We start from the raw sequence: 71,863 nt of genomic DNA, 5'->3' as shown, positions 1-71,863 counted from the left end.
AACAGTTGCTTTGTTAGTAATAAAATTTACAGCTTTTTAATTACCTTGTTAATTATTAGTAAACACTCAAGTCATTATTCAATCTTGTTGGAAGTTGATTATTTGGAATCTTGTTGAACTAAACGTTGTGATTAGTACGTTAATTCCCTGTGGGATTCGACTCCGGACTTGTAAATCAGATTATATTTGCAACAACTGCTTAGTCCTTTTTATAAGATATAGTTGGGCGTGATCAAATTTTGGCGCTGTTGCCGGAGAATTTAACGGTGTTATTAATTGCAGCAAAAAGAAGTGCTAGAATTCTTTATGTAGTCAATTTTTTTTATTTTAAACTAAATACATTGAAATTCTAACGTTTGTAATCTTGGGTGCTACAGGTGCATGCCTAGAAACTCCTCAAGAACTGGTGAATTGTTCGAAGCATTATCAGATCCTGAGAAAGTTTTCAAGGCATTGAATCGTGCAATCAAGAAAGACAAACAACAACAGAACTCAACAGAACGAACCGAACCAGACATGGAAGATGTAATAGAAAATCCAAACAACATAGATAATACAAATGACCCGAACAACTAGGGTGGGGTGCCTCTTGTGCCAGAAGCAGCCTTGTATGATTGGGCACAACCCACCGCCGAAAATCTGGCAACCGCAATTGCAGTCCCTCAGATACAAGCGGAATCATTTCAAATCACAAACAACATGATACATTTGTTGCAGAATAAGGGAATGTTCTTAGGATCTCACATTGAAGATACTCATCAACATCTGGAAAAAAATTCCTGTCGATATGTGTCACGCAAAGGCAACCAAATGTGACACCGGAAGCAATAAGGCTGTTGTTGTTTCCATTCTCGGTAAAGGGAGAGGCTCAGACTTAGCTCAATTCACTCCCCATAAATTCCATCACTACTTGGGAGGAATTAGTCAAGCAATTTTTGAACAAGTTTTACCCACCTAATAAGACTACCAAACAAGTTGACAAGATATTGAACTTCAGGCAGAGACCAATAGAGACACTAAAAAAAATGTTGGAGAGGTTCAAAGGTATGATAGTTAAGTGTCCTCATCATGGCATTCCAGATCAGATGTTGGGGTAAAGGTTCTACATGGGATTGGCAGACATCATGAAGGTCAATGTTGATGCTTCAGCAGGAGGAGTATTTTTGAGCAAATCATTCAGAGAATACAAGATTTTACTCGATAAAATGGCTCAGAACTCAAGATGGATGATAAGAGACTCTACGATCACTCATATTGTTCACTCAGTGGCTTTGGATCCAAACAACTCCATAGCTGAAAATATGGCCTCTCTGATGATGCAAATAAGTATCCTCACCAAAAAGATTGATGAATCAGGCCAAAAGCAGTAGGTACACATAGTTGACACGACTAATGGGGGTTTATGTACACCATGCATCAACCAACTATATGTATGCTCGTGGTGTACGGAAGGTGACAACCAGAACTATCAGGAGAATATGAACTATATGGCCAACTATGGAGGACAGCGGCAAGGTGGTCAAAATTGGGGGCAATAGAATCAACAGTATAGACTAGCACAACAACAGTATAATAATGGTAACAATCCTGGAGCTATGAGACCACAGGGTCAAGTTGTTCCTTACCAAAGGCAACAGGGCTACAATCAGCAAAATCAGCAGCTAGCTTATCAACAGCCTCAACAACAACAGATAGTGAGACAAGATGATGAGTTGTCCAAAATTAAAGGAATGCTGCAACAACTGATTGGGTCTAATGGAAAAATGCAAGGGAAGGTCGAAGCACATGAATCAGTGATAAAAGGCATTGAGATTCAATTAGGGTAGTTGTCCATGGCTCTGAATAATTGCCCTCAAGGAACGTTGCCCGCAGACACGCATGTCAATCCAAAAGAGCAGGGCCCGAAGCAGCTTATGGCGGTGAGTTTAAGAAATGGTAGAGACATTGATCTAGATTAAGAAATTGCTCGCGAAACCCGATAAACGGAAACTTTTGTGCCAGTACCAATCGAGGTAGATGATTCGACAAGGTTAACATAGGTGACGGTACAACATGCACAAGCTGAATATAGCAAAGAAAAAGAGGTTACGAAGGAAACTGAGCTAGTGAAAGAGAAGGCTGTAGAAACAGAGCCCGGGCAGGTTCAAACTCAAATCACAGGAAAGAAGCAGCCTCCAACACCCTTCCCCCAGAGATTGGCCAAATATCAGAAAGACGAGCAGTATAAGAAATTCATGGGGATGTTGAAGCAAATCCAGGTGAATATTCCATTGACTGATGCCTTGAAGGAAATGCTTGGTTATGCTAAAATGATGAAGGACTTGATGTCTCGTAAGTTTGACTTTCAAGACTTGGCCACGGTTAAACTGACTCAGACATGTAGCGCGGTTGTGACAAGACCCATAGCTGAGAAGTTATCTGACCCAGGGAGTTTCACAATCCCATGCACAATAGGCAACTATGCTTTTGCTAAGGCACTTTGTGATTTGGGGCGAGCACAAACCTGATGCCCCTGGCTATTTATAAAAGGTTAGGTATTGGAAGAGCAATACCTACATCCATGCTACTATAGCTAGCCGACCGAACGGTGAAGAGGCCCTCATGTATACTTGATGATGTCCTGGTGCAGATTGGAGAGTTCGTGTTTCTTGCAGATTTTGTCATTGTGGACTGCCGGGTTGACGAGGAAATTCCCATAATTTTGGGAAGGCCATTCTTGGCCACTGGGAAAGCTCTAATTAATTGTGAAACTGGGGAGCTAAAGATGAGACTGAACGATGAAGAGATAACATTCAATGTGCAAAAATCTATGCGGTGACCCAATGAGTTTGCTAACTGCTCTCTGATAGAGGTTGTGGATGTGATTTTGGAGGAGGAAGATGAGACTCTGAAGTCAAAAGACCCTCTAGCAGCATGTCTCATGAACTTAGAAGAAATGGATAGTGAGGACTTGGGCGGAGTGGGTTTTGGCCCTTAAAGGGTGAGGGTACTGGAAAAGAGAGCTCGAATTCGAGCCCTTACACTTAGAAGAAAGAAAAACACCTCCAGCGAATCCATCAATTGAGGAGCCACCACAGTTGCAGCTAAAACCGTTACCGTCTCACCTCAGGTATGCCTTCTTGGGACCTAAATCCACTTTACATGTTATTATCTCATCCAGTTTGTTAGATGTGCATGCCGAACAACTTTTGCATGTGTTAATGGAATGCAAGACTGCAATTGGCTGAACCATTGCAGATATTAAGGGAATCAGCCCAGCATTTTGTATGCATAAGATTCTACTGGAAGATAGGCACAAATCTTCTAGAGAACATCAAAGAAGGCTAAATCTTAACATGAAAGAAATGGTGAAAAAAGAACTAATCAAGTGGTTAGATGCAAGAATCATCTTCCTCATCTCTGACAGTAACTGGGTCAGCCCAGTTTAGTGTGTGCCAAAGAAGGGTGGAATGACTGTAGTGCAAAATGAGAATAATGAGTTGATCTCAACTCGTACAGTCACGGGTTGGCGAATTTGCATGGATTACAGAAAACTGAACACGGCCACCCGAAAAGACCATTTTCCCTTGCCATTCATTGACCGAATGTTGGATAGATTGGCAGGGAAGTCTCACTTCTGCTTTTTGGATGGACATTCAGGGTACAATCAGATTTCAATAGCTCCTTAGGATAGAGATAAAACGTCATTTACTTGTCCGTATGGCATCTTTACCTTTCAGAGGATGTTGTTTGGCCTATGCAATGCACCGGTCACCTTTCAGAGATGTATGTTAGCCATTTTTACTGATACGGTCGAAGATATTATGGAAGTCTTTATGGATGATTTCTCAGTGGTGGGGCCGTGGGGGATTCATTCAAAGAATATCTTCACAATTTAAGAAGAGTGTTGAAAAGGTGTGTGGAGACAAATTTAGTGCTGAACTAGGAGAAATGCCATTTTATGGTACAAGAAGGTATAATATTGGGACATCGAGTATTAAGTAAGGGTATTGAGGTCGACCATGCTAAGGTTGACGTGATTGAGAAGTTGCCATCTCCCACTTCGGTCAAGGCAGTAAGAAGTTTCCTTGGGCACGCCGGTTTCTACAGGCAATTTATAAAGGATTCCTCTAAAATTGCTAACCCATTATGTAAACTCTTTGAAAAGGATCACTCCTTTGTGTTTTCTGATGACTGCAGGTTAACATTTGAGGAGTTGAAGAAGAGACTGGTGACTTCACCAATCATCGTTGCACCCAACTGGGAGCAATCATTCGAGCTCATGTGTAATGCGAGTGACTATGCTATAGGAGCAGTTCTGGGGCAGCGAAAGGACAAACTGGTGCACCCAATTTACTATTCAAGCAAAACTCTAAGCGGTGCACAACTCAATTATACCGTGACTGAAAATGAGATGTTGGATGTGGTGTTTGCATTCGACAAATTCAGGTCTTATTTGATTGGTTCAAAAGTGATTGTTTATACTGACCATGCAACACTTATGTACCTGATAGCAAAGAAGGAATTAAAGCCACGCTTGATCCGTTGGGTTCTTTTGCTACAAGAATTCGATTTGGAGATCCGCGATAGGAAAGGGGCATAGAACCAAATGGCATACCACCTTTCAAGGTTGGAGAGAGCTGAAAAGAAAGTAGAGGTAGAAGATATAACTGAGACATTCCCGGATGAACAATTACTATCAGTGGCAATGGAGGAGGCGCCATGGTATGCAGACATTGCAAACTACCTGGCGAGTGGTATTGTCCCCTATGACCTTTCCTCTCTCCAAAAGAAAAAGTTCTTTCGTGACTGTCGCATTTATTATTAGGATGAGCCTTATCTGCTCAGGATTTATGTTGATAACATGATCCGGAGATGTATCCCTGAGATAGACCAATCTTCTATTTTGCAGACTTGCCACGCGTCACCAAGAGTAAGGACAGCTGCAAAAGTGTTGGAGTCGGGCTTCTACTGGCCAACATTGTTCAAAGATGCACACTTATGGGTGAAGGGTTGTGATGAATGCCAATGAATCGGGAATATCTCCCGCCGACATGAGATGCCTATGAACCCAATTCAGGAGGTAGAAGTGTTTGATGTATGGGAAATCGATTTCATGGGGCCTTTCGTCAGCTCATATGGCAATAATTACATACTCGTAGCGGTAGACTACGTGTCAAAATGCTTGGAGGTTGTAGCGCTCCCTACAAATGATGTAAAGGGGGTAATTGATTTTTTGAGAAAGAATATGTTCACCTGATTTGGCACTCCAAGGACAATAATTAGTGACGGAGGCACTCACTTCTGTAATCGCGCCTTCGCCAAGTTGTTAGAAAAGTATGGTGTACGCCACAAGGTTGCCACCCCATATCATCCACAAACGAGTGGGAAAGTGGAAGTTTCGAACAGAGAGATAAAGAGTGTTTTGACAAAGACTGTGAATGCTACATGAACAGATTGGGCGAGAAAGTTAGATGATGCACTCTGGACATATCGTACCGCTTTCAAAACTCCGATTGGCATGTCGCCGTACAAATTGGTGTTTGGGAAAGCGTGTCACTTACCGGTGGAGTTGGAGCATAGAGCCTTGAGGGCATTGAGGCAGTTGAATCTCGACAAAGAAGAGGCGGGTACAAGTAGAGTCACTGAGTTGCACGAGCTTGATGAGTTTCGCTATCAGGCTTTTGAGAGCACAAGACATTATAAGGAGAGAATGAAGATGATGCACGACAAAAATATTATTGAGCAGAACTTTAAACTTGGAGATATGGTATTGCTGTACAATTCAAGATTGAGGTTATTTCCAGGCAAGTTGAAGTCAAGATGGTCGGGACCATTTCGTGTGGTAGAGACGCATCCAACTGGAGCCGTCGAGATTACATCGTAAGATGGCCCCCGCAAGTTCAAAGTTAATGGACAAAGGCTAAAACATTACCGGGGCATGGTTGAGGAAGACAAAATGATCTCGATCGTGTACTTGAAAGATCCCTGATAAGGGATAACCTGAGTCGTGTCGTGACGTTAAATTAGGAGCTTCTTGGGAGGCAACCCATAGGTTTGTTGTAATTCGTCGTGCCGCGACATTAAATCAAGCGCTACTTGGGAGGCAACCCAATATGTTTTTTGTGTTTTCGTTAATTTTCGAGTTTGATTTTGAATTGTGGAAGTATTGACAGGTTTATCAATGTGCAGGGATAAATGTGTGCGGGCTGGAATGATTCGGGTGAAGAAATCAATTTGAAGAGTGGCTAAAAATGGCATAAGTCTAGAAGTTGATACTTCAAACGTGCGCGGCCACGCACTGGCTGTGCATATGGCCGCACATTTTTGGACCTTCACTGCCACACATGCGTGGCCGCGCACTGACCGTGCATGTGGCCACGCATTTTTGGACCTTCACTGCCACACGTGCGCGGCCGCGCATTGACCGCGCACCGACCGAGCACTGGGCGCCGTGTTGTAGGGTATTTAATTAGTTTATTTTATTTTATTTTATTTTTTCTCTTTTATTTATTATTTCTTTGTTTTTTCTTTTAATATACACGACCCCCCATTCTCCTCTCCTAAATCTGAAAGCCCCCTCTCAAAACACAAGAAACAAAACGCCCAACCCTTCCCTTCTCCCCAATTTCAAAATCAAAACCCTACACCCTTCCCCTTATCTCTCCCATTCTATCACCTCCCAACCCAAATCCTCACAAGTTCTCTCAGGTAAGTGTCATGTTTCTGTTTCCCTCTTAATTTAGTTTTTTTTTTCTTTTTTTCTTTTCTTTTCTTTTCTTTGTATTGTAGTAGAATTCATTGTTGTTCTTTTCTTTTCTTTTTGTTGCTAGTATACTTGTTTGTATGTGAGGTGATAGTTGAATTTTACCTTGTTAGGTTGGATTAGACTTGGGTATATTTGTGGTTGAATTGGGGTTATAATTGGGTGTTTGGGGAGTTTGGGTGAACTTGCGCATCAAGTGTTTGTATAAATGCCACAGTGAGTTCAAGAATGTAATTTTGTGACCAAGTGTGTTGGTGAAGTCTGAGTAACCGCTCTTGGTTCACACATCATGCCTTTTACTGATAGTGGTATTTGTTTCAGGTAGTATGACACCCTCCAAGAAATGAAGAACCACATATGCCTCTTCTAGTGGTCACGCAGGCTCATCCCGGTCGCGGACCTCGACCAATGTGCCCCAGTATGATAGTACCAAGTTCATATCAAGCGTGATCTAGGAACGTTTTGGTCATAAGGCTCCCAAGAAACCCATACCATAGAGGGGAATTGATATGGGGTCCCTCCAAAATGACTGTCCCAATATGTATCGTGAATTGGTTTGGCGAGGGCTGGGTATATTCTTTGAAGAACCTGATGAAGCCAATTTAATGATTGTGCGGGAGTTTTACGCAAACTGCCCGGAACATGTGAACCATGTCTGCACGGTACGACAGAAGAGTGTGGATGCATCCATCGAGGCTATTAGGAGGGCTTACTGGTTGCTAGTGTTTGGGATAAATCCTGAAGCGAAGGACTATTATGACACATATAGCAGAGAACCAACCTCGTGGAATTTGTTCTTTAGAACAATATGTGTGCCCAACAAGGAAGTAGTGTGGATTACGCAGGGGCGAAAGTTTCATTCGGCATCACTTACCTTTGAAGGGAAGTGTTGGCTCTATGTTATCAATAACTGCCTACTGCCTTCTTCTAATACCACTAAGGTGAATGGTCCTCGGGCTGCACTGATCTGGTATTTTATTAATGGCAATGATTTTGATGTGGCTAAGGTTATTCACGATGAAATGTTCATTCGTTGTACGGTGCAAAGGTATGTGTTCTTCTTTCCTTCCTTAATCACTAGATTATACTATGCGGCACGTGTACCGGAAAACAAGAACTTGGGTGGGAAAGTAAAAAAAGAACAAAAGTTTTGGGCTGATAAAGTGGTAATTGGGAAGGATCCCATTGTACCCGTTGAGACAAATAGCGATAAGTATGATTCTCTAAATGAGGGTAATGAAGGGCAACCTGAGGTGTGGCTGCTTCGCTCCCGTACGAGCAGGTTGCTGAGGGAACATCAGTTGTCAGATGGGACACGAGAATGACGACCTTAGAGCAGGAAATGGCAGGGTTGCGTACGTCTGTCACGAACGTGGGAGCTAGAGTGGATGCCCTTACTATCCAAAATGCAAAATCTGAGAGGAGGGTCATGGCATGGCTGCGTGCACTTGGCAGGGCTTGCCATCTCGACCCCGGCACTGTCTCCGACCAGGACTGACTCTATCAGGGAAGTTTCCTTTACCTTGCATTTTTTTTGTTTGTGTGACATGGGTATATGCCGCCATTTAAAGTGTGGGGTGGGGGATATCTTGTATTTATGTTATATATATATATATATATATATATATATATATAGTAATGCAGATTAGTGTTAGTTTCTTTGGTTAGTTAAATTTCTAAAAAATGAGTGAAAATTTCAAAATTTTCGACTTTTCCCGATGATGGATATCATTCGACGGGTTTCTTGAGGGATTAAAGTCGAGAAAAAAAAAAGATAAAAAGATTTTCTTTTGTTGGTAGTGTATCAATTCCCCCTTGATTTTTCTTTGGACCGCGGTTCTTTTTCAAGGGTTTCGTTTGAACCGCGTGTAGTTCGTTTTATTTTTTTTAGAAGTAGGAACCCGTGGGCTATGGGCTGTAATGAAAACAGGGTCTCTCAACTTCATTATGCTTTGAGAATAGTGAGTGTTGTAGTATGACGCTTAGGCTCAGTTGTTGACTCTTGTATATATGCCTTAAATTGTATGTTCTTAACTTGGCTTGAGTGCTTTGATTAGAGTGTTTTGATGATCCAATCTTGAGTGAGTCATGTGCCATGTATGTGTGAGGTTTGTTGTATTCTGTGCATTGTATTTTATGTCTAGAACTTGCCTCGTGTGTTTGCAAAGCGAAATAGTAGTTTTGTTCAGTCTTGGAAGTGATATAGGCGTTTCTTTGTTGAGCCAAATATATATATTTTACCTGCCTAATTGTTATGTATCGTAGTTAAACCCTTTGAGCCTGTAATCCTGTTTCTTTGGCAACCACATTACAAACCTTACCCCTTTGTTTGAATTAACTATCTATTTGAACCTTTTAACCTCTCATGAGCAATTGAATTATTATGAACTTTGTAAAAGTTAAAGTGTGGGGTGGTTGGTTTAGCTTTTGAGTGGAACTAATGAAATAAGGAGAAAGGTGCACTGTTTTGAAAAAGTAAGAGCCACTTGAAGTGAAAAAGAAAGAAAAAAAAGAAGTTGTATTGTTGTGAAAATAAAAAAATAAAAAATAAATAAATATTCCTTGATGAGTGGTAACTCTTGATGTAATTGAGCTTAAATAATTGGGAGTTAATGTATGTTGATTTGAAGGCGGAGTATGGTTTGACATAAGTAGGAGGTTCCGACTGCTAAAGTGTATGTATTAAAGTGCTTAGAGAGGTGTAGTCATTCTTTTATCTAAATGTATCCTTCCCGTCCCGCAGCTTACATTATAACCAGTTAAAAGTCCTACTTGATCCTTGACTGAATGAACTCAATTAGTAGAGTAGTACACTACGGGCAAGCCTATGGTGCATCTTTTGTGGCACATGAATATCGTTTCTGAGAGTGAGTGAATTCTATCTATCTTGAGTTCCTAATTGTTCATGAATTTTATTAATTGTGGAACGATTCTCTTTTGTTGTGGGAAGACACTTGATTCATGAAGGAAAGGTAATTATTGACCTTTGTGTTTGAGTAAGTGAGTAAGTTGTGAATAATACGTGATGCTTGTGAGTAAATTCTTGAGGTGAAGATGTTACACTACTGTGCTTGGTCTATTTGAAATATTCTTGGTATGATGAGTTAGGAAAGTCGCTTAGTGAGGTTGTGTCTATGTAAAGTGTGGTTTGTTTGCTCGGGGACGAGCAATCGTTTTAGTGTGGGATATTGATTTTAGGCTAGAACTATGTAGTTTAGCCATTATTTGCACTCTAAATTAGCTGCACTTCACTGATATTTGAGCGTTAAATGATAGTAAATTGCTCTGATTGAGTATCTTTATACTTTGCAGGAGCAATTCCGGGCTACAATGAGGTTAATGAGTATTTTGAGATAATATGGAGCGTTGGTGGCCAAGTAGAGGCTTATGGAGTAAATTGGGAGTTTGTTCGAGGATCGAAGGAGGTTAGCGCATTTAAAAAGAAGAACAAAGAAGAGTGCAGAAAATTGCTCGGGTACGCGGCCGCGCACCGACCGCGCACTGGGCCGCGCAAGTCAGGTAGAAACTGGCCAAAGTGCGCGGCCAGATGCGCGGTCACCAGCCCAGGTGCGCGGCCGCGCACGTTCTTCCGAGAAAAATTATTCCAGGGCTAAAATTGTAATTTCAGAGGCGATTGTACTTGACCTATATGAAGCTCAACTCGCCCAAAAAGAAGGTATCTTGGTTTTTTGGAGAATTTTGAAGGCAAGAACAGGCAAGGAGCAAGACGAAAAATTCGGACACGAGTTTTTATCTTTCTTTCTCCCTTTTTTTTTTTTTTTTATCATTGATGATGAATTCTTATGTTGTGATTATTAAAACAATTATGAGTAGCTAAACTCTTTATTCTAGGGTTTGATGGAACCTCTTGGAGGATGAATCTTTGTTGTGTTTAATATAATTTGCCATTGAAATTTTCTCTACTTGTTCAAACGGGATTATTGTGGTTGATTGAAGGGCCCTCAATCGGCTATGCCTATTTAGTGTGTATTACTCGGAAAAGGGTACACGTTTAGGTAGTTGTTGAACAACATCACTCCTAACGTATATGAGGGGTTAATACGGAGGGTTCAAAGGTGGGTTTAGGAATAACGAAACCTTGGTGCGATTGTAGTGAGCGGTAAACTAGTGCTAGCTAGCGTAATTCGGAAGAATACGTTTAGTAAATTGTTGTATTTACTCAGAAGAGAATTAGGACACCTAAAGTGATCACGATCGGTAGAGAGTATCTAGGCGAATTTGTAGCAGGCGTAGCACGGAGGATTCCGATAAGAGGGAAAGTCGTAACTCTAGATCATCCTAATCTTGTCTACAACCGTTGCTTTGTTAGTAATAAAATTTACAGCTTTTTAATTACCTTGTTAATTGTTAGTAAACACTCACGTCATTATTCAATCTTGTTGGAAGTTGATTATTTGGAATCTTGCTGAACTATAAGTTGTGATTAGTACATTAATTCCCTATGAGATTCGACTCCGGACTTGTAAACCGGATTATTTTTGCAAATATCGCTTAGTCCTTTTTATAAGGTATAGTTGGGCGTGATCAAGCGTGTTTTGGTTGATCGAGGAAGTTGAGCCAGCATCGTACAATGGAGAGTTCTGGAGCAAGTGAAATTAACCGGAAACATCATTCCGGTGACAAGCAACTAACTGGCTTCAACTTGATAAGCGTGACATCCCGAGGAGAGATTTTGCTACCCACTCACGCCGAAGGTGTAACAAATACTACCATGTTTTAATGGTAGGCTCAGAACCTACGTTTTAGCTTTATTAATTGTTGCACTTTGATTGTGTTTCAGCCTAATTGCTAGTACTTTATACTTATTATGTGTGTTATGTTGTGTAGGATATGATTTCGAGTTAAAAAGCAAGTCTAGAGCTAAAATGAATAAATTGAAGGTTTGAAGTCTGAGTAGAAGCACATGAAATTAAGCCGAGATCGAATTCGGTGGTCGAATGCCGAGTGCGCATACAAAAAGTGGAAGAGAAAATGCTCAAGGCCAAGTCAGGACTATCACAGCGTGACGTGGGACGTTTGGCACCTTGTGCCTAGCAAAAAGTTTGAGACAAAGGCAATGCAATTTGACCCCTCTGATATTGCCCACTAATACGCCATGTGTCAGGACATGTCTTTTGGGAGGCTAAGGTAACAAATTTATCATACAACAAAACGTGAGGCGACATGAGACTTCCATTATCGCGATGCCCAGGGCATCGCGGCTCGCGTCGCGTTAAGCTAATTTAGGCTGAAAGTTTTGTTTTTCGCCTCATTAAGGGTAGTGTAGTCCAAAAATATTTTGTACATGGTATAAATATTTCTTATACAAGATTTTAAACGGGGATTCGACCTACGAGAGTTTTAGAGAAATACCACGGCTTGAAGACATAAGATTTCATCAATTCTCTTGCCAACAATCGGTGCAATACGGGAGTTTGTATCATAAAGTTGTCTTTGATATTTTTTATATTCTTAAACTTATTGGTCATTACTTTCTCCATATCTATGGAGTAGTTCTTCCCTAGGGTTTTAACGGATATGGTATTTTGAGTATTGTTTGTTGATTTTAACTATTGTTTAATTACATGAATTCATTTATGGAGTTTTGAATTGTTTGAGAATTTATTCATTGGTTTATTTAATCGAAAGAGGAATATTTTGGTTATTATTTTTGCATTAATTTATTTGGTTTAATCCAATTATTCTTCTAAGTAATCGAGAGAGCTTTTTGAATTGTTGATTAAACCAAGTTAGGAGAATATTTGAGAGACGTTTTCCGGAACACTAGTCCATTAACGCATAAAGTGCTTTATATTAGTTTATCTCGTAGAGTTCAGATTTAACCGAGAGATGAATCTTGACCTTACATTTAAGCTAATTATCGAGTGAATTCGTGAGAATCATTAGAACATTAGAAGTGAATTTAAACAGAGTTAAATCTCGAATGACTATCTTGCACCTATCTTGTCACTGCCCTTATTTCTCATATTGATAGCCAACCATTTTAGTTCAACTCTCACTCTCTGTGATCAATTCCAATTAGTCGTAATATAAATTTAGTAGTTATCGTAGTTAGTAATTACCTCAAATCAGGTGTTGATCATCATGAATAGCGTTAAACCATAAGTTATTTGAACATTATTTAAATCCAATACTTGTAGAGACGATAATTTTATTATACTATCTTTGACTAGCGAGCATAAATTTCATATTGTGTTTTGCGCTCGTCAATTTTTGGCGCCGTTGCCAGGGATTGACAATTAATAGTGTTTAAAATAATTTTTGGTGCTAATTCGAGAATTTTTTTTTCTTTTTAATTTTTTATTAGTTAACTTGTTTTCAAGATTACTTTTGTACCACCTGAAAAGTGCTAGGGAGAAAGATTGAAAAAAATAGTCTTGATTGTCACACCCTTTTTTTTACCCCAAAAAGATATGTGTGTTATGGATTGTTGGTTAAAGAGTTTTTCCAATTAAAGTGACAAATTTGAGTAGGGATTATTTTATTTACAGAGTCGCCACTTGGAATTGATTTTTCGGTGTTCCAAGTCATCATTTATTTGAATCCCTAGTCAAAGGAAGGTTTGACTCTATTTTTATCGGTCCACGAAAATAAAGTTCAGGTAAGAAATTCTGTTGACCGGGGAGAATGTGCAAGGCATTCTCCGAGTCCCGTGGTTCTAGCACGGTCGCTTTATTGACTTAAAACTTGGCTTGAATCAATTTTGGACAAACTCTGATTATATGATTTTCATGTTTTACCTATCCGCTTTTATTTCTTGATTATTAGAATTATTTAAAAAAATGATTTTTGGATAAATTACGTTGTCATAACCACGCTACGCAAGCGAATGCGTGATCGGATAACAAAAATAATTAACTTATCATAATTGCACCTCACAAGCAAATCCGAAATTATGACAATCAATTATTTGTAGTACTGTTGAGAAATTAATTCTTAAAAATTATTAAAAAGTCAACTATCGCGCCACAGAAGTGTATCCGCGATTTTAGCAAATAATTAATTAAATTAAAAATTAACTAAAACTAATGTGTATGGTATGAGATTATTGAATTAATTTATTAAATATTAATATCACGCTACGCAAGCGAGTCCGTGAATAAAAAAGTTAAAACACACCTACTAGTTGCCTAGCGTTTAAATTAATTATTAAGGAGATTAAGTTATAAAGTTATTTTAATAAAAGAAAAATTGATTTCTTTTTTTTTTTGGATTTTTATTATATATAAAAAGAGATATGGTACATTAGTGATGGTCAGCTCTCTTATATTGAAGGGATTTTTTTCGTTCCTATACACTATTTGAAACTTTATTACAAAAAATATCCATGTTTAGTTAATTACCCGACCTAAATAAGTTTTATCTATAAAATATATATATTTCACCTTAAAAGGCTCTCAGTCCATTATTAGTGCCTTCAATCAAGGGATTTAGTTACACCATTTTCCTTTTTTTTTTTTCTCATTTTCTCTTTCTTCTCTCCGAAATATTGGTAAGGGATCCCTCTTGCGGCTGCTTTGAACCCTTGGGATCCATGAACAGATGTGTCTACTCAATAAACTATTCAAAGTTGTTTTCTTGTTACAAATTAATATTAGAAAAAGTGAACAAATATTTATTTATTATATAAGAAGATGACCTCACAAACATGGAAAAAAATCAAAGAATAATCACAGGAGGTTTTAGTGTTTGGTCAATTGCTCTAAACTTGTTCCATTTACTGTAGTAGTATTCTTTACCTGTGAAAACCATTTGGAATTTTGGCAAAAGTTATGATGTTGATAGACCTGCTCCTTGGCCTTTTGAGGCAGAGAAAAAGGTTCACATTGAAACAAAGACGAAACTGGAAACCAAACGGTCAAATCCCGTGACTGAGCTTAGGGCAGGTAATGGAAAGTCATTAATCGAACAACTCAAAGTTAGGAGATTTATTTTAGTTTAACTCAAATTTATTTTTCTAATATCAATGTGAACTTTTTTCATACAACTAATTATATATTCTACAACTTATACACATTATTTCTACTCAGTTATATACAACTACAATATCATACCACTTAAATATAATTTTTATACAAATTTTATACAATATGTCTTTTGTATATTTTGTATCTGATTTATACATAGTAAAAATAAAATTTCATACAACTAATTATATATTATACAACTTATCTACAACTTTCATACATTATTTCTACCCAGTTATATACAACTACAATATCATATAACTAAAATATAATTTTTATACAATATTGTTCAACTTTCATACAATATTTAAATAAAAATATATATATAAACAACATAATATATTTTACCTACAATTTTACTACAACTTTACTACAATTTCGTAAGTATAATGTATATCATGTCTTCTTCTTCGAGTTTCAATCTGAAATTCAGCCAAAATCAAGTTTAATTTTCACTAAAACATCCTCAAAATTTAGATATAAACTCCAAACAATATTCTCAATTGTTTGCAACAACACTCAATCCAAACAAATAATGGTTTTTAAAAACTCAAATTCGAATTCAAAGCTTTTTAATGGCCGACAATGGTGGAATTGCTGCTCTCTTTTCCTTTGCTCTATATTACTGGAATTAGGGATTGAGAGATAGAGAGAGACGTAGAGAGAGAGAGAGAGAGAGAGAGAGAGAGAGAGAGAGAGAGAGAGAGAGAGAGACGGAGAGAGAGAGAGAGAGAGAGAGAGAGAGAGAGAGAGAGAGAGAGAGAGCGCATGAGGGAGATAGAATAAGGATGAGAAATAATTAATTTCTAATATAAAGGGATACTCATTTAATTCCTAAAGTGTATATAATTGGTAAATTTGTATATAGGATGTTATTAAATTGAAACTTGAGTAGGGAAGATAATAAAGTTTCAAATAGTGTATAGGAATGTAAAAATTCTTATATTGAAAATGCCGGCCTGTTTTGGTTGTCATGGGCATTGAGCCCAATTAAAGTAACCACTTGGGCTGCTGGCCCCTTTCGAAATTAAATGGCCATTGGGCCAATTGTTAGTTATTAACTTTGGGTCTAGCATTTTATTTTTCTGCCCAACTTACTATTAACTATTGATAAACCTTTATTATATTTGTAGGGGACAACATTTTTATCCTTTTCATCACCTAACTACTATTTTCTGCTCATAAAAATAAATCCACACCAAAATACTTATAAAACAATAATTACAAGAAATAACACACTAATCAAAAAATAGTAAATGACATCACGGATTGTTGAACATTGGCTAACAAATCTCAGGCAAACTAAACTCAATAAGCTACTAAAAGGAAAAACTTATAAAATTAAAAGAAATCATTTTTTCATGAAACATGAATTAGCCTAAAATACGAGATAATCTTCCGGCTTTAAATATACATTGCAACGGACATATATATATAAATATATAGACCAAACAGAATACTAAACCATTCCAATGCATCATCGTTGCTTTTCGCTTGACTTACATAACACAACTTTCAAATGTTTGGAATATTAAACAAGTTAGTAAGGAAATGATGATCATTAGTTTCAATCAATACTTCATAAAGATAAAACACCTAAACCATGAATAGAAATGTTATTTGGTATTCTCCACAAACAAACGAAAAAAGGAAAACGAGCTATGAGCCAAAATGTTTAAAACATGGTGTCAACCACAATTAAACAAGAAGTTCAACATTCATTACACATGCTTACATACAAAATCCTACACAAACAGGATATTTAAAGCTCAAAAAGAAGCTGAAGAACACTTAAATCTGCTTCATTTCTATTCATTCTTGACTCAAAATTACAGTAGCACTTTAAGAGAATTACCTGGATATGTCAGCAGGGAGGAACTGAATTTCAGCAACAAAAGCAGCAGAAAACAGTAGCAAAATCGTGTTTAAACAGCCCGAAAACCTTAGAGAAAAAACCCAGAACCAACTCTAAATAAGACCTATACTTTTCTAAAAGTTTGCACTCTAAACTTCACTTACAAAGCTAATAATTTCAGCTTACTAATGGGTGCTTCAACTGCTGATTTTTTACTCTCAAAGTTGTATTTTTTAGTGTGTAAAAAAACTGTCCAGCAAATGTCGATAAAGTGTGTGTGAAGTGAGGAAAGAGCAGCCCCTTAAATAGGCAAATAAAGTTACTTTTTAGACAGATTTTGGTTCACCAAAAGTCTGTCAAAAAAGGACTGACTTTGTATGCTAAACACTATTCAAAGGCTGTCCAAAAGGTGAAAGGACAGCCTGAAAATCTAGTATAGCAGAAGCAAGGAGAAAAAAAAAATTATTTCAGTCACCCTACTAGTAAAAGGTAGGCTACTAGTACCCTATTTTATGATAAAATAACCTAAACTTTAACTCTTACAATATTAGTACCAACCTATGTGATTCAAACCAAACTAAGATAGAAAAACACATAACTAGACTTAGAAATTGAACTATAAATCAACTAAGGAAAACTCAGAATCTAATAACTAAAAATTAAATAAAAACAAGTATATTATCCAAACTAACTAATTAAAACTATTAACATATCACATACAAACTAATTGTTTCATTAAAACAACTATGACTAAACAACACACTTGAATAAACAAAAACTCAATACATTAACAACTAAATAGCCCTAATAACCAAGATACAAACAACTACTAATCAAACTAATAAACAAGTGATTACACGAAATGACTACAAACATAGACGAAATAAAAACAAATTTTACACTATAATAAAAACTATAATCAAACAGTAGGAAACAACAAAAAGAAAGAAAAATAAAGTCAAAAACATGGGAAAAAGATTAGGGGTTGAGTTTACCCAATTCTAGGGACATTAGAGGCCGAATCGAGCGACGAGACGATACCAGAACCTTCAAATAGCAGTTGTTCGACCCCGAAACGCGCGTTGCTTTTGGGAAGATGCTAAAACAAATGAGTTTCGGCATCTTACGAAAAAGAAACGGGTGTCTTTGAGTCGAGAAGTGGACTGAAACTGAGATGCGATGGTTGGGGGTGCTACGACAATGATGGTTTTGGGTTGGAGATAAGAAATAAAGAGGAAAAGAGGAGGATGAAGGTATAAATTATATAGGAGTTGGGGCCACTGACCAGCGGTGGAGCAACGGCGGCAGTGAGGCGGCCGACGGTGGTGGACGGCAACGTTTATAGGTGAAATTGGGGGGGAAGTGTAGGTATCGTGGAGCTCTATTCATTCATGTATGTATTGTAGGGTGGTAGTGGCCGGAGTTTCACGAATTTGGACAAAAGAGGCGGCGACCAGGGTTTCCTTGATCTAAAAATAGTGGAATTTGAGCGGGTTTTGAAGGATTTGGGTTGGAGATTTGGAAAGAGGAGGTTGAGATGATTGTATGGTGCGATTTTGGGGTGGTTTGAATGACGGCCGATGCCGGTGGCAATTTTCGGCGGCGAAGCAGGGCGGCGGTTAATGGAGTGGCAGAGAGGAGAAAGAGAAGAGAGAGAAAGAAGAAAAGGGGGAGAGTACTAAGGTAAATGGGGCAAAACTTTGGCCAAAATCGGTTTTAAATACCTAGGGTGGGAAGTGATGAGAGCCGTTGGATTTGGGAGAGATGAAAGGTTGGGATTTGATCTCATCCACTTAACAAAAACAACGTCGTTTTGGCGTCTTCCTGGCAGCCCATACGGACCGGGTATTGGAGCTACTGGCCTGCGATTCTGGTCCAATTTTGGCTTTAAAGTAATAAACCCAATCTCTTAACCCCTTTAACAAACTAATTAAACTAAAATCAAATTCAAAAATCTATAAATGCGCACAATAAACCTAGAAAAATGTAATGTAGGAGAAATAGAAAGAGCAAAAATTAGATATTTACAGCTGCCCCTATTTTCTCGAGAACATGAAGAGTTTTCGTGCAAAGAAAGTGAATGCCATAGCTAATTTTGCTCGTGTATCACTCCAATGAAAATATTTTTGAAAAACGTGACAAACCTTACTTCCAGGTTGCCTACATATCCTTGGCTATAAAGGAATCAGGTCAGTGTAGTTCGAAAATAATTTGGTAGCTGGGACTACCGGACACTAGAGTTAAGACTATTGCTGCTATTGTTGTTGTTGTTGTTGTTGTTGTTGTTGTTATTGTTGTTGTTGTTATTGTTGTTGTTAATGTCACTTGCTGCTACATCAAAAGAAAAAAAAGAGAAGAGAACTACATATTCCTGCGAGCTAAGAGTTACAAAATTCCTATCTATGTATCTTCTGGAGTCAAATCTTGATTCTTGACCTGCTCGCTTGTGCTGACCTTAGATTGGATCTTGATGCTCTTTGAAGAAAAGATTATGGCTCACTCTCGGTTGCTTGCTTTCCGGATAAGAATTTAAGAAAGTGAAACTGAGAAGCTAGGTTGCCGACACATTATCAAAGCTAACTCCAACTATCTTGTGATCGAAAGACCTGTTTCTTCTGATGAGAAACTGAAACTGCAAGCTTTAATCGTCACTTGTATTATACGGAGGAGCCTGCAAAGCCATCAAAGACGAACAAAACGAATAAAATTTTTCTGCCCCAGTCTGGCGTTAGAAAAATTTTATGAGTTGTTAGAGAAAGCTTTAAACTATCTAATCTATGAAAGGAAGACAAAGACAATAATATAAACTAGCTATATGAAGATATGCAACCGGAGGGTACCCTGTATTAAAGAGAGATAATGTAACTAGGGGTTGGCGCCCTGTATCATTAAGAACGAATGTAACTAGGGGTTGGCGCCCTGTATCACTAGGAAAGAATGTAACCGGGGGTTAGCGCCCTGTATCACTAGGAAAGAATGTAACCGGGGGTTGGCGCCCTGTATTACTGAAAAAGAGTGTAACCAGGGGTTGGTATCCAATATTACTAAAAAGGAAATATAACTTGGGGTTGGAGCCCTATATTACTAAAAGAAAATGTAACAAGGGGTTGGCACCCTGTATTACTAGGAAAAAATGTAACCAGGGGTTGGCACCCTGTATTACTGAGAAAGAATGTAACCAGGGACTGGTACCCTATATTACTGAAAGAAAATGTAACCAGGGGTTGTAACCCGTATTACTAAAAGGAAATGTAACCAGGGGTTGGCACCCTTTATTACTGAAAGGAAATGGAACCAGGGGTTGGCGCCCTGTATTATTGATAAAGTGCTGAATCCCTCTAGGTGAAAAGGTTCTACCTGAGTTAAGCTACGTAAAACAATCTGAGAGAAAAGTACTTCTATCCAGAACTATGAGCTGGATCCCCATAGGCGAAATGGTTTTACCTGAGTTAAGCTACGTAAAACACCCTGAGTGAAGAGTACTTCTACCCGAAACTATGAGCTGGACCCCCTAGGCGAAACGGTTCTACCTGAGTTAAGCTACATAAAACAACCTGAGCGAAGAGTACTTCTACCCGGTACTATGAGCTAGATCCCCCTAGGCATAACAGTTCTACTAGATTTAAGCTACGTAAAATACCCTAAGCGAAGAGTACTTCTAGCCGGAACTATGAACTGGATCCCCCTAGGTGAAAAGGTTCTACTTGAGTTAAGTTACGTAAAACAACCTGAGCGAAGAATACTTCTACCAGGAACTATGAGCTGGATCCCCCCCGGCAAAATGGTTCTACCTGAGTTAAGCTACGTAAAACACCCTAAGTGAAGAGTACTTCTACCCGGAACTATGAGTTGGATCCCCTAGGCGAAACAGTTCTACCTGAGTTAAGCTACGTAAAACATCTTGAGCGAAAAGTACTTCTATCCGAAACTATGAGCTGGATCCCCCTAGGTGAAAATATTTTACTTGAGTTAAGCTACGAAAATGGGAGGTATGAACAGTAGTGATGCATGCTGAAAATAAAAGAAAATGGAGATTTTAAGGAGCTTACGTTTGGTGACATTCGTCCTTTGAGAATCGCCATTCTGCACTGCTTTGTTCCTCCTTCAAACAAAGAAAAATTTGTGAGTTTTTAAAGTGGTGGTCGGTTTGTGGCCTTGATTCCCTAAGTAGTTTGAATTCACGGCCACTCCGCTGTCGAAGAAATGATTTTGTCAGTATAGTACCGAGGTGCTCAGATACTCTGTATCGCTTTCTGGAGACCTTGTCTTTCTGACGTTGCCCCTAGCTGTTTCATACCCGGATGTCCATGGTACCGCTAATTCTTGTCCCTAAGGCAAGGCAACTTTCATTTAAAATAAAACTTAGTTATCTTGCACCCAGAACCAGTTTGTGTCCATAGTGCTTATCAACTTTTCCCATGAAGCAAATCTTTCTTAGGCGACCTTTTTAGTTTCTTTGAGACTCTTTGTCCACCTTATCAAAAGAGATCACAGATGGATTCCTGCCTTCGTCAATGCCGCATATGCTCCAAATTGTGCTCAGTACTACGGGGAAACTGTAGCCAGTTTTGCAGCCATTTCTTTGCTTCGCTTTTGATGCAAGATTAGACCGAAAGGGGCTCAAAGAAAAATTATGGGAAAAAACAAAAGAGCAATTTACAGCCAAAAAAGGAATTATGTCTAAACAAAAGGTGTCCCTTTCGGGGATAGGAATAAGAAGACTTATCTAGAGGCGTGTGCCGACTTCAATGAATCATGACATGCATTTTGGACTGGACGCCTGGTCCTTCTGAGCTGTTTAAATCTCAAAATCCATCACAAATGTTCATCTTTAAACTGTCTTGGTTGTGCTCATGCCGGAGTATCGAAGACCCTCATTCGGCTAGTAACGCCCTTTGCGGGTTTTCGCTAACTGACCTCTCTCATTTCTCTACTCACCGTCGCCATATGGTACGTATCTGGGTTTTCACCAATAAGACTCTCATTTCTCTGCTCACTGTCGCCTTACAGTGCCCATACGAGTTTTCACCAATAAGACTCTCTCATTTATTTTCTCTTTTTTTTTCTTTTTTTTTTGTCTTTTTTTTACTAAGATACGACATGCGGAAGGTTGCCCAATGCCCTTGGCATGGGGACTTCAAATATTTTCAAAGATCGATCAGAAGTCTTAACAGGGAAAAGGCTAAAAGAACCTTGAACTGAATTACAACTTTTGGAACCATTTCTATAGAAAACAACCGTAAAATAAAACAAACTTCTGCCCCAGTTTTGGATTATTAGGAATATGGATTTTTTGTTGGGATGGGAACGAACCTATGGTAAGGCTGCCTACGTATCCTTTCGGAATCAGGTCGGACGTAGTTCACTAAACTTAGAAGGTCTGTTGTTTGATCCTTTTCTTTCTTTCTTTCTTTTCTTTCTTTTTTTTTGTTCTTTATTTTCCTTTTTTTTTTTCCATTTTTGCTTTTACAAGTACACGGGTTCCAAAAGAGGGAAAACAAAGAAGACAAATATGACTCAAAAGGGTTAACTAAAGGGTGACACCTATTTGGGATAGAGACCAATAATAGCCTTCGTCATCTCGATCTGAGAAAATAATGCGTGAAAGTTCTGCGGTCGGCATATATCAAACATAATATCTTTTGACTGCATCTGCGTTAATCGTCATGTCTGTTACCCATCCTTCTTCATCTACCAAGTGTAAGGCCCTTTTCGGTAACACTTTATTGATGATGTAGGGTCCTTGCCAGTTCAGGGCGAACTTTCCTTTAGCTTCTACTTGGTATGGAAGAATGCATTTTAAAATGAGTTGGCCTACCTCAAAGTGCCATGGACGCATTTCTTATTGTAAGCGCGTGCTATTCTTTACTGGTATAATTGGCCGAAATATACTGCTGCTAGCCGTTTTTATCAATCAACATTAGTTGTTACAAACGGGTCTTTACCCATTTTGTATCTTCAATCTCTGATTCCACAATGATCCGGAGAGAGAGAATTTCGACTTCGGCCGGTATTACAACTTCCGTTCCATATACCAGGAGATAGGGAGTTGCACCAACAGATATGCAAACAGTCGTGCGGTATCCCAAAAGAGCAAAAAGCAACTTTTCATGCCATTGTGTGGAACCTTTGATCATCTTTCTAAGAATCTTCTTGATGTTCTTGTTTGCCGCTTCAACGGCTCCATTGGCTTTTGTCCGGTAAGGGGTAGAATTGCGATGCACAATTTTAAATTGCTTGCATACCTCCTTCATCAAATGACTATTTAGATTGGCTGCATTGTTAGTGATAATGGTCTTTGGGATACCAAAGTGATAAACGATGTTGGAATTAACAAAGTCTACCACTGCTTTCTTGGTGACTACTTTGAAAGTGATGGCCTCCACCCACTTGGTAAGGTAATCAATTGCAACCAAAATGAATATATGCCCATCTGAAGCCTTTGGCTCGATTGGCCCAATAACATCCATTCCCCAAGCAACGAAAGACCAAGGAGAGGACATGAGATGCAACTACGAAGGAGGCGAGTGAATTAGGTCACCATGAATCTGGCATTGGTGACACTTGCGAACAAAACTGAAGCAATCTCGCTCCATAGTAAGCCAATAATGTCCTGCCTGCAGAATCTTCTTCGCCAAAACATATCCATTCATGTGAGGTCCGCATACCCTTGAATGTACTTCACTTATGATCCGCTCAGCTTCTGTGGCATCTATGCATCTCAACAAGTTCAAATCTAGGGTCCTTTTGTACAAAATTTCCTCATTAAGGAAGAAACCGCCGGCAAGCCGCCTTATAGTTCTTTTTTATCTCCCTTGGCATGCTCTGGGTATTCCCTTATTTTCTGGAATTGTTTTATGTCATGATACCATGGTTCACCATCCAGTTCGGTCTCAATAGTATTGCAGTAACCATATTGATTCCGAACTTGGATTTCTAATGGATCAATATGAGTGTTTCCTGGATAAGGGAGTATCTAGGCTAAGGTAGCCAAGGCATCGGCTTGCTCGTTGTGAAACCTAGGAATTGTACCTGAACTCGATGGAATTGAATCTTTTACTTAGGTCTTGCACACATTGCTATGATTGTACCTGAACTCGATGGAATTGTTGTTATGCCAATTCCCTTGATTGTTAAAATTCCAATTGCCATGATTGTTTTGTGGTCGCCATTGTTGTTGGTTTGGGCCTTGGAAGTTGTTTCTTTTCCCTTCAAAATTGTTTACATATTGCACTTCCTCCTCTTGTTCATTATAAGAATCATCTTGCACATAGTTCTTCACTCGAGTTTGCACTTGTGGACCCTTAGTATTCCTCTTGTTCACCAAAACATTCATTCCCTCCATAGCATTAAATTTCTTAGGAACTTGTACTTGATTTAGTTGGCCTTTGCTAGTTGAGTCATGGTAGTGGTTAATTCGGCAATGGCTTTCCCATGGTCTTGCAATTCTTTGTGAAGGTGGATCATATTCGGGTCACCTTGTGGAACATTGCCCCGGGATTGCCAAGCCGACGACGTTTCTGCCATCTCATCCAAGATTTCACATGCCTCCTCATAAGGCATAGTCATAAAGTTCCCACCGGCTAGTTGATTCACTACGCATTTGTCGGCTGTGTTAATCCCACGATAAAATATTTGTTGTATCATGTTCTCCGTCATATCGTTGTCGGGACATTCCTTAAACATTGTTCTATAGCGCTCCCATATTTCGTGCAGTGGTTCATTCGGTTATTGCTTAAATGCCAAGATTTCATCTCGAAGTGTAGCCATGGGCCCGGGAGAGGAAAACTTAGCAATGAACTTTTTCGCTAACTCATCCCAAGTGTGAATTGAATGGTTCGACAATTGTTCCAACCAATCTAAAGCTTTCCCCCATAGAGAAAAGGGAAAAATCCTTAGCCTCAATGCATCATCGAAAATATTAGTTTGCTTGCTCCCCCAACATGTATCCACAAAACCCTTCAAATGTTTATATGCATATTGAGTTGGAGCACCGGTAAAGAAACCCCATTGCTCAAGCAAAGTGAGCATCACATTGGTGATTCGGAAGTTGCCCGCCTTAATACGGGAGGGGGGGGGGGGGGACTATTGCACTAGCATAACCTTTGTTGGGAAATATCTGATGTGGAGCCGATCTTGTTAGAGGTGGGGGTGGAATGGGCACGTTGTCATATGGTACCCGGCCTCTACGATTGGCTTGAGGCTCAAGAGGTACCTCATCTACTTGTTCCTTATTGCCGTTCAATTCCCCCGAAGGAAAATTTCCGAGATCATTGTTCCCCATGTTTGTAGCTATGCTTTCTTAAATAAGTTAGTAACGTAGAAGGGAAAGAAGATATTCCAAAAATACACTCAAATATATAGCTAACACCGTTTTAACTCCCCGGCAATGGTGCCAAAAATTAATCCACGTCAAATCCGCACTCAATAGTGAGTAGAAACAGTCATTGGAAGAATAGTACCCAACAAGAGTTGGGGTCGATTTTCATAGGGAGTTTAATATAGGTTTTAGGGTGTACACTTGATGAGAGTAAATGAAATAACTCAATTGCGCTTCCAAACAAGGAATTTTGTTTTCTACTTCTAAATTAACACTAACAATTGTAAACTAATGAGAAGAAACTAGAAAGCAAGTAATTGTTTTTTGTTGTTTTTACCAAATGGTTAAAAAGCCTAGGGATGTAACCTTCACCTAGGTGTTCGCCTAATGGGTTAAGTATGTTAACACTTGTTTTATTGATCGGGGTTTATTATAACTCTCAACTCTAAGTTACCCACTCAATACCTCTCGGTCATAGAGTGATTTTGCCCAATTTGGCTTTCTCAAGCCTAAATGGGTATCAAGCTAAATGGTTGATATGAGATCAAATTGGGTTTTCCCTATCTCTAGTTAAAATCTTTTAATTAAGCTAGTCAAATCCTTAACTAGCCCAATTTTTGTTAGCCAAGTTTTCCTATACTAGGTCCCTCTTTCTCAAGTAAGGACTAAGGCATGAATCAATATTTGCAACCATTAATTCTAAAATTAAAGCACAAACAAGGCTAAATAATCAATACCCAATCATAAACAAGCATTAAATTAAATACCCGTAAGGCTTACACGCTAGGGTTGGGTCACAACCCTAGTAAATGTCTAGCTACTCATAGTAAAAAATGAAGAAAGAAAAGAAGAAATACTAATTAAACCCATAATATAAAATTAAAATGATAAACTATGATGTTTTAATCCCAAAATGATCACAAATTTCCTAAAATGGAAAACTACAATGGCTACAGCTGCCAGAACTTCAAAACTTTATCTAAAAATGTGATTCCCGTCTATTTATAGTGGCTCAAAATTCGCTGACAAAAAGGGCCCTCGGGAGGTTCTGCGGCCGCACAATTCCATGTGCGGTCCGCACATTGCTTGAATCTTCAAGGAATTGGATTCTGCAACCGCACAATTTGGTCTGAGGCTGTAATTCAGCTTCTGCGGCCGCACGATTCTTGCGTGGTCCGCACTTCAGGCAAGGCGTCTTGATCATTTACACACTCTCTGAACTTCCTAAATTCTTGTCAGTGCGGACCATGTTTCTGCGGTCGCACAATTTGTGTGCGGTCCGCACTTCTGCTTCAAGTACTTCAGGCTTCTTCATCAGTTCTACGGTCGCAGAGAGTATTCTGCGGTCCACACTTGCTTTTGCGGCCGCATAAATACTTATGCGGACCGCAGTTCTTGTATGTTGCGCCCCTTCTTGCCTTGTGAGTTGGAACACTCTTTTTTGAGTTATATTTCATTATAAGAGCCCAAATTTCCAATATTCCTGCAATTTTCACATTTTTATTAGTATTGGGAACATAAATAAATACTTTTGGACTAAAACAAAAGTAAAAAAGTACTAATAAATGGTCAAAATCCACATTTATCAACCTACACCACACTATGTATGCTATTGTTTATTAGACACTCCCCAGATTGGGAGTCAATCTTCTTCCAATCTTTCTCTAAAGCCAGCGAATTCAGATAATTTGCAAGCTCCACCGGCCTGGATTATATATGACACTCTTTCGAAATCGAAAGAGTGGCACTTTGCCTCCCTCGAGGATCTTGGGAGGGGGTTGAGTAATTGTTCCCCAAGTTCCCGTGGTCGGGAGACCGAGGAGGAGAATCATTATTTTCTTGAGTAGCTGGTACCAGTGGAGGTGATGCAGTTGGTAAAACAGCAACTGGCGTTGGTGGGCGTAAAGTTGTTGGTGTAGAAGGAGAAGAAGTAGTTGTTGGAAAAGGGATGATGATTATTGCTTGCTCAGTGGTTGAAGGTAGAAGAAGCTCAAGGTCCGAACTCCTCAGATCGGAGACAACAATGGGGGTCGGGAAGCGAGAGTCAACATTCTCAACCAAACCCATCTTACCCCAAATGTGCCTGAACTTCATCTGACGATGGACTTTAAAGCTCCCTCGGCTCAACATCTGGTTAAGCCGATGAAGATCCTTTTCTTCTTTGAAGAAAAACCTCTTCATCACTGGATTCCCCTTCGTCAATGAGGACCACTGTGGCTGGCTCAGATGGCATTTTCTTTACTCTCTTCTCCTGAGTCTCAGTCGAGGAGGAACGTTTCCTCTTCGATTTCTTGTCCTTCGACTGGGGATTCTGAGAGGAGGCACCATCACCGGAGGCAGATCCACGAGCTCTGCTTCGGGCAAGGGCATTTTGCAACACCCTTCTGGCCTCCTCGGGTTCTTCTAGTATGTCGATATTGGGGCAGGTAACAGAGCCCCTCAGAAGTCCTGTATAAGGCAAAAACAGAGTTAGTAATTTATTCATGAGATTTCTTGTGTTCGAACAAGGATAAAAGAAAGAAGGACTTGGCTTACCATAATTCTTGGCCTTCCATCCGTACTTGGGAGCCATTTATTTCCACCGTCGGGTTTTTGGAGTCGTTATATCCAGGATTTTCTGAACCCATCGGTCTAGACCGTGAACCCATGGTGGTTCCCAATAGGTAGCTGAAATGAAGGAAACAAACAAAATTAGCATAATAGGAAATTATCTTTTACGAAGAAAGGAAGCAAATAGCCGAATACTTACGAAAAAGGTTCCACGACTCGGGAAAAGTTAGAGTTGTGGCCGGTATGATGGCCATGGTAGAGACAACGATGAACCATTCCATCCATCCACAATCATTGTCGTCATCTACGCTGGTGAGGAGGGCGTGATGGCCACACTTGCTGAAGTTTAACACTCCCCCACGAAAAATCTTGGGGGAGAACAGATTCATTATATGTGCAAGGTTTAAGGTTTTCCCGGTCTCAGTGCATAACTGATGAAGGCATGCCACCGTCCGCAATATAGATGGGCCTACTTGTGCTAAGCAAACCCGATATCAGTGGCAAAATCCCAAAATTATTGGGTCGAGCCCTTTGCTCGACCCCAAAGAAAAAGGACCCAAAGTAACGGGATATGTATAGACATACCTAAACCCTTCCCTGGAGTAGGTAACTCCCTCTACCATATCTGGGGCGAGGATTTCAACATTTGGGCATTTGCAGTCCTCCTTCATAGTAGGGATACTAGAAGGATGAATGGGGGAGGGGTACCTACGAACTGGCCAAAACTAGTGGCTTTGAGAAGTTGCAGTTTTTTTTTCCTTCTTCTTGAAGATCGTTTGCAGTGTTGAGGTGGAGCGGTATGATAGTGTTAACAGTTGGAGGATCAGACTCAACATCAACCTCCTTGGATTTGTTTTTCTTCGAGCCTCAACCGAAGAGAAGACCAGTATTTTCGAAGGAAATAGTGTAAGAAGACATGGTGATATAGGGTTAGTAAAAAGTTCTTGTAGAGGAAGTTGTATGCTGTAAAAATGTTCTAAACAAATGCGGGGAAAGAGAAGGATTTATGAAAGTAGTGAAAGTGAAGAAGTAAAAATAATGAGTAGCAGAGAAGTTATAGACAACAAAAATCATGGTCATGATTACCTCAAAAACTGACAAAAATATTTGCTGATTCACGGGGCAACACATGTTCGGGGTATTAAATGTGAGAAGACGTGCGTCCTTTCAAGTGTCAGAGACTATTAGGAAATTTTTCCGCCAAGAAAGGAATCTTCATCTACTTTTCGGTAACACTAAGTTGCATCATCGAGAAGTGAGGGGACTGTCTGTATGGGGTAAAATTGGTTGATAACAGGTGGTCGAATGGTAAAATGATACGTAGGACCGAAGATAGGCGAAAGATGAGTCGGGAAACAACTAATACCGAATGCTACATGTATGACCGGTACCAAACGGATTCCGAAGGAAACATAGTCGGCGATAGAAGTTCGAAGGTTCGACATCGGATAACATTCAATGAGCAGACGTTGCAGGAAATATTTGCTAGCATTCGATGAGCAACCGTTACAGAGAATATTGCTTTTCAAAGCATGCCGTTATATATTCATCAACGACACTTTTATTTTCATTTAAGAGGAGCTTGATCCTAGGATCTCTTTTCCCTAAGTAAAGCTATAAATAGTGGGATTAACAGCCATTGTAGGGACATGAAACATCATGCACACAAAAAATGTACTTCACTATTCTACGCTCAACCTAAATAATTTTATCCTTGCTATGTCATTATTACTGTTCTTGCTTCAGAAAAGCCCGAGCTCAGACTCAGGCTTGTTATTTTAATCCCTTTCAATTGTTAATCTTATTTTTGTCCTATTTCTTTATTATTTTTGGATCAAATCTATTCGCTTGTTTATATACCACGTTACAAATTTAACTGTATTGTTTTACGGATAAAAAACTAGAGTGATCAATGAATATAAATGATATATAAAGTAACAATAATAGAGTTTAGAATAATGAAAGATGACATAATTATTAGAGGTCGTCTTCAAGCTTGGTTGAATACAAAACCATTGAGGCATAATAGAAAGTGAGAATAGTTTTACAAGTAGTGAGTAAAAATATTGAATAGGTATTAGATCAATTTGTATATGGAAGGTTTGATTCGATTTTTTGGGATTATTTGGTAGACATGGTCCAAGCCCGGTTAAAAAAAAGAAGCATAAGAGCTATCTAAAAAGTGGTCTCTTTTGTAAAAATGTTGATATAAATGATCAATAGGCATCAATTGAGTTTGTTGCATGTTATTTGGGAGAGAGGTGATATTTGTACATTATATTCCTTTATAATTTATAATTTAAGAAAATGACCTTTTTAGATTTCTTATGTGTAAAAAAACAGATCTTTTATGTGTGAAAGTAAATCTTTCATATATAATATAGGGAAAAGGGTAAAAAAATACCCTTCTACTATGAGAAAAGGATCATTTATACCTTCCGTTATACTTTTGCTTCACCCTTACCCCCGACATTACAAAAGTGATGCAAAAATACCCCTTTCCCGTTAAGGCCCTCCACCATGGCCACAATCATCCCACGCGGACTGATATTTCGCTGAGGTGGACGCCACATGGCATGCCATGTCACCATCTCAAACCCCATTTTACTCTCTTCCCCTACTTCTTCCACCACCATCTCCTACCTCACCCAACTACCACTGCCATATTTTTCTTTTTCTCTTTTTGAATTCAAAAAGAAATCACAAAGACCACTACCTTATTTCCACAGTTCCATTATTGGTGCCACATTTCCTTTCTAAATTGTCGCATCACACATTAATTTTGAACATTTGGCGTTTATCATATTGAAGGAAAACAAAAAAAAAAATACCAGCCACCGTTCTCTTATTCTATTAGGCGAAATCTATAAGCTATTAGTAAATTATCCATTGGAATACCACATTAAGAATCATTAAACTAGAACAAGATCCGACTATTACAAAAAGTTCCATATACGAACATATAATAATTGAATTCAAATCCTAAATAGTAAAAAGCTAAAACCTTTTATATCTGGCTATAGTCACAACCAAACCATGGATAAAAAGTAAAATCATAGTACCAGTGTATCCACGACTTCGGCATACTGAAAAACTATGAATCACATGCAGAATGAAAGTTAAATTCATCATAGAAAACAAGAAGAATTTCTGGCGCAGGCATGAAAAATCAAATGCCTCTAAGAATCAGGAGAAATTAGTAATCAACAAATCTTACTTTTTTATTTAAATATTTATTTTTGGGTGATGGTTGGGTAAAAGGGGAGATAGTGGTGGAAGAAGAGAACGTGAAGGGAGGGGTAAAATGGAGATGGAGCGGTGAGATGACATGCCACGTGACGTCCACCTCAGCTAAATGTCAGTCCACGTGGGATGATGGTAGCCATGGTGGAGGGCCCTAACAGAGGAGGGATATTTTTACACCACTTTTGTAATGTCAGGGCTAAGAGTGGACCAAACGTATAACAGAGGGTATAAATGATCCTTTTCGCATAGTTGATGAGTATTTTTGACCCTTATAAAAAAAGGTAGGATCATAAAACTAAAAATAAGTTTGTAAAGAGCCACAAAGCCAATTGTCCCGCGTGTCAAAGTCAGCTACATTTTGACTTAATAAATTGACCGAACTAGACTGTTATGACTTATGAGTTATCTTAAACAATTAGTGCCAAAAATTGTCAATTGAAACCTTTGTTAGTTTATAGACATAGGTGAAGTTTTCTCGGGGAGGTAAATTTATGATCAACACAAATTTTAACTATGATTATTTTAACAGCAGATATGATAAATTTAAAATACAAAATTATTAAGTAAAATACAATAGATTTCTTTACAATTATTTTCTAATTTTATTCAAATTGGAACCTATCATAGGAGATTAAAATGGGCAGTGGGCACCGGGTACACAAAGCATTGGTCTGCAGTGTGACTACCAAATATTGCTAGCTTTTCCTCTATGTTACACTGGTAAGAACCGGAGAGGCTCCTAATTTTTCAATCTTGGACGGCCAAATCATCCATTATTTGGGAGAGTAAGCTTAAGTACTTTGCTCCATCATTCTCTGGTAATCCCACGCCGTCATCTGATTTTCGTTCATTCGACGTTGTTTACCCTAAAATTGGAGTAACAATTAAATTTATTTAGTGGTTTTAAGGATATGTATTTTAATCCAATATCAATTGATAAATAAGGAATTAAATAGATAGTCTAAATAGTAAAATAAATCAAACCAGTGTTCTAGCAATGCTTTCGACCTCGATTCGAGATGGTCTCGAGGTTAGGCAAGAATAACAGTAAAGAACAGAAAATAAATAATGATGAACAATAATGGATAGTAAGTGAAATAGAGAGCAACATTTTTGTATATGTTTTTCAGTGAATCAATCCCCGTACAAATAAATGGGGTCCCTCTTTATATAGTAGAGGAATCCAAAATAAGGTACAATTCTAATAAGGGAAACAAATCCCATGATTGTCGTCAATAACTGCTTGATTCGATCTGTTCCGGGATTTCTGCCGAGATCTTCGGTCGGTTGCTAATATTTCGCCATTCCATTCTTATGCATTACTCGAAGTTGGTCATGCTCGGTCTCGATCTTCAGTGAACACTTCGATCTTTATGCTCCATACTCTGCTATCGAGCTCGAGCCTGGTCTATTACGAGCTTACTCTCGAGGCAGTTCCTCGTGCTTATGAAATCTGACATGCCCGATTTCGACCGTATACATATAGTCCCCGCGTTTCTTGGAATAAAATGATAAGAAACGGTTTGAGCCTTGATTTTCCGAAACCTCGATCATGACGTCGTCCTTATGGCGTAAGTGACGGATGTGATCGAAACGTCCCGTCAGTTCAGTTCCCCAAATCATTAATTTCTGTCAGTTAGCGGTCAGCCACTAACGCCACCGAACCGTCGTCGTGAACCTATAAATACCCGCTCCTTCATTGAATCAAACTTTACTTTTGCTCTAATAAAACCTCTAAATATTCTCACTCTTTTCGTCTCCTCCTTTTCGCCGTCTGTAGAGCCACCTTCGTCAGCACCGAAAACACCAGTTTTTCATCTTCCTCCGCTCTTCTTTACTTATACAAAATGAAAAAAACCTCAAAGACCGTACCGCAGAAGGAGAAAGCTTCTTGCTCCTATTCCCAGCCATCCGGCGGCAAGGCGCCGGTGGAGCCGCTTCCCCACGAATATGTTCCCGACCCATGTACTCTAAAATCCGACTTCAAGGTCAAAAACCCTTCATCGATCCCGGGCCGATGTGAGCATGTGTCGATGTACATGTGCTCAATATCGAAGAGCCACCTCAAGGCCGTGAAGAAGGACTGCAACTGGGGTCCCGAGGTCCTGGTGAAAATTCCTGCTCTCGAAGAGAGCATCACCGCTTATGTGGAGGGGTTCTTAAGTGTTTACACTTACCCCTTCACATTGGGTCCCATCGACCCAGTGATTATTGATCTCTGTAAAAGATATCAGGTCACCCTCGGCCAAATCCACCCCTCTCTATAGCGTATAGTAATCATGTTGCGCTTGTTCTCTAGCAAGGCTGAGGGGCTAGAGTTTACTCTAAATCACCTCATGCGGTTGTACCAGCCTCGAATCTACCGAGGACTAATCAAGCTCCAACGCCGGGCAACGAAGGCCTTGATCTCGAGCATCGACGAAGACAAGGATCGGGGTTGGATGAGCCATTTTATACGGGTGAGGACCCGCGACATTATCCCGGAAGAGAAGATGTCGTTCCCTGAGGAGTGAAACTTCGACCTAAGTGATCTTTTAAACTTTGTTCTTCGTACCTTCTTCGACTTCGCCTGATAACCCCTTTCGACATGCAGCTATTCCTTGGATGCCTCAAGCGGTACCTGATCTCGAAGATTGGATTTGGAAGTTAGCCTCAACTTCCACTTATGCCGAACGCGCATGGCGTGATTTGGCAAAGGGCATATGGGAGGCCAAGAACCACAGTAAGTATCTCCTTTTTCATGTTCCGAAACACTTTTTATACTTCATTCGTCACTAATTTTCTTTCATGCAGGCCTGACCAAGGATGCCATTTTGAGGCCTTCAAGTGGGGAAGAAGAAACCAAGTCCCCGGTTCCGAAGCCGGGGGAAGACAAGAAGAGGAAAACTGCCTCGCAGACCGAGGACCCCAAGCCCAAACCTCGAAGGGTGAGGAGGAAAGTAATCGCTCTTACGATGGACTCGGTTCAAAAACTGAGAGACGAAGAAGAGGAAGAAGAGGAAAATGCCTCGGCACTAATGGTCTGACCTAGGAAAGCCATCGAGGTCACCAAAACTTCTGAGTAGATGGTGGCTGCTAAAATCAAGCCTCGTGTCGAGGAGGCTTCCAAAAAGAAATCGGGTGAGGATCTCGAATTACCAGAGGTCGAGATCGTTTCTCGGCCATCTGCAACTACACCGGACGGGGCCGGTTCTAAGACCCTGAATATCGATCAGAGCATCCCGAGCGACTTGCTTGGGACCATAACAGCAGGTCACTTGCCTTCTCTTCCGGCTTTTTCTGAGGAGGCACTAATGGAAGCTCGAGAGTTGAAGACCCTTGATATAGGCTGAGGCTCTAGTGTAGGGGATCCCTTTCGGGATTGCTTTAATGGAGTCGATGATGCCTCTTATATCAGTGACTCTTCTATTCTTTTAGAAGAGGCCCGACGTCTCTTATCTCGGGTAAGAATCAATTTATTGCACTTCTTTTCTTTAATTTTTTTTTCTTTTTCTCTAAATATGACTTGCGTTTTTCCTTTTTTGTATAGGACTTCGCCAAGTTTCGAGCTAACCTTAGCCAGTGTGAAACCGATCTCCAAAAGGTCTCGGAGGAGAAGAACGTTCTGAAGCTTCTTTGCGGCCAAAAAACAAAACTATAAAGGACCTTCAAGCAGATTTGGCCAAGGCTCGTGAGGAAGTGGCCGAGATAGATAAGCAAGTAAGCATCCTTTTGATAAAGTACGGACTCGACCCAAATATGGAGGCTAATACTTCATTATCTCAACTGCAGCAAAAGGTTGAAAGGATCGAGCTGCTTCTGGGAGAAGTTGATAAGGTAAAGGCCGATTGTGATCGGTGGAAGGAGAATATGGACCGCCTGGCTGCGGAAAAAGAAACTACCTTGGCCAAACTGTCATCGGCCGAGGTTCAACTTCGGGACGTCAAAGAGAAAAGTCTGGCCCAAGCCAAGAGGATAGAGGAGATTGAAACCGGGCTTGCTGAGGCCAAGGCGGAGATCGAGAAGACAAAGGTCATGGTGGACAAGTCCATTTCCATGTACCGGGCCGATGCTGAGGTTGCTTAAATGCAGCTAAGGGAGGCTTCTGACTGAGTGCAATGGATCATTAACTCGGCAAAGTGTCAATTCCGGAGGGAAACCCTCGAGGAAATCCATACTCGAGGTTTTTACCTCTCCGAGGAGATAGCCCGAGCCAAGGTGCTTGAAGCTGAAGCCAGGCAGCTTGCCTCCTTCGATAACGAAGACGATGATGAAGAAGGCAGTCGAGGCGGATCCGATGAGGGGCCTAAATGGGAAGTTGCTCCCGGGGAAGAGGTCGAAACCAGCTGTAGTTAGGGCTTAGTTTCTTTTTTTGTAAGACCTTGATCGGTCTTTTGTACATAACCTTTTTACCAATATATAATAGAAAAACTTCTTTTGAATGTCTTCTCAGTTTTATGTTCAAACGTGTTTTGTGCTTTTGCCTTGTGAAAATTTTATTGTTGCAGCCTCTGTAATCAAGTGAACACTAATTCAAACTTTAGAATAAACCCTTAGGTTTTTTTAGACGCGCAAGGGCGAGTCCCCGAGCTCAATAATATGTTCGAGATTTCGGATGGCTTGATCGATGCCATGACTGCACTGTTTTTATAACTAAGTTCGAGTATGTTTCTAACTTAGAATAGAGCAAACCCTTAGGGTTTTTATCAAATAATGGGTAATTTTAGAACTTATAGTAACATACCCTTTAAGGTTTTATGGCAGATCCTTGAGCTAAATTCAAGTCAACTTTATTTGAACTCGGAATAGTGGAACCCTAAGGTCCGAGTTGAGTGAGAACAAAGTCTCAAACTCTAAATGTATTGGCCCTTAGGCCCTTTTAGGTTGGGCCCATATGGCCTCTAAAAGACAGTTATTATCCCCTTTCGGCTTAAAAGACTTAGTAAAAGTTTCTTTATGCCTTAGCATGTATTTTTTATTTACCCATTGGATTTTTGAGGGTCCGATGTCGGTTGAAACCCTTTTGCTTTTTATGCCTTAGTATGTTTGTGTTAAAGATAATTTGATACCTCTTAAGGTTTTTTAAGGGCTGATTTTATCGAAGCCCTTTTGATTATTTGCCGAGGGTAACCTTTTTTAACCGGTTATTCAGAGAATTTGAAAGCCTATTGTTATTGCTGAATTTGTACGTCTCCGAGCCGCGTTATTTAGGCCGTAGCCTCTAGTTCGGTCGTAGCCTTTGGGTATGTATTTTGGCTGTAGCCTTCAGGTATGCCTCTTGGGCTTATTTCCCAATAACATTTCGAACTAGTTTTAAATGCCAGTTCCCGAGAATGGTGGCCTTGGCCTATAGATCGAGGGGTACCTCTTTGAGGTCTTATGAATTTGAGTATAGATAACTCGAATATGCCTATCATAGATGGTATTCCCCGAGTGTATATTTGCACTTTGGCTCTTGAGCCGTTTCTCACAATATCATAAGCATGAGGTTTGTATAGTAGAGGATTTTCTTCGAGACACAAAATGTTTAAATGAAGAGAGAAGGATTCTTTGAATAGTTTATACATGCGCATATGTTTTGCCATCGGGGCTCGACTAATTGATATGGACACGGTTCACTTGAACGTTTGGCCCATTACAAAGCTTCCCTATCAAGGCCCTTTGACATGGAGTACTATTCTAGAGAATACAACATCCGAGGATGATGCCCTCTAGTATTCGAGGTTGATTACAAAGAAGTCTTAGATACTGTTGAATTATCCTCAGGTAGTACATAATTGTTGCCTCGTTAAAAGCCTCGCCGGAAAAACCCATTTGGGATAAAAACCGATCTAAGGGAAAAAGAGTGCAACACGTACTTTAAAACCCGAGGTCTCGATGTCTTTGGTCGAACTTCTACAATGAGTTAACGTCGAATATATATAAACGAAAGAAGGGAGAAAGTGATACCTTAACAATAATATCGTTCGAGAAGTGATATGTTTCAGTTGCTTGACAGTGGTTCGCCGTCTATCGTTCCAAATTTATAAGACCCTTTTCCCGACTATATCGAGGACTTGATAGGGTCCTTCCCAATTCGGGCCGAGCTTCCCTTTATTAGGATCTCGAGTGTTGATAGTGACCTTCCTTAGGACTAAGTCCCCGACCCTGAAGTGGCGAAGGTTGGTTATTCTATTGTAGTACCTTTCGATTCGTTGCTTTTGTGCAGCCATTCGAACGAGTGCCGCTTCTCGTTTTTCATCTAATAATTCGAGGCTAGTATTCATAGCCTCATGGTTTGATTCCTCCATTGCATGTCGAAACCTGGCACTGGGTTCTCCGACTTCGACTGGAATCAAAGCTTTGGAGCCATATACTAAGGAAAATGGAGTTGCTCCTGTACTGGACTTCGATGTTATTCGATATGCCCAAAGGACTTCGGGTAGAATTTCTCTCCACTTCCCTTTAGCTTCGTTCAACCTTTTCTTCAGGTTCTGGATGATAGTCTTGTTTGTCGATTCGGCCTGTCCGTTCCCACTAGGGTGATACAGTGTTGATAATATCCTTTTTATTTTATGGTCTTCGAGAAATTTTGTCACTTTACTACCGATAAATTGTTTATCATTGTCGCATACTATTTCTGCAGGTTTCCCGAATCGACATACGATGTGATCCCAGCTGAAGTCTATAACCTCTTTTTCTCTCACTTTCTCGAACGCCTGTGCTTCAACCTATTTAGAAAAATAGTCAATCATAAATAAAATGAACTTAGCTTTACCTGGGGCCGATGGAAGAGGGCCGACAATATCCATCCCCCATTTCATGAATGGCCATGAGGATAGGACTAAATGAAGTTGTTCTCCGGGCTGATGGATCATCGGTGCAAACCTTTGACATTTATCACATTTTCGAACAAACTCCTTAGTACCCTTTTCCATGCTATCCCAGTAGTATCCCGCTCTAATGATTTTGTGAATCAGTGATTCGGCTCCAGAGTTGTTCCCACAAGTGCCTTCATGGACCTCTCGTAAAACATAATCGGTGCCTCCTAGTCCTAAGCATACTGTCAATGGTCCATCGAATGTTCTTCTGTATAATGTCCCATCTTCAGCCAATGTGAATCGAGTAGCTTTGGTTCGTAGGGTTCTCGACTCTTTAGGGTCTGATGGGAGCTTTCCATTCTTTAAGTATTCAATATATTTATTCCTCCAATACCAAGTTAATCATGTAAAGTTTATCTCGGTATGACCTTCCTCGATCACAGATCTCGAGAGTTGAACGACATTCCCCGAGCTAATCTAATCTTCCTCGACCGATGACCCCAAGTTTGCAAGTGCATCAGCCTCACTGTTTTGTTCTCGAGGTACATGTTGTAAAGTCTATTCCTTGAAACGGTGCAAAATTACCTGCAGCTTGTCCAAATACCTTTACATTCTATCCTCTCGAACTTCGAAAGTTTTGTTTACTTGGTTCACCACCAGTAAAGAGTCACACTTGGCTTCAATGACTTCTTCCCCCAAGCTTTTAGCTAGATCGAGACTTGCAATAATGGCCTCGTACTCGACCTCATTGTTAGTCAACCTAGAAGTTTTGATAGATTGCCTAATAGTGCTACCCGTGGGCGGCTTCAAAACGATGCCTAGCCTGGACCCCTTCACATTTGAAGCACCGTATGTGAAAAAGGGTCCATACCCCCGATGATGTACCCGATTTTAACAAGAGTTCCTTTTCAACTTCGGGTACGAGGGTTGGCGTGAAATCGGCCACGAAGTCCGCTAAAATTTGAGAATTGATGGCCGTCCGAGGTTGATATTCGATGTCGTACCCACTGAGTTTGACGGCCCATTTGGCCAATCGGCCCGACAGTTCGTGCGTGTGCAAAATATTATGAAGTGGGTAAGTGGTTAATACACAAGTGCTAATTTTTCTAAGTGTGGATATCTAGTTTTTGCTTCTCCTAAGGTTCGACTTACATAATAAACGGGAAATTGCGTACCTTTCTCTTCTCGAACTAGGACACCACTTACCGCGATTTCCGATACTACCAAGTACAAGTAAAGCTTCTCATCTGCCTTTGGAGTGTGAAGTAGTAGCGGGCTCGATAGGTATCGCTTCAACTCTTCCAATGCCTATTGGCATTCCAGGGTCCAGGCGAAATTGTTCTTCTTTTTGAGTAAAGAGAAAAATCTGTGGCTTCGATCCGACGACCTCGAAATGAATCAGCCTAAGGCAGCTATCCGCCCAGTTAGCCTCTGTATGACATTTACACTATCCACGATGGCAATGTCTTCGATGGCCTTGATTTTATCGGGGTTGATCTCGATTCCCCGATTCGATACCATGAAGCCAAGGAACTTGCCCGAACCAACCCCGAAAGCATATTTCTCGGGGTTGAGCTTAATGTTGTATTTCCTTAAAATCTCGAACGTTTCCTGCAAATGAGCCAAATGGTCTATTGCGCGCAGGGACTTAACTAGCATGTCATTAATATAAACCTCCATTAATTTACCTATTTGTTCTTCGAATATTTTATTCACTAGGCGTTGGTAAGTAGCTTCTGTATTTTTTAGCCCGAAGGGCATTACATTATAATAATATGTTACATACTTGGTGATAAATGAAGTCTTTTCTTGGTCTTCCGGGTTCATTTGAATTTGATTGTACCCGGAATAGGCATCGAGAAAAGTAAGGATCACGTGGTTGGCCGTGGCATCGATCATGCGATCGATGTTAGGTAGTAGAAAAGAATCTCTGGGGCACGCCTTGTTTAAATCCTTATAATCTACACACATTCTAAGTTTATCCCCTTTTTTAGGGACTACAACTACATTGGCTAACCATTCGGGATACTTCACCTCCCGAATGGATCCTATTTTGAGAAGTTTAGTTACCTCGTCCTTTATGAATGCGTGCTTTACTTCGGACTGGGGTCTTCTCTTTTACTTCACCGGTTTGAATCTAGGGTCCATGCTTAGCCGATGTGTCGTTACCTCCGGTGGAATCCCTATCATGTCTAAATGGGACCATGCGAAATAATCTATGTTATCAATAAGAAATTGAATAAGTTTTTTCCTGAGTTCGGGGGTTAATCCCATTCCCAGATATACCTTTCGCTCGGGCAGTTACTCGATCAATACAACCCATTCCCACACTTCGATCGTTGATTTGGTAGCGTCAGTATCTTCGGGAACAACAAAAGTTCGAGGGGTCAGAAAATCCTCCCCTTCTTTTTTTATCTCCCGCTTCCCTGATTCGGTCGAGGCTGGTGGCTGTGATTGCTATTTGACTTCCTGTTTATCTTTGATATTTGACCTTTCTGAGACTGATAATGTCGATATTGGTGTTACCTCATCAACCACAAATATTTCCTTTGTAGCATGCTGCTCCCCGTATATTGTTTTTACACCGTCTGATGTCAAACATTTTATCATTTGTTGGAGAGTCGGAGGGACTGCTCTCATATTGTGGATCCAAGGCCTTCCGAGTAGGGCATTGTACCTCATGCCGCCCTCGATCACGTGGAACTTAGTATCTTGAATGGTTCCATCTACGTTCACTGGTAGAATAATCTCCCCTTTAGTTGTTTCACTGACCATATTGAAGCCGTTTAGGAACCGAGCTGCGGGTACGATTTGATTTTGTAGGTCGAGCTGCTCCACGACCCTTGATCGGATGATATTCGCCGAGCTACCTGGATCCACTAAAACACGCTTAACTTGAACTTTATTCAATAAGTAGAAATTACCAGAGCGTCATTGTGGGGTTGAGAAACGCCTTCTGCTTCTTCGTCGTTGAATGATAAAGTGCTTTCGGGCATATAATCTCGGGTTCGTTTTTCCCTAGTGATTGATACCTTAGTGCTTTTGAATATGGGTCCCTGTGGGATGTCGACCCCACCGACGATCATATAAATGACATGTTGGGGTTCCTCCTGTTTATTTTTCCTGTTGCCGTCTCTTTCTCTGAAATGATTTTTGGCTCGATCGCTGAGGAACTCTCGAAGGTGACCCTCATTGAATAGACGGGCTACCTCCTCCCTTAATTGCATGCAATCCTCGGTTTTGTGACCATGCGTGCCATGATACTTGCATATCGGATTTGGGTTTCTTTGAGAAGGATCAGTTTGTATGGGTCTGGGCCACCTAGTATCTTTGATCCTTCCGATTGCCGATACAATACCTGATGCATCAATGCTAAAGTTATATTCTGATAACTGAGGTGCTTCTGTGGGATCATCGTACTTGTCAAAACTACTCTTTCTCATAAGTCCCCGAGAATTCTGTCCTCGATCACTTCTCCGATCGTTCCGGGTGAAATTGCATCCTGAACCATTATCCTTATTGTTCCTTCAATTTGCGTTATATGGTTGATATCGGTCTCTGTTCGACCTTGACTCCCTGTCGATTCCCCTTTGATTTTTAATTGCCTACCTGTTTAGATGTGCTGAACCGGAAGGAGCTCCCAATTGATCTTCTTCGACCCTAATCTTCGATTGGTATCGATTGTGCACATCTGCCCAAGTTACAGTTGGATATTCGATCAAATTTTGTTTCAACTGACGTGATGCTACCGAACTCAGCTCGTTCAACCCTTGGGTGAAAATTTGAACGGCCCAATCATCTGTGACCGGTGGCAACTCCATGCGTTCCACTTGAAATCGGGACACGAACTCCCTTAGCATTTCATTATCCCTTTGTCTTATCTTGAAAAGGTCTGATTTCCTCGTTGCGACCTTTATGGCCCTGGCATGTGCCTTTATGAAAGAATCTACTAACATGGCAAATGAGTCGATGGAATTTGGTGGCAGGTTGTAATACCAAATCATTGCTCCCTTCGAAAGGGTCTCTCCAAATTTTTTCAACAGCACAAATTCGATTTTATCATCCTTTAAATCGTTACTTTTGATGGCGCATGTATATGAAGTAACATGCTCGTTGGGATCGGTGGTACCATTATATTTAGGTATGTCTGACATACGAAACTTCTTAGGAATAGGCTTCGGAGCCGCACTTGGAGGAAAGGGTTTTTGTACAAACTTCTTTGAATCCATCCCTTTCAAGATTGGCGGTGCCCTTGGTATCTGATCAACTCGAGAGTTGTATGTCTCCACTTTTTTATCGTTGGCTTCGATTCTCTTCTCCCCTGATTTAATTCTTTTGGTGAGCTCCTCCAGCATTTTTATTATTGCAGGATCAGTCCCCGATTCGTTACCATTCAGCCTCTCCGGTATTGGTTCGGTACGGCGAGTAATTTCCGACTCGACCCTATGTGGAGTTCTATATTGATTTTGTAACTGTGCAATAGCGGCTTGCTGAGCCTGAAGCATCTCGAATATTACTTGGAGACTGACTCCCTCGTCTCATCTGCCATGTGTTCCTTGGCCACTAAATCGGCCTTCTCTGCGTACACTCCCATCGTGATCTGCGCCTAGGTCCGCATTTAGAGCAACGTGCGAACTGACATCGATGGGGTTGGCAACCGGTGCTCCCCCGTGATTAGCCTGTGGCACTTCGATTCCTGCAGCAATCACATTTTCGTTTTCACCATGGAATCCGAGTTCATTGTCACCATGTGTGGATGCGTTTTGTGAGTTTGACATGTTTTAGCCTGAAAGCAAAGATACTTGACAAGAACAAGCGTAAAATGGTGTGTTTCACTAGAATTAGTACTGAAATATAACTATTATCCTTAGCCCCACGGTAGGCGTCAAACTGTTTACCCTAAAATTCGAGTAATAATTAAACTTATTTAGTGACTTTAAAGATACGTGATTTAATCCAATACCAATTGATAAACAAGGAATTGAATAGATAGTCTGAATAGTAAAATAAATCAAACCAATGTTCTAGCAATGCTTTCGACCTCGATTCGAGATGGTCTCGAGGTTGGGTAAGAAGAACAGTAAAGAACAGAAAATAAACAATGATGAACAATAATGGATAGTAAGTGAAATAGAGAGCAGCATTTTTGTATATGTTTTTCAGTGAATCAATCCCCCGTACAAATGAATGGGGTCCCTCTTTATATAGTAGAGGAATCGTAAATAAGGTACAATTCTAATAAGGGAAACAAATCCCATGATTGACGTCAATAACCGCTTGATTCGATCTGTTCCGGGATTTCTGCCGAGATCTTCGGTCGGTTGCTAATATTTCGTCATTCCGTTCTTATGCCTTACTCGAAGTTGGTCATGCTCGGTCTCGATCTTCAGTGAACACTTCGATCTTCATGCTCCATACTCTGCTATCGAGCTCGAGCCTCGTCTATTACGAGCTTACTCTCGAGGCAGCTCCTCGTACCTATGAAATCTGACATGTCCGATTTCGACCGTGTACAGACGCTTTAATTAGTTGCTCAACTGGAGACTTAAAGACGCGCCACTGTTCTGTACTTCTGTTTCATGCGTATATATAACAGAGCTACGCATGACATTAGTCTAACAAAAACAAAGGAATTTTTTTACTTTTCCCTCTTTTCTTTGAATTGCATCCGGCATTAGCTGAATCCAAAGTAACTTGAAGTCTTGAACCGCACATTCGTCCTAGGCTCCTAGCAAGAATGTATAGGATTTGCTGCTCTTTTTATACTTATTCCTTTCTTTCCACTTTGTAATACTTTTTGCCAGGAAGATAATACAACTGCTTAATCTTAGCTGGAGTTTATCCTTCTTGTAAATGCTGACTTGGTTTATGTAGAAACTAAGTAGTACTTATTAGTTAAATTAGTTTACTATGTTATACATATGTTTTTGCTCTTTTCTACCTACCTATGGATATTGGGTTATTTTAGATTTTTACTTTCCTTCTCCCTATTTCTATCAGAGATTTTTATGCAAGTAAAAAATAAAGAGCTTCTAGTACTCCTTTTCATTTTTATTTTGTATAATGTTGGCTTGAGGTGAATTTAAATGAAGAAACATGGTCAGTGAATTCATATAGTCGGTTCCAACTGGTTTGAGACTGAGGCATTGTTGTCGTTGTTTTTGTTTTGGCTGACGTCTGATGTTTGTCTCTTGGATTTAAACCTTCCTTCTTGCATACTGGATAGATCCTATATATGATTGTCATCTCTCTGGGCAGCTGACGGGGAAAAGTTAGAGTATATTCATCGTATCGATCTTCTCTGCTTGCTGCTTGGGGAAATGTTTCATGGTGTGTAAATCATTATCTTTGACTCGTCACCTGTTTGATTTCGGGGCTGGAGGAGAAGTAATGTATACTTCTATGTTGACACAAGAACCACTTCCTTGCCAACTATTAGGTAGAGCTTATTAATCTGAAAACAAGACTTATGTTTTTTGGGAGACGGAGATGCTTCAAGGGACTAAAGTGAAAGAATTAAGCTTTACTTGGAGATATGAGGAAGCGTCCCTTGATGTCGTTTTATGTTAGTATTGGTTGGATAGGAAGGTTTTAAGTTTTTGACTTACAAGTTATGTTGCTCAGACTCTCCGAAAATGTCTCCGGGTAAGTGTCGGATCCTCCAAAAGTAGTGTAGTTTTGGAGGATCCGACACAAGTGCGGCAGCATTTTGGAGAGTCCGTGCAACACAGCTTACAAGCGTCGAGAATTGGAGCCCTGTCCCTAAATTCGGAGGTTGCTATTTGGGAAATCTATGGAGTCTATAGGTCCTTTTATGAAAATAGTTTTACTGTTTTATTGTATGTGTTTTGTTTTCTCTTCATCATTAGCAGGGATTCTCATGGTCTTTTGAATTTTCATTTTCTCTGGTTTCCTTCGATATTGTTGATTTGTTTCTGTTAAATTTTCTGCAACCAATATAAAGCTTACGATTCATTTGCATGCTTTCTACTTCTCCTTGTGTGGCCACTCCTAAGCAAAATTTGAAATGGAACACTTCATACCTCCAGTTGCAGTTCCCAGAATAATGTTCATGGCATTAGAACAGATTATTGACAGCTTCATAAACCCTCCTCCCAATCAAACTAGCGTCTAGCGCTAAATAAAACCCACTCTTTCTAGAGTCCTCCTATCCCTTTCTTAGAAACACAAAAGTTTTGCTCCTAAATCAGCAAAACATTACAGTACTAAGTTAGTCTAGTAACTCCCCTACTCTTCAGTTGTCCTATTCTAGGTCAGTGGTCTCTTACTTCTCCATTTCTCCTTCATCAAGCCCATAATACTTACACCTTTGATGGAGGAGTGGTTGTTGTCTTGTAACTGGAGGAATGCCAAAGAACTGGCAATTTGTATGAGTTTGGTTTCCACTTGTTCTTGACTCCTGTTAGCCATAATCAGTATATCATACTGTAAGAGTAGGCCCGCTGAAGTGTCATATATCTTAACTCTTAAAGTGTGGAGTTGTTAACAGTGTAGTTTTTTCACGGCCTAAAGTTGCATAGACAAGGTAACACAACAGAACAATACCATTAGTAAGAAGCAGAAACTTCTTCAGCCCAGTTGTTTATCAGGTGAAGTTGGGTGTGCAATCTCTTGTGGATTAACACAACGCATCCTATATTATAAGGTGAATAGATTTCATTAATCCGAAAGGGTTTGCCTTAGTATATGAGATCCCCTAAGCTCAAGTGTTGTAGTACATTTCAATTTTCATGTAATGGGTTTAGATAGCTATTTCCTTAATTGTGGATACAGTTAGGTAATAGTGAACATCAGACTCCTGGTTCTCTGTGGAGAAAGAGGGAGATAATACTTGGGGAAAGTTTTTTTAAAGCTAAGTAATTTCATAATAAAAGTGATGCTGTATGCGAGTGTTCTTATAGGTTCCTCTAAAGTTGCAAATGTTAATATATTCTAGTCAATTGTAAATTTGTAATCTCCATGCTTGATTCATTCCATAATGATTTTCTGGCGAACACTTATCAAAAACTTCTTTTATGACTTCTCAAACTCTAGGAATTATTTCTGCACTCCAAGAAAGTAATATCTGTTAGTTATGCCCTTAGTATTTCAATGTCCCATACCCATTTCCGCGCATAATCATGATTCTATGGAGGTGGAAGATAAGATGGTAGTTATGTCTTAATTTTATATTTTTATTAAACTACAATTCAGAGGGTGTTGACAACCTAGTTGATATATGCAGTGAGATATAAGAAAAATGACTCTAATTTTCTAGTTGATTGTATTACGCTAAGATAGTAGATTATGTCTCTGTTGCTTTGATATGATTATCTATTTTTGGTTGGATGACAGTGGCATCCAGACCAACCTGTGTGTACATCAATTAATACCCTGGGCCGCTTGCTTCATCCAAAAAGCACGGTTGCCAGAAAATCTATCGACAAGGTTAGAATTGATAGATGCTCATTGAGTTTTGTAACTAAACTCAAATTTGAGATCTTCAGGTTATTGCTCCTACCTTAACCACTCTGTCATCCCCTTGGTTTTATTTTCACGTTCGTCCTCTTATTTCATGGATTTCCTTTCGTGTGGTTTTTTAGTTTTTGGTTTCTGGAAAACAGTTGAATGCTTAGCCCTTTTTTCTGAGGAATCACATGTTGACACTCCATAGGAGCAGCTCTTTACTGAACCTACGACATTCTCATACTTCAGTTAGGTAAATATTTTGTACTTATTTGTTGGTTTGTTGCCTTGTGTTAGATCTTGATGTTCCTGTTTTGTTTTCTTCTACTTCTATCATGGGAGAACACTCTGGAGTATCCTGGTCATTGATCTTTGCTTTAGTTGGAAGGCTGGAAGAGAATAGGAGCTAACCGGGGGTTGAAGTAGTGAAAGAGGGGTAGGGCAGATCCGATGCAGCTTGGCAGGATTGTTAGTTATTTTTCTTGGGTTCCATGTGCAAAGTCATGATTTTGCACTTAGAAGGTCATAATTTACAATTTTCAGTCCGTGTAGGGAAGGATTACATTTTGTGATGCATATATTTCTGGAGAGAATGGAGACTCTGTCCTTAGATAAGTCCTGCAATCTATATTGTTTTTCAATGATTGTATGGATAACTTAGGCAGCTCTTTTACATGTTTGGACAACGGAAAGCTACATCTAGGGTTTGCTTGGTATGGAGGAAAATGTTTGGTTGGCCAAAATATTTTTCTATATGGTAACATTTTCCTGAAAAGTTGGAAAATAACTTCCCTGGCATGCCTAAGTCATTTTCCTGATGCACATTGCTGGGCTAATATGAGGCGCCAAAGTCCCGTGCTAATGTGTTCTTTAATCATCTTTCTTTCTATGTAGCTGTGACCATTTATGATATGTATTGACATGGCCATCTTCTGCTTTTCTCAAGAGACTGTTTTCTTTGCTTCAGCTGTGAGCCTGTGAGGCTGAGACTGTATGTGGTGTTCTTTTTTCCCCAGAAATTTCACTATTGGAAAATATTTTTATACTCATCCACAAAAAACAGAAAATATGTGAGAAAATAACTTATTTTTTCATGGAAAATGTGGTTTCCATGAAAATATTTTCCTCCATACCGAAGAGTAAGACACCCTTAGTTTAGCTTAAAGGAGGCCCACAATGCAAATCTACTATCTTTATTGCTGGAGCTTAAGTGAGTCAGGACTTGTGAATGTATAGATGACAGTCAGCCTGTATATTATTGTGCATCTCTTGTCTAAAGGTGTCTCAAGTAAGTGTTGAAAATCTTTGTGCTGGATTTTTATCTTATATGGATTCCAACTCATCAAGAATCTAGACCGGACCATTCTAAAAATTATTGGTGCAGTAGTGGGCCTAGTTCACCCTTCTTTGTCTCCGTCACCAGATGAGATGGGTGCTGCCTATTGAAGCTTAGTTACAAGAAACCTTGTTTCTAATACTCAACGCAAAAAGGCAAAATGTTGCTAAGATTACATTTGCTTAAACACTTTGTAATCCTATAACATAAACTAAGATGGGTTAAGTTTTGTTTAAAAGAAAACCATAAAGAAGATAAGATATGGCATAAATTTTGTATTTTCTCATTCATTCAGAAGACTAAACCATCTCTTTTGACAATTTAAATTAAATGCCATGAAGTGAAAGGTTTTTTATCTCATCTGCAGGCTATTACTCTGATTCTATGTGTATACTGCTTAATAACTGAAGAAAGGTATTATTGGATGCCGTATATTTCTGAAACTGCTTCGTAAATGCATCAAATCATGCATAAAACATCCTGATATTGCACTTAAACTTTTCTTTCCAAATCCCCAAGTATGAAGTTCCTCGCAGCCCTTGAAGATTAACAAGGTTGACAGCATTGTAGCTGCTTTTTTATTTAATTTTATTTTTTTAATAAATTAAAAAACAGCAAACATTGATATCTCATGTTACTTTGTATTTATTGCTGTCAGGTTTGGGTGGAGTTTAGGGGTCTGATGTTGAAATAATGATCTTGTAGAATTGTAATATCTATATCTGTAGGACAAACTTTTTTCCAAACATCTAAATCTGTCTTCTGCAGAAAATTTACTTCTTCATTTTCTTTATGCCATCAATTATTTTGGTGTAGGTTTCTAATGTTGCTTTTACTCATAGAAGACTGAAGAAGATAATACGAGCTGCCAGAGTTGATGCAGGAGAAATAGGGTGGCCTCCTAATGGCCGCTTACTCTGGTCTTTGAATAAGATGATCCAATACACTCTCTCTCTCTCTCGCTTGCATGTGAATCCTGTGATAGGTTTTCTAATACCAACCAAATCTTTTCTAGGATATAGATATATCAGTCAGCATAACTTAATTACGTACGAAAACTTTTAACTGCATGATGTGAAATAACGTACCTGGAGGAGCCCATTGAAGTCCTACACCAGCTATTTTATTATCGATAAATGCCACAGCAATCATTCACAGACAAAGTCCAGTCGGTATGCTGTTCCAATTATACAAAGCTAGGGCCTATTCTCCTGCTCGGATATCGGGTCCAATTAATCCTTGTAGCTAGCTTACTACTGCATCCTGTTCAGGTTGCAATACCGACACACTTACTTTGACCATGCTGGATTTATGTTATCAGAAGAAGGTGTGATCGCACCTACTTGGACCACATATATGTTTTGAATGTATTTGTATAAGAAACTGTATCCAATCAAAACTCACTAATTCTAAATACTGGAGCCATACTTTGCAGTTATACATAAGCAAAGTATTAAAAATCATATTTACTCTTTCTATTTCTAACCATCGGGGTCTGGAGTTGGCTAGTGGAAGACGTTCACTTCACATTCCTTTAAGGGCTTTGAGTTTTGAAACTTGGCAGGTATGATAACTTACTCAAGGGTCCAAAACCCGACATAGACTATTTTCAGCATTTTCGACCTGAGTTGTTCACCACCACTTGACCTCATATTATAGATCTCACGTAGAGTGATTTTCCCCATAAACCTCTACATGTGATGTTCCGAAAACATAAATATGTAATTTAGCAAATTAAAACCTATTGTTGAGTTCAATGATTAAATTCTTTCTCCAGCGTTCTATGCCCTGAGCACAAAGTTTGGGGTTTGGCTGGGTGAAAGGTGGTTTGTGGTGGACAGTAATATTGTCCTCTAATTAATTGACTGCAGACACTAAATTGTCAGTACGTATTTTAAGATGGGTTTTGAATCCTATATTGGATGGTTTTGTGCAGACGTGGAAGGCCAAATCTGACTCTGGACAAATTGGTGAATGCCCCGATAACTCACATGCAGAGTCATACATCTCTTAAATGTAAACAATTTACCTTTTAAAAGCAATAAGAAAATTGATGAAAAAAGAAAAAATCAGGTATTGCCAACTCGGGGTCTGTGGATGAGAATAGTCCCCACCCGCATTGAACAATTGCTACTATTTCTTTTGGCGCCATTATCTCATCTTTTCTTTAAAACTCTCTGTGCCTACGTCCACACACTGAACTAAATCCTTTTCCACTCTATTTAACCCCAATCATTCACATAATACCTTTAATACCATGTAGGGGCTCCTCACATATGATCTTTCTCCTGCTAACATTAAGGCCTATAATGGGAATTGTACCAATGCCATGATTGATAGTGAAAGATGATAACAATAATGCAATTATTAGGGGCCAGATACTGTTGATTAAATGCTCAGACATTGAACTAACAGAAGCAAAGGAAAAGAACATATCTTTCTGTTTTTTGCTCCATAAGGAAACAGCTTAAGAGAATCCTCTACCATAGACCAAATGTGATGGAGATGGTTAAGACCCTTTAAAGTTTCAATCATGGCGGATCTTGATTCAGATGGGATTGAACAACCCTCTGGTGTTAACAATATGTCCACTACAAAGAAGGAGCTTCTTTCCACTGCTATGAAGAGGACCTCTGATTGGTATGCTCTATATATCTTGACTTCTTATTGTGCTTTCTAATAGTAGCCCCTTTTATGTACTATTATTGAATTATTATTAATCTGTTTCTCAAGATACTCACTGGAAAGGTAATTGTAGGTATTGATAAATGAGTTACCTGTATAATCTTGACAGGATTTTCTCCCAGGAGATCCCAAGTGATGTAACTGTAAATGCAGGCGGATCCGCCTTTTCACTGCACAAGGTGCGTTGCGCTCTCTGCTTTTGTCATAATTAAGTTACAACTAAACTCCGGGTTCAATCAAAATTGTTGTTGGTTTTAGTTAAGTTCCTATTTGGATTGAGTTATCAGCCCTGATCACACCTCAATGAGCATCTGAATTTGGTGATTTTTTCTCTTTTCTGACGATTGAATCACAAGGTTCAATAATGATTTATTGTGTTCCATGCAGTTCCCTTTAGTCTCAAAGAGTGGATACATAAGGAAGATTATCTCAGAATCCAACGATGCTGATGTTTCTACAGTCGAAATCCCTGATATACCCGGTGGATCAGACGCATTTGAACTTGCCGCAAAATTTTGTTATGGAATAAATTTTGAGATAAGCACAGAAAACATTGCCTTGCTGAGATGCACAGCGGAATATCTTGAGATGACAGAAGACTATGCAGTTGGGAATTTGGTTGGAAGAACTGAGGCCTACTTAAATGAAGTTGCTCTTAAAAGCCTAGCTGGCGCAGTTTCAATTTTGCATTCTTCCGAAAGCCTTCTTCCCATTGCAGAGAAAGTAAAACTAGTTAGTCGATGCATCGACACAATTGCATATATTGCATGCAAGGATAACCAATTCTGCACATCAGGTCGAGCAGAGCCTGGTACTAACGGATTGAATTCGTCCACGTTTTCAAACCCGAAGCCTATGGTTGATTGGTGGGCTGAGGATTTAACTGTCCTTAGAATTGATTTTTTCCAAAGGGTTCTAATTGCAATGATGGGAAGAGGATTCAAGCAGTATGCACTTGGACCAATATTAATGCTCTATGCACAGAAGTCTCTTCGAGGTTTGGTGAGGCCTTGTCCTATAATATACTCTGGATTATTTGGTTAAAATGAAATATTTATGCAAATAGTAAACTTTTTTGTTTATCACAGGAAATATTTGGAAAGGGAAGGAAAAAAATTGAGCCAAAACAAGAACATGAAAAGAGGGTTGTTTTAGAAACAATTGTTAGTTTTCTGCCAAGGGAGAAAAATGCATTGTCAGTTAGCTTTCTGTCAATGCTGCTCCGAGCTGCAATATATCTAGAAACCACGGTTGCTTGCAGACTTGACTTGGAGAAGAGAATGTCATTGCAGCTTGGTCAGGCTGTATTAGATGATCTGTTAATTCCTTCATATTCCTTCACAGGGGATACATTGTTTGATGTTGAAACCGTGCAGCGTATCATCATGAATTTCCTTGACAATGAAATGGATGGAAGTCGATTGGGAGATGAGGAGTATGTGTCTCCTTCATTAAGTGACATGGAGCGGGTTGGGAAACTTATGGAAAATTACCTTGCTGAAATAGCCTCAGACCGTAATCTATCCGTTTCAAAATTCATTAGTCTTGCTGAAGTCATCCCAGAGCAAGCAAAGATCACTGAAGATGGGATGTACAGGGCTATTGATATTTATTTGAAGGTATGCGCGATGAAACACCTTATTAATTATAATTTTTCTATGCATATTTACACATACAGGAGCATTTTCATAGATTTAGATCATGTTTAGAAAAGGAGAAAACCTTTTGGTCCTGATTGCTACATGGTAATTGGCATGCTAAACTTAATGATCTTGGTTGGGATACCTTCTATAGAAATGTTGTTCTTGGTGCTAACACAATTCAGTCCGAGAGATGATTTTGGGAATAAGCAAAATCAGAAAATATGTCACCAATGAAGAACCATTCGTCGTCACAGAATCCTTGCCTTGCAGGCATTGCTCGGCCAGCCTTGTGATTTTGACCCAATCCCATGTCTTATACTCCTTTACCCTACAACCATTTTATGAGGCTGATGTTGTCCGGAGTTTCAAATCTCATATTTTCCCCTTTCCCAAACATCTATCTCATGGTGCATCTATTCTGTACCAGGGCAGACCTATAGTTTTGAACATGGGATCAATTGAACTCACAATTTTTTTTTTTAAAAAAAATTATAAATTTTAAGGTTTGAACCCATAATTTCAAAAAACTAAGAAACTTGGTAGAGGTTCATCACTACAGTGTGGTGGCTTTGTTTTCTCTTGTCTATGTGCAGGCCTTGCTGTTTATAGGTATTCATACTTGAGGTCTTTTCTATCATTTGAAACCTTAATAAGGATCTTGAGTTTGCTTGTTGACGTGGACTTTTCTCCTTTCAGTTTTAGGTCAAACTAGTAATAACATCCTAAAAAATTTGGCATGCCAATACATAGTTCATATATGGTATCTTATCCTAAAGAAGAAGCTGTATATATAAGCTCATAGATATGTAAACTGCACTCCCCTGTTACTCTCTCTAATTTAAAAAAAGAGATAATGATGGACTCAATAGGTTCTCGCTACAGAAGCTCTGAATCTTATTGCTGCCCGGTCACGTAATAACAAGATCTTATTGTGAAATCCCAGTTGATGATGTTCACATGTTTGGTCAGTACATCAAATATATTCTTGAACAAAGTTTCAGGTCGTTAAAATGCAGAATAAAAGTGTGGAACCAAGCTAACATGATATTGGTATCATCAATTAAAATCTTGTGTAATGTTTTTGGTGTTGCATAATTTGAAGGCACATCCAGCTCTAAGTGACATGGAAAGAAAAAAAGTTTGCGGTGTTATGGACTGTCAAAAGCTATCTAGAGAGGCTTGTGCTCATGCTGCTCAAAATGATAGGCTCCCTGTTCAGACAGTTGTGCAAGTACTTTACTACGAGCAGCAACGCCTTCGTGAGGTCATGGACGGGAGCCAACTTGTAGCAACTGAACCTCCAACTCTAATTCCTTCTAAAACGAATCACTTCTCCATTGATATCCCTCCTGTTTCAGATGAGGTCTCTAGTCTAAAACGAGAAAATCAGGAGCTGAAATTTGAGTTGCTAAAGATGAAAATGAGGTTGAAAGAAATTGAAAAACCTTCAAACAAATCAGCTGCTAGCAGCCCTTTGGTCATCACTCATCCATCTGCTGATAAACCTCCTTTGCCAAGAAAACCATCTAATTTCATTAGCTCAGTATCCAAAAAGCTTGGAAAATTTATTCGAGCAGATGGACTCACAGCCAACAAAGGCCGAAATAAACCAAGTAAAGATAGGCGTCATTCTATATCCTGATTTGAGCTAGCTATATTTGTCGTTGGGTTGAAGAATTTTACTGCATTATATTGTCTGAACATATATGATACTGGATTCAAATTTTAGCTTTTATTTTAGTCGTGCGAGTTTTATGGTAAAGTATAAATTTGGTCATGCTTTAATCCAAAAATTGTATTTAGATGGACGTGGACGACTTCCTGTACATTATCTATGAAAGATTTGTAATCTTGGTTTCTCTTATATGTATATCTTGAAGAAAGATTTGCAATCTTGAGATGTACAAGCAATAAAATACTAGTCTCACTGGAAAAAGTAGTTCTCATCTATAGCTATTAGGTTCTTTAGCTTCTGCCATTTTCGGGGGGCAAGAAACGTGGACGTGATCAAATCAGGTTGGATTTGGTCTCCATTGGTGTGGGAAATGGGACAAAATGACTTTACTAATGACTGACAAACAGCAATAGAATATTTTGATTATACTGAAGATTTTGGTAGATTTTGATACGCTCCCTCTGTAAGGCTTTCAGCATCCAACATTGGTATGGATTATCGATTAACAATTCTGAATATTTTCTGCTGAAAATACTAGTATTAATTAGTACCAGTACTATTTTTGTGTTTTTGGATTTAAGCTTTTTAGAGCTTAAAATAGAGTGAATGGGAAATGGAGGGAAATTTTTTTTTTTTTTTAATTTTCCTCTTTGACAAAGGACATTGTCCCATATTGGAGGAAAAAAAGAGTTTTGATGAGCATATATACAATTGCACTTCTTCTAGCTCTTAAAGAAGAAGGCTTGCATCGTTGTCGTCGCTTGGCTTTGGATTTGGATCAAGGATTCATTGATTGATTGACTTTTTGGACCAAATTTAATTTTTAAAATTAACGCAATATTATTTAATCCAAATTAGACTGTTTCTGTAATGGTAATTTAATTTTCTCCTCCGTTTTGTTTTTTTCGTTTTAATTTGGATTTGGCAGTTTGCGTAAATGGCTGTTTTATAAAACAACCATACCTGAAGAGTTACAAACTCTTTATTACCCTCTTCAGTATTACCCAACGTTTTGGCTATAAATACATGAACTCTCCCTCAGATTTTCCTTACGAAAATTCTGATTTCTCCTTCTTCCTTCTGTATTGTTTTAACAGAAAAGAAAGCAGTAAGTGTGATTTACTACTGTTCTTTGAGTTCGTTTGTAGAAAATAATCCTAAACCTCGGGTACTAGGAGGGGATTAAGTTCCTCAAGGAAACACTGTGAATTTAGTAGGCTCGGATTAATTCTGTTGTTCTATATTTCTGGTTTTACATTGTTTATATTTTTTGAATATATTTTCGAATACAGAATACTAACAAGCTTAAGAAACTTAATTTTATTTTTCTGTATTCATCTTATATTCTGTTTGTGGGAGACTAAATCCTAGTGATTTCTACTCTCAGTTTGGAGACTAAAATCTTCGAATTTTCTACTCCTTGGTTGACATTACGAGATTAAAATCTTTGTGATTTTCTACTTGTTCTATATTCGGTTTGAAGAAATAAAATCTTCACCGTGGTTTTTGATCTGTTTCTGTTAAAGCTATTCAGTTTGAAGATTTTAAATACTTCACCGTTAATTAATTTTATTTTTGTTTTGTGATTAATAGAAATGACAGAAACAAGAACCCTCGTGGTTGGATCTACGAGCAATGTTGCTACTTCCTGTCGTTCTATGCCACCACCGGCTCTGGCGAAAAAACTCGAAAATTTTTTCGGGATTGATTTCAAACGTTGGCAACAAAAGATGTTCTTCTATTTGACTACTTTGAGTCTACAGAAGTTCATCAAGGAGGACGTTCCGATTCTGCCGGAATCAACTTCTGATAATGTACGTTTTATTGTGACTGAGACTTAGAAGCACTCAGATTTCTTGTGCAAGAATTATATTCTTAGCGGACTAGAGGATGATCTTTACAACGTCTATAGTAATGCGAAAACTTTGAAAGAACTATGGGATGCGTTAGAAAAGAAGTATAAAATCGAGGATGCCGGTTTGAAGAAGTTTGTTGCAGCCAAATTTTTGGACTATAAGATGGTATACAACAAGCCTGTCATTACCCAAGTTCAAGTGCTGCAAATTATAATTCATGATCTCCTTGCTGAAGGTATAATCTGAATTAATGCTTTTGTTGAAAGTATTAATTTTGTTATTAATTACGAATTTTTCATTTAAGGTTTGGTCATCAATGAGGCATTTCAAGTTGCAGCAATGATTGAGAAGTTGCGTCATTTATGGAGGGACTTTAAGAACTACTTGAAACACAAGCGCAAGGATATGAAACTCGAAGATCTCATCGTTCGATTGGATCGAAGAGGACAATAAAGGTGCTGAAAAGAAGACACGTGGGAACTCAACAATTATGGGAGCAAATATTGTTGAAACAGCTCCAACTAATTCGAAGAAGCGGAAGAAGTCTTCTGGACCAAACAACTATCCCAGCAAGACGAAATTCAAGGGAAACTGCCACAACTGTGGAAATGTTAGACACAAAGCTACAGAATGTCATGCTCCAAAGAAAGAGAAGAAAGTGGGTCAAGCAAATATGGTTAAAACAAATAATGATATTGATGACTCGCGTGCTATGTTGTCTTAATGCAACTTAGTGGAAAATCCTAAGGAGTGGTGGATTGATTCTGGTACCACCCGCCATGTTTGTTGATAACAACACGATAGGAGATTCAAGAATTTACTAAAAAAATAAGAAAATCAAGAAACGTGTGGAAGCTAAAGAAAAATAGGGAAACGAAAAAGAAGACATAAATTAAAGATAGATTGAATTCAAGAAAGAGTTTCTTGAATTCAAGAAGTTGAATCCTAACAACAATAATTAGCTAACGAAGAACTAATCACCTTTGGTAGAGAATTAAAAATAAGAGATAGATTGTGAAACCCGACCCTTTAGAATAACAAGAACAACAATAAGCCTAAACTTATCACTGTTCTTGAATATCTAGAAGTGATCTAAGATTTTGAAAAGGGTTTAATCTTACCACCTTAAGCTGATTCTTAAAGGTTAAAGAATAAATCCAAGAGTAGCCACACACAAGAGTGCAAGAAAAATCTCACAATTTTTGTTGATATTGTCTATCATAATAATCTCCCCTAAACACAAAGAAGACACCCTTTATATAGAGAGGGAGCCACAAAATTCTACCAAAAAAACAAAGAAAGAAAGTGCTAACTTCTTTGGACAAAAAAGTCCAACTACCTTAGGATAGGATCTTGAAAGTCCAAAACCAATCTTGGAAATTTTTGAAATCTTGAAAAAGAAAGAAAGTCCTAACTACTTTGGACTAAAAGTCCAACTACCTTAGGATATGATCTTGAAAGTCCAAAACCAATCTTGGATAGAATCTTGGAAATCTTGAAAAATCTTGAAGGATATTTGCAAGCAACTTGGCACCAACTTGCATTCAAATTCTAGTACGACTATTGTACCCTTCTTTGACATCAAGTAAGTTCTTTTTATATAAAAAAGTGACTTCATGTAGGACTTATTGGGCTGCAAGTTTGGACACATTTTAGGTGCCAGAATGGTCCAAACGTGGACTGATTAGGACCTTCTTCAAAGGATATCTCTTGGGATCCAATACTCCTCTTCTTGGACATAAATTTGGGCCATAAAATAATTGTAATACCTAGACAATTCACATCCTTTATCCTTGAGCTCTTCCTCCCAATTAACAACTTCTTTATTTGCACTTGAAGTATAATGACCTTATTTTGTAACTCTTTAGCTTGACATCTTGTTAAAGGCCCTCTTTGAGATTCCAAAGCTTCATTCTTGTCCTTGAATATAGTTGAGCTTCCTAGGATACTATCATTTGTGCTGTTAGAGAAGCATTTGCTTCATATGCTCCCGTTAGACCCGACGCGATCATTTTTATGGAAAATTCTGCAACTGCCAAAATTGAAGGTTATGGAAAGTTATTCCTGAAGATGACCTCTGGCAAGGTGGTGACTCTGAACAACGTTGTCATGTTCCTGAAATACGGAAGAACTTAGTTACTATTTCACTTTTCGTCAAGAACGGGTTTAAGTGTATTTTTGTTTCAGACAAAGTTGTAATAAATAAGAATGAGATGTACTTAGGAAAAGGTTACCTTACTGAGGGCCTTTTCAAGATAATGTAATGGTTGTTGATAATAATAAAATTTCAGCTTCTTCTTACTTACTTGAATCAAATAACTTATGGCATATACGTTTGGGACATGTCAATTATAAAACCTTGCGAAAAATAATTAATTTGGAAGTATTGCCTAAGTTTGAATGTGACAAATCAAAATGTCAAATATGTGTGGAATCTAAGTATGTTAAACATCCTTATAAGTCAGTTGAAAGGAATTCAAATCCTTTAGACTTAATTCATACAGATATTTGTGACATGAAGTCAATACCATCTCTCGGTGGAAAGAAATATTTCATAACTTTTATTGATGACAATACTCGATATTGCTATGTTTACTTACTTAATAGTAAAGATGAAGCAATAGATGCATTCAAGAAATACAAACATGAAGTTGAAACGCAACTTAACAAGAAAATCAAAATGATAAGAAGTGATAGAGGTAGTGAATACGAATCTCCTTTTGAATAGATATGTTTAGAATATGAAATTATTCATCAAGCAAAGGCCCCTTACACGCCCCAATCCACTTGGATTGCGGAAAGAAAGAATCGATTAATAAAGGAAATGATGAACACTTTGTTGATAAGTGTTGGTTTGCCATATAACTTGTGGGGGAAAGCCATTCTTATGGCTAACCGGATATTAAACCGAGTACCCCATAGCAAAACGCAATCCATTCCATATGAAAAATGGAAAGGAAGGAAGCCCAACTTAAATTATTTTAAAGTGTGGGGGTGTTTGGCAAAAGTGCAAGTTCCAAAACCCAAAAGGGTAAAGATAGGACCGAAGACCGTTGATTGTGTTTTCATAGGATATGCAACAAATAGTAAAGCATATCGATTTCTGGTTCACAAATCAGAAAACCCCGACATTCATAATAATACGATTATAGAATCAGATAATGCTGAATTATTTGAAAATATATATCCGTATAAAAAGGAATGTGAGTCGATTAGTGAAGGATCTAAACGACCTCGGGTAGAAACTAAAGAAAGTACGTATAATCAGGAGGATGCAAGATGTAGTAAACGTCAAAGAACGTCTACTTTATTTGGACCAGATTTTGTGACTTTCTTATTAGAAAATGAGCCTCGAACATTTGAATAAGTTATGTCTTCTTCCAAATCATTATTTTAGAAAGAGACAATCAATAGTGAAATAGAATCCATACTGAACAACCATACACGAGAATTGGTTGATCTTCCTCCAGGCAATAAACCATTGGGTTCCAATTGAATTTTTAAGAGGAAAAGGAAAGATGATGGTACTATTGACAAATATAAGGCAAGACTTGGGGTCAAAGGGTATAGATAACGAGAAGGTATTGACTATTTTGATACATACTCTTCAATTATAAGAATTACGTCCATACGAACGTTAGTAGCATTAGCTGCGGTATATAGTCTTGAAATTCATCAAATGAACGTTAAAACGGCTTTCTTAAATGGATATTTGGAGGAAGAAATTTATATGGAACAACCTGAAGGGTTTGTAGTTCCAGGTAAAGAAAAAAAGATATGTAGACTTGTTAAGTCGCTTTACGTACTAAAACAAGCACCCAAACAATGACATGCGAAATTTGACCAAACAATGTTGTCAAATAGTTTTAAGATAAATGAATGTGATAAATGTGTGTACATTAAAAATGTTGCAAATCACATAGTCATTGTTTTTTTATATGTGGATAATATGCTGATAATGAGTAATGACATCGCCAACATAAATGTGACTAAGCGTATGCTAACTAGCAAGTTTGATATGAAAGATTTGGGAGTTGCCGATTTAATTCTGGGTATTAAGATCCATAAGACTCCTCAAGGTCTGAGATTGTCTCAATCTCATTACATTAAAACAATACTTGAAAAATTCAAGTTCTTAGATTTTAAAGTTGCAAAGACTCCAATTAACGTGAATCTTGCACTTGCCAAGAACAAAGGCCAAAGCATATCAAAAATAGATTATGCTCATGTGTTGGGATGTTTAATGTATATCATGAATTGTACTTGACCAGATATAGCTTGTGCTATAAGTAAATTGAGTCGATACACGAGTAATCCAGGTCAATCTCATTGGATGGGGATGAAACGAGTTTGGGATATTTAAAACATACCCAAGACTTTGCTTTGTACTACAGTAATTATCTTGCGGTGATTGAGGGATACTGCGATGCAAATTGGATCACTGGTTCAGCTGATTCTAAATCCACAAGTGGATATGTATTCACTATTGGTGGAGGAGCGGTATCTTGAAAGTCGTCCAAACAAAATTGTATTGCCCGTTCTACAATGGAGGTTGAGTTTATAGACTTAGATAAAGCCGGTGAAGAACTTGAATGGCTACAGAATTTCTTGAAAGATATTTCATTTTGGCCCAAACCGTTGGCTCCAATATGCATACATTGCGATAGTCAAGCGGCAATTGGAAGGGCTGGGAGGGTTATGTATAACGGTAAATGTCGTCATATACGACGAAGACATAAAACTGTTAGGCAGCTACTCTCTACGGGGATCATCATAATTAATTACGTAAAGTCAAGAGATAATGTGTCGGATCTGCTTACAAAAGGCCTAACTAGAGAGGTAGTTGAAAGATCATCGAGGGGAATGGGACTATGGCCGAGGACAAGTCATTGTGGCGGTAACTCTACCTAGAAGACTGGAGATCCCAAGATCTAGGTTCAAGGAGATCAATCAAAGTCATTAATGATGGTTCAATATTGTCAACTAAAATTTTGGTCCATTCTCGTGATGGGACAATGTTCAGTACCAAGGATAAAACATTAAGACTTTTTAATGGTTTCTAAATTTGATACGAGGTATATCAAATAGTGTATCTACGGGATGACACGTTTAGGATTCACCTATGTAAGTGTGAAGTGTTAGCCGTTTCAAGGAGAATTTTGCAAGGCCAGTTCTCTACGCACTTATGAAACCATGCAGTGTTCATGGCTGAAACGAATATAACAATGAGAACCAAAGACGGTTAAGGGTTGATTGTATGATTTATGGTTGTCTAGGTATACACCAAAGTTCGATGGTTCAAAGATATCAAATCTACCGATTGATCGAGTATATCCGACATAAGTTCACTATGAAAAGTTCAAAGGGAAACCTACTTATCCAGATGCAATTAATCCTTGCTTGTAAATCACACAGTTTTTTCATGCATATTTCTGTGATATAGCCATTCTCATTCTTGTGGGGGATTGTTGGTTTAAGCTTCTTAGAGCTTAAAATAGAGTGAATGGAAAATAATTTTTTTTTGAATTCCCTCTTTGACAAAGGGACATTGTCCCATATTGGAGAAGGAAAAGAGTTCTGATGGGTATAAATATATAATTGCACTTCTTCTAGCTCTTAAAGAGTTGAGAAGAAGGCAAGCCTCGCGCCGTCGTCGTCGTCGCATGGCTCGGCTTCGGCTTCGGCTTTTGCTTCAGTCAAATGATCTGATTGATTGATTAATTTTTTGGACCGAATTTATTTGTTAATATTAACACACTATTATTTAATCCAAATTATTCTGTTTCTGTAACAGTAATTTAATTTTTTCCTCCGTTTTGTTTTTCCCATTTTAATTTGGGTTTGGCAGTTTGCGTAAATGGCCATTTTATAAAACAGCCATACATGAAGAGTTGCAACTCTTCAGTATTACCCAACGTTTTGGCTATAAATACATGAACTCTCCCTCAGATTTTTCTTGCAAAAATTCTGATTTCTCCTTCTTCCTTCTGCATTGTTTTAACAGAAAAGAAAGCAGTAAGTGTGATTTACTATTGTTCTTTGAGTTCGTTGGTCACTGGGGTTTGAAGTACCGCTACATCAGTGAGGTTATCCATTCTATCCTGGGAGAAAATAATCTTAAACCTCGGGTACTAGGAGGGGATTAAATTCCTTAAGAAAACATTGTGAATTTAGTGGGCTCAAATTAATTATGTTCTTCTACATTTCTGGTTTTGCATTGTTTCTATTTTTTGAATATATTTTCGAATAAAGAATACTAACATGTGTTTCAGTAGTTCCTCAAATTAAGATAAAGCTTTGGAACAAAAATGAATTCAAGATCTAAAGTTAGTAGGTTCACAATAAGTATGTTCTTACCATATGTACACATCTTAAATTTATATGTATACATATAGGGGTATCAAATGGGCGGATTTGACTAATTTTGAACGTGTAAAAATGGGTTGAGTTAATAAATAAGCGGGTACCCGTTCAAAAGTTACTTGAGGTGAAATGAGCTGAGTCAAAATGAACTAAAATTTGGGTGAGAGCCCAACCTACTCAACTCTTATTGTTTTCTTATGAATTGTTTAATTATCAAATAAAACTTTTTTTTTCTTTTGTTATGGTCATATATAACATATCAAACAACAACAAGCCAGGTGAAATCTCACGAGTGGGGTCTGGATATAACATATCAAACAAAAAAAAATTATTTTAAAGATATTTTAGCAAAGTTACTCATAGATCAATTTGGGCTAAAAAGCATGCCAACTTTAGATGAACTGAGATGGGTTAGATCAAAATAGACTAAGTTCAATAAATGAGCGGGGCAATGATCGGCCCAACCTTGGTCAGATTGGGCGGGTCAAATGGATTTGAGTTCAAATTATCACCCTTATATACACATAATTCGAGCCTGAAATAGATAAACAAAGGCAAAACTCGTCCTAAATCCGCCTCGCCTCTGCATTTGGAGACTGAAAAATGAATGGCGGAGTAGAGAACATAGTAAATTATCATCATGATCAGGCAGGGGAAAGCATTGTTCTAATTCTAGACCTGAGGCAAATTATCATCATATCATAGAACATAGTAGTACAATGAAAAGTGTATGCTTTCAAATAACTGATGCTTCGTCAACTTTTGAGATCAGAAAATATTCAAGAAAAAGATAACTCAACCCAATATATTATTGCAGAGAGAAGCCTTATTTATTTGGATTGACAATCTCATGTTCATTTGGTGGCAGACAAAACTATAGCAATTCCTACTCAACTGTTGGTAGGAGTAGTTTCCATGTGGTTGGTGGAAAACGACTAACAGTAAATTAGAGAATTTTAAGAATCATCTTATTCGCTTTTCTTCAATTCTTTTTTTCCCTCCCATTGAAGTGGAAATTAACAAAGTCTGTTTAGATCAGATTCCTATCAGCTTCTTTAAATATATTATCACAAATCTAGCTCTATCTAACCCTTTTTTATGTTTGTTAAATGGCATCCAAGTTGGAGATTATGCCATAAAAGTGAAGAATCTCTATTATTACAATGAACCTAAATAATTGATGATGAGTGTTTCCCGTGTTCTATATATTTATTTCTTGAAGCACTTTGAGATTCCTTTTTGATGTGGTTCTCTTCGATATAGAGCCAATTTGACTTAGTTGATTGACACAGCTGACAAAAATACCTTTAATTATTAAATTTGAGTTTATAAATAAGTAATTAATTTGTGTTTGAATAAAAATGTTGGAACCGATAATAAGTACTATATTGGTGGTGTGCCAACATTGTCGCTTTAAAATGTTTCAAAATCACCTTATTTAAAGTTGTTCTAGAAAATATTAACCTAAAATTATCATTGGATGGAAAAGAATTGGAATTAAGAGAGATTTAGAGGTTTTGTTTCGGAAAGGTGGTTTGAGGATTACAAAATTATTAGGAATAAAATACTTGTTCAATTTCATTTGATATTCCGCTATTTCCTTATTTATTCATTTAATAATTTTTATATTTAGAAATAATTTAATTTTAATTTTTTTTATTTAAACCTTAATAACATGTTTTCATTATAAAGTTCGGATTGCATGTGAAAATTTTGATTTGGATTTTCGGTTTTTCGGATATTAAAGAAATGACAATTCAAATCCAATCCAACTAAGTTCGGATTGAATCGGATTTTTTAAGTTCGGTTCAGATTAATCGACTTGGATATTTTGGATTTACGGTTTTGAGCTTATAAGTTAGAGATGTTTCTTCTTTTTACAAAAAATGAATATTCAAATTAAGTACTCATAATAAATTGCCCGAGGGTATTGAACTTATTACTATTGACATATAATGAACTAAATATAAAGTTTAAGAATTTCGAATTTTCGAATATCCAAAAATTCGAAGTAACAAATCTAATATCCAATCCGAAATCCAAAATTTTTAAAAATTAAATCCAAAATCCAATCCGTAATCCGAAAATCCAAACCAAAAATCCAAAAAATTCGGATTTCGGGTTTGCCCAAACTATGCTCACCCCTAGTTTTCATAGCTACAACAATCTCATGGAATACATTATGATCGCAAATTCTAAAAGCCTTTTTTTCTTTCTTAAACTTCGTATCCAGTCAAACTATATCATGTAAATTCAAACGGGGTAATAAAAGTTTAAGTCAAACCAAAAATACTTATAAATTAAAAAGCTATAAGTTAAGATGACAAACTTATGATGTTTGACTAATTTTATCTTATAGTAAGCATTTATGATATTTACCAAAGGCGTAACTCTACTGGCTTAAAAACACAAGGACAAAGTTGAAATTTCAGGACATGATATGATGAAATAAATTACTAAGAAAAGAAGGAAAAAAAAAATCTCTGGCTTGACTAGCATTAATCTGCAGGAGCAAGTTAGAGATGATTTCAGAAAATGGAAAGATATTGAATGAAATAAAGGGAATGAACCATCCTCAAGTTTAATCTAACAAAGAAAGCTTCAGGGAATTGATGTGATATTACAGACTCAATTCTCGCGGCGTAGGGCAATCACATAAGATTCCCATATAGATATTTTGTGAGTTAAGTACAGACGACTAGTCAATTATATATCCATGAACTCAAATCTAAGCTACTTTGGGTGGCTCTCAAATCCCAAAAAATACCGTTAGTGAAGCAAATAGGACCAATCATAACATAAATTTGATCCTGCAGGTGAAATAAAATATACTAAGATTCACACAAATTAAATCACAGAAGTAGTCGGTCTGATGAAGTCTAAAATCTTATCACACCAACTGATCATCAGCTCATAGATCAAATGTACTTTTTTGTATTTGTTTTCTCAAGTCATATTCAAACTCAAAACCTGAAAAAGCCAAGGAGGATTATTCAATGAATCTTGTCTAAATTGCTCTTCAACATTCGGATTACTTTGTCTTGCACCAAGCTGAAAACTCGGATTCGAGACGGGAAAATTCTCAAGTCCCCATTTATGGCCATTTAGATCATTTCTTGGATTTCTTGCTGAAGTTGAAGGCTTTATAATTTGGCTAGAAGAGCCCGTGGAATTAGAAGAAGAAAAACTTGGTGCAGAATCAGAATTAGCTGTTTTTCTCCTGCGGTTGTAACTTGACAGGCCTAAAGTTAACTCGAGTTCAGTCTCATCTTCAATATTATTATCTTGACCAACTGATTCTGCAATATGCTCTTGATCATTTGGCCTTATTTCCAAGTCAAAACATTGACGGGTCTTCTTGTTTGAATCAAGAATATTATGATGGTTGACCACTTGATCTTTCACTTGTTGCCGGCTACTTGACATGTTTTTCATCAGTAATTTCTGGGTTTGATATAGACGATGAAGTTCGTACACCTGTGATTCGGAGAGAACATGAAATTAACATTCGTGCATACAAGTGTGCAACCAAAGACAAATATATAATGAATCAGAGTGTGATCTTATTATAATTATAAAATTTAAATGTCTTTTCACATGTGTATACATATAGCTCGAGTAAAAGTGAAATAGTTTAGAAGAATATATATGGGGATGGGAGAAGTACTGAGTACTATTTAGATTACCTGCTCTCTGAAGATTTCCTCGTGTTTTAACATGGCCATCTTCATGTATTCCTTATCGTAGGGATTGAGAAGCTTCTCCATTTTCAAAGCTGCCTCGGATTTTAGATTGCTTGAAACTGAAGAAATTCTAAGAAGAAGAAGAAGGGACGTTTCTTTAATTCCACTCAATATCGAACGGAATTTTGAGTTAATGTATATCCCCGCTTTTAAATCTCTACATAAAAGAAACAGAAATCTGGGTAAGTTTCTTGAAAGTGAATAAAGAAATAGTAGTCATTTATTTGTAGTATAAAGTAAGTTGATAGATGTCAAAGGCTGCTATCAGGCTTCCGAAGTTGTCGCACAAATGTTTTTGATGACTGAAGGAAATTAACGCACCCCTTTTATGGCATGTATGATTTTGTTTGTAATCCTTACATAATTACTGTCAGTTTGGGCCACGGCAATAATTAATAATATTACAATTCCTATAGAGCATGTCTTAATATCACTATCATATGAACAGTAGTTATCGTGTAAAATCAAGTGCATACCAAGAAAAATACAAGATATTTTTCGCCAAAACAATATGCACATGCATCTCCGCCAATTAAAGCCAGTGCTTATCCTCGACTGCTACTACTTTTTTTTTTCCTTCGAAGTTTCTGCAAGTTTCTTCAATTGTTGGGTTATAAGGAAGAAGCATATCAAGATAACTGTTGCAGAAGCGAGCAACTTACATGTTGAGTTGTACTATTTAATTCCCTTTAGTGTATGAAAGAAATTAAGGAAGAGGTTTGCTAGTCATTAGATAAAATATTTTTGAGTCTAAAACAAAGTGCATAATCAGATAGATCGTTACAAGAATTAAATGTATCATCACCAAAATGACTAAAAGAAGTTGATCGTACCCCAGACTAACACATGCAACCCTTTCATGTATATTAAGTTAATATATCTCATATCAAGAAACTTAGATTATCAAGAAAGAAAGAACAAGAAAATATGATGTCGACTAAATCTATAACTGGTTAAGGCACCAACATAAGTAAGATAGCAAGTAGAGACGACTGAATTGAGCTTCTTTAATTACCTGTAACGTAGTACTTTTATGAAGAAAAGAGAACAGAAGGCAAAAGAGGAGGAGGAGGAGAATTTTGAGGAGCTTGAAAAAACTTGAAACCCAGGCTTTCTTTCTTTTGAAAGAAGAGCTAACAACCCACCTTTGCCTTCACATTCCACAGTATATACTGACCCGAAGATAGAAATAAAAGAAAATAATTAAAAGAAGAATAGAATTAAATAGCATTATTAGGACTGCTGAGGAAGAATTTAAGATTCTCTTTTTACATACACACAGAAATCAAAACAAATGTTGTTGCATTTTTGGAGTTTGAGGAAAAAAGATAGAGACTAGCTAGTTAGGGAAGTAGGGAGGAAGCATGCCAAACAAATCCAGTGGCCTCAACCAATGTGGGTTGAGTTTTGTGAAAGAGATGCCCCAGACAAGTCCAGCACTGCACATAATATTTAAACATTTTCTAATCACGATAACAACATTATTAATACATATATAGTTGTACTGTCATATAATGCAGGGGAAAGAATAATATATAGTTGTATATATATGTGGATCACACCACAAAGGGGGAGTTTAAGGCAATCATCAAAATAACAGCTTAGGAATCACATGCAATACAAGAATACAATATAACCTTAATTCTGTACACAGTTGTCGCAACCTTTACCTTATATACTTGTAATAGAGTCGTATCTGATATTGTCCCCAATCCCCATTCCATTCTTGTGGCCTTAGAAGGGTAGAGAGAAAAGAAAGGTGGCATCACCTGGCCCGCCGACAATAGATCTGATCCTGGCCGTACCTTTTGTGGGTACCCTTTCGTATGATCCAAAAGTTGATCAACTTATCTTGAATATTTACCCACATCATGCTACGCCTCAATTATTGTACACACAAGATATATATATTTTTTTGTAAAACAATTATGTGTTCTTAGCTTATGATTACATATTTAACTTATATACACTAATATAAAAGATTTTTTTACTATTAATACATTTTTATCCATCATCGCAATAGTTATTATGCTATTAATCGCTGGTTACAGTATTGGGCTTGCTACTTATTGATGTACACAATTATGTTTTTTTTGCTCATGATTAAAATTTGGGGTATTATCACTTTTAGCTCGCGCTAGAAACTATTTACGTTTGGTAGCCAAAAAAGTATATAAAATTTGAATAATTTTTATATATAACATACAATATATATATATATATATATATATATATATATATATATATATATATACATACATACAAATTTTATATATTTTTTTACAGTGGTTATACAGTGTCATTTTTCTTTAAAAACAATTTTCCACTATCAGTATAATTCAGTCTTTCATACCAGGTCATTATTTCAGTTTCCAAGTTATCATATTAGTCTTATTGTGAAGTTACTTATTGAAAATCAACTTAATTTAATGGTAAAAATTTTATACCCCTGAAATGTATAGAACTAAAACTCTATGATTAATATTACTAATATAATATATTGTCCATCGATTCTGATTAACTGGATCTTGTCCTTAGCTCCCCACGGTGGCCAACGCATCAACCATCTAAACCTCAATTACATAATGTCATGGACATTGAATGCGACCATGTGATGAGCTTCTTAACTAAATAACTATGTGATGGAAACCATGGCTTAGATTCATTGATTGTTCAATTAGATTGTTTATGTTAGACTGAGTTAAAAGTCACGTAGGTCTACGGCCTCGAACATATAAGAGCATGTGCACATTTATAAGACAAACTTGGTTGGATGGATAGACTTCAATTAAATTATTTAGGGGAAGAGAATAATAGAGCTGGGTTTGTCATTGTTGTGTTTTGAGCTGTTCTAATTGGTACAGATGGATTAGAAGATAGAGATATTCCTGTTTGACCGAAAAAGTAATTTTCGACTAAATCAGTTGTATTTAGATATTGATGGGTTAAACTTAACTAATAATAATATTTCTAAATGCGAGTTTTGAAAATATGACTAATGTTATATAGAGCTGGTGGTGGATGGATAACATGCATTTAATATTCCGAAAAGCATGAGCAATAATGGAGAAATAACTAGCAATAAATAACAATAAATGACACTTAAGTAAATAGTAGAAGTGATTCACCCAATAAAGGATGAACTAGATGATTGTCCCTCTTGACAATGATGAGTGACAGACAAATCCTATAATGTTCGAATTATTCTCGTATCTGATTAAAAAAGTATGGAATAATATGAACAAAAATCTTGATAAAAAGGTGATGTTCATATCCTTACAAGAGAAAGAGAATCTTTTATTAAAAGTTTGCTCTTATAAGAAATGAATGTCACATGCCCTCATTCATTATCTTTTTTCCTATTTATATGAGACGTATCCCTAACAAACCCTAATAGTACAAGTGTAGAGAATATCCGCTAGAATATTCTCTTTGGTATTCTATTATAAAAACTAATCGTTACAGCTCTTTCTGTGATGCTCGACTTCGACCATTGCTGATTCCTCGACCACAAGTTTCGATGTTTCCTGGTCGACCTCGACTGACTCTTTTTCTCAATATTACCTTGCCCTAAATATTCTGGGGGAAATTTCGACCTATACAATTAGTCCCTCCGCTTATTGAGGTCGGCCTCACACAACCTTGATGAGCGGATTTCGTTTGCTGTGGTCGAGAAAATTGGACGAGTGGGTCGGGTAGCGATGTTTTAGACGAGCTGATGACGTGGCCTTTCGTGAGCCGTAACTTTTAGGGTTACATTGTTTATACACCAGAGTGACGTCATGACATCATGCGTCATCATGACATATTTTTTCGATGTTTTGCGTCGTTTCCCGTGCATCTGTCTATTGAGATTGCCGTTTACGTTCTAGTGCTGAGTAATTATGGCATAATTTCTTGCTTTTGATGCCCAAATTCTTATAAATAGAGATGTGAGGGCGTTCATTCATTCTTTACGTATTTTTCACATTGAATCCTTGTGCCTCCTTCTCCTTACTCCATTGTTGTGTGTCTTCTTTCGTGGTTTCAGTGACTCATGTTGCGTATAACCCTTATTTACTTGGATATCCTTTCTTTTGTCTGAACTATGGCTTATGTGTCCTCTGGTTCCGGTGAGGGAAATAACCTTGTCCCCTTGGCGGTGATTATGCCTCCTCATGCTGATGGCGTCTCTGTTGCCATTGAAGACGAGAACTTACCACGGTGGAAGAAATAATTCCTCGTGGTGATAAAGTTAGGTCTGCCTTCTCAAAGGTGCCTGAAGACGGGCCCGAGACCTCTGAGTCGGCGATGAAAGAGGCCGATCTAGTAGAGCTCAGGGATAAATTCAACATTCCTGATGGCATCGATTTGGTCCATGCAGGGCGGTATGTGGTACAAATCCACCGCCCCGGGTATTGCACGTTCTATGCATACCCCTTCCAGGTTGGCTACGCCCTTCCCCTTCTCCCATTGGCGGAGGAATTTTGCCGTTACTATGGCGTTTGCCCGGCTCAACTCGCCCCATATATCTAAAAGCTCGTCAGGATGCTTACTAAATTTGCGGAATTGACCGGGGTCGAGATCACACTCCAACATCTGATGCACCTCTTCACCCTTAGTTTCTATAGGGGGACAATGTTGAACCTTCGCCATCGAGGGGGAAAATGCCTGGTGGTGAAGATGGATGATAAGGCGAACCGTCAGTTCTTGCATAATTTTTTCTTTGTCAGAACTGAAGACGTGGTGGCCAACGCAGACGGCTTCCTTGAGACTTGGAATTATACTCGTAAGCGTTTAATCTTTCTTGGTTAAAACATTTGATCTGCCTGTTTAGTCGTAGGTTTTGAACTCTTGTTCCCTTCTTGTGTAGCCAAGACTACGCCCCCTCTTTTGGTCGGGGATATTTCCAATTGGGTTGGCCGGGTTCTGCCTCACATCGTGGGAATTCGTGAGTGGTCGGGCTTTTTCAAGAAGTTCGGGCTGGCTCCTTCCTTGACTGGTGAGTTTGTCTATATATTTTTGTTTTGGCCTCTTAGTCGCCTACTTCTTATAGTTTGCTTTTGATGATAGTGATAACTTTATTTCGATTCTTTCTTTTCCAGCCCAAGGATCTTCGAGGAGGCCGAGAGCTCCCCCTCCTGCATGCCGAAAGAGGAAAGTTGCCTTCTCTTCGGCGTTTATCCCCCTACGACCACGGCTAGGCCTACTCGTTCATCTGCTTCTGTTCCATGCTAGACCGCGGCTAGGTCTTCTCAATATTTGGTCCCATCTACCGCTGCCTCAGCATCGGTTTCTTCTCCGCCTGCAAATATTTCGACAGCGGAGCTTCCGGCTTCTCCTTTGTTCCGTCTTGTGGACGAGAAGGAGGAATCATCGCTGAGCGATGAGAATTTGGTTCCCCGCAAGAGAAGGTTGGTGGATGTCGGTGACGAGGTTGTCCGCGCTGTAGATTTCATGATGGATGACTTTGTCATTCACGAGACGGTAACCATAATACTTGAAGCTGACGTCGAGCAAAAAGCTGACGTCGAGCAATGGTCCGCGTGGACCCCTCCAGTCTCACATCGAGCTGGGTAAATCCCTCCTCCATCATCCTCATCTTAACAACATCGAGAGACGGTAACCATAAATCCCGACGTTTTCTGCTAACGACGTCATAATTTGGTTCCCCGCAAGAGAAGGTTGGTGGATGTAGGGGCCGTCGACCTCGGTCCCTTTTGCTCCGACGTGGAGGGTCAAACCCTCTAAGAGCTGGATGATGTTACTTTATCGAGGAGTATAGCCGGCCTCGCTCTCAGAGTAAGTTTTTTTATGCTTCTTGTTTCTGTCTGTTATGTTCAAAATTTTAGGCTTCGTTCTTATTTTGTCTTCCTTTTTTTCTTTCTCATTTAGACCATGATCATGGAAATCGAAAGCGCCCGAAAAGAGGTGACGTGTAAGGCTATTTTTATGAAGTTGCAGCAAAAATACCGTGAGTACCGTGGAAAGTATTGGGAAATTCGTATGCGGTTTAGTGAGGGCGACAATTTGCAGGCCCTTCAGATGAACTGAAGGAGAAGGATGACGAGCTGGTGAGGGTCATCGAGAGGTGCAGCGTCCTTAAGGGGACGCTGAGAAATAAAAAGGAAGAGCTCGAGGTTAGCAGGGTCATGGAGGCTCAATGTGGCGATCTCCAGACATAGGTGGTCGAGCTGCGCAGGTAGTTGGAGGAGTGTCATTTACAGATGGAGGTTCTTCACGACGATATAACTGAGAATCAGAACGAGCTGGAGAGGGCGGAGTCTACTCGGTTGGCGGTTTCGAGGAAGGCGGAGGCCCTCGAGGTAGTGATATGGACTCTCCGTTATGAGCGGGAGAGCGACTTAGAGACAACAAGACTTAAAGAGGAGCGGCTTGATGAGAGTATTGAGGAATTAGAGAGAGACAACTCCCCCCTTCAGGACCAAGTGGCCGCCTTAGAGGCTAAGAAGGCTCAAATGCTTGTCCAACCATCATCTTCTCATATTTCAAATTTCCCAAACATTCCCCGGGACCTGTACGAGGAATGGATTCACGTTGAGGCTCAGTTGGATGTGTTCCAAGATTTGCATGCGGCTGGATATGTTCCTGGGGCCGCCCTTGAAGATGCTCG

At 38.6% G+C, this 71,863-nt stretch overlaps 4 protein-coding genes across 6 annotated transcripts; 3 read left to right on the top strand and 1 right to left on the bottom strand.

Moving 5' to 3' along the window:
• The first annotated feature begins 4,588 nt into the window (after positions 1–4,588).
• Positions 4,589–5,866, top strand: LOC104118533 (uncharacterized). The gene is made up of 2 exons (XM_070193909.1): positions 4,589–4,736; positions 5,436–5,866. The coding sequence occupies exons 1-2, from the start codon at positions 4,589–4,591 to the stop codon at positions 5,864–5,866; spliced, it is 579 nt and encodes a 192-aa protein (XP_070050010.1).
• A 43,816-nt stretch (positions 5,867–49,682) lies between these two features.
• Positions 49,683–53,477, top strand: LOC104118530 (BTB/POZ domain-containing protein SR1IP1). Its single transcript, XM_009629793.4, has 5 exons — positions 49,683–49,925; positions 50,080–50,149; positions 50,358–50,972; positions 51,059–51,589; positions 52,716–53,477. Exons 1-5 carry the CDS (start codon positions 49,819–49,821, stop codon positions 53,253–53,255), a joined length of 1,863 nt encoding a protein of 620 aa, XP_009628088.1. The 5' UTR covers positions 49,683–49,818; the 3' UTR covers positions 53,256–53,477.
• Positions 53,478–59,102: 5,625 nt separating this feature from the next.
• Positions 59,103–60,861, top strand: LOC138905387 (uncharacterized mitochondrial protein AtMg00810-like). The gene is made up of 3 exons (XM_070193908.1): positions 59,103–59,389; positions 59,539–59,644; positions 60,688–60,861. The coding sequence occupies exons 1-3, from the start codon at positions 59,103–59,105 to the stop codon at positions 60,859–60,861; spliced, it is 567 nt and encodes a 188-aa protein (XP_070050009.1).
• Positions 60,862–64,324: 3,463 nt separating this feature from the next.
• Positions 64,325–66,895, bottom strand: LOC104118528 (uncharacterized). Of its 3 annotated transcripts, XM_009629791.4 has the most exons (4): positions 66,266–66,895; positions 65,727–65,837; positions 65,194–65,407; positions 64,325–64,984 (listed from the first exon to the last, which is right to left on the bottom strand). In XM_009629791.4, exons 3-4 carry the CDS (start codon positions 65,272–65,274, stop codon positions 64,454–64,456), a joined length of 612 nt encoding a protein of 203 aa, XP_009628086.1. In that variant the 5' UTR covers positions 65,275–65,407; positions 65,727–65,837; positions 66,266–66,895; the 3' UTR covers positions 64,325–64,453. The 3 variants fall into 3 exon arrangements, with proteins under 3 accessions (XP_009628086.1, XP_070052061.1, XP_009628087.1); XM_070195960.1 differs by having other exon boundaries at positions 65,727–66,895; XM_009629792.4 differs by lacking the exon at positions 65,727–65,837.
• Positions 66,896–71,863: the final 4,968 nt, after the last annotated feature.

This window comes from Nicotiana tomentosiformis, chromosome 2, assembly GCF_000390325.3.
Source record: "Nicotiana tomentosiformis chromosome 2, ASM39032v3, whole genome shotgun sequence".
NCBI lineage: Eukaryota > Viridiplantae > Streptophyta > Magnoliopsida > Solanales > Solanaceae > Nicotiana > Nicotiana tomentosiformis.
The sequence above is the reverse complement of the archived record's forward strand: the minus strand, read 5'-3'. Positions and strand labels throughout refer to the sequence as shown.

Excerpts from the sequence above, each read along its gene's own strand:
- LOC104118533 (XM_070193909.1), top strand. The coding sequence starts at position 4,589 with ATGGCATACCACCTTTCAAGGTTGGAGAGAGCTGAAAAGAAAGTAGAG. Across the intron at positions 4,737-5,435 it reads TGCAAACTACCTGGCGAGTG|ATTGGGCGAGAAAGTTAGAT; the intron begins GTATTGTCCCCT and ends CTACATGAACAG.
- LOC104118528 (XM_070195960.1), bottom strand. The coding sequence starts at position 65,274 with ATGGAGAAGCTTCTCAATCCCTACGATAAGGAATACATGAAGATGGCC. Across the intron at positions 64,985-65,193 it reads AGGAAATCTTCAGAGAGCAG|GTGTACGAACTTCATCGTCT; the intron begins GTAATCTAAATA and ends TCCGAATCACAG.
- LOC138905387 (XM_070193908.1), top strand. The coding sequence starts at position 59,103 with ATGAGTAATGACATCGCCAACATAAATGTGACTAAGCGTATGCTAACT. Across the intron at positions 59,390-59,538 it reads CATGTGTTGGGATGTTTAAT|TAATTATCTTGCGGTGATTG; the intron begins GTATATCATGAA and ends TTTGTACTACAG. Across the intron at positions 59,645-60,687 it reads TCACTATTGGTGGAGGAGCG|GGACATTGTCCCATATTGGA; the intron begins GTATCTTGAAAG and ends TCTTTGACAAAG.
- LOC104118530 (XM_009629793.4), top strand. The coding sequence starts at position 49,819 with ATGGCGGATCTTGATTCAGATGGGATTGAACAACCCTCTGGTGTTAAC. Across the intron at positions 49,926-50,079 it reads ATGAAGAGGACCTCTGATTG|GATTTTCTCCCAGGAGATCC; the intron begins GTATGCTCTATA and ends TAATCTTGACAG. Across the intron at positions 51,590-52,715 it reads CTATTGATATTTATTTGAAG|GCACATCCAGCTCTAAGTGA; the intron begins GTATGCGCGATG and ends CATAATTTGAAG.